This window comes from Camarhynchus parvulus, chromosome 3 (genome assembly GCF_901933205.1).
Source record: "Camarhynchus parvulus chromosome 3, STF_HiC, whole genome shotgun sequence".
Taxonomy (NCBI): Eukaryota; Metazoa; Chordata; class Aves; order Passeriformes; family Thraupidae; genus Camarhynchus; species Camarhynchus parvulus.
In genome coordinates this window covers 35894990-35955815 of record NC_044573.1, presented here as the reverse complement: position 1 = coordinate 35955815, position 60826 = coordinate 35894990, and the positions used below count along the sequence as shown (strand labels likewise).

Here is a 60826-nt window from a genome sequence, read left to right as displayed (position 1 = left end):
ACTATACTTAACACACTACTTAAGAAAATTATTACAGCATAACTTTCTACATAACACATATAATATTCATTTTAATATTTATGAAAAGCCAATCATAAAATACACATTTGTCACACACACTGACAGACACCGGATGCACATTACAGACTTGCAGTGTCACCGTGTCAACCAGCACAGGAATATTTATGGGCCACTGTGTTACCCAAACATCAGCAGGTATAGCCCAGGCGGTGCTTTTGCAGTATAAATGTACTTTTACAGGTACAGCATTCTTTGCTTGTAAGACAGAAGACTACGAGATGAAAATAACATTACTATAAGAGCACCTTGCCAATAACACATCAGTCTACTCACAGCGGCTGAGGTCTCCTAGCATAGTGAGAGGTCCTGATGTTAACCTAACACAACCATCTGAATAACACAGGGTAAACAAATCCTCTCTGATTCACCAGTGTTGTGTTCGTGACTGTCTGGAGCACGAACACACATGCAAGCAGCACCCCCAAATGCGACACTCATTCTTTCCTATAAGAGTATGTTGCATTGGGGTGGGGGGAGTAAATCGCACAACTTTCCAGATGAGAGAAAGCAAACTGGAGAGGACATCAGCTCCATCTGCTCTGGACTATTATACAGTAACAGGAGAGTGCTGTAAATGTCACTACACTACCTAGCAATTTTAGCTGCTACTGGTGATTTTTATAGCAGATGATCTGAATGTTTCAACTGTACCAAAACCTTCCCCAGTACTCTGTTGCCAGGGAAAATAAGCATATAACTACTACAGGTAGAAGACTTTGCTTTCAACATGCAGCTCACCAGAGATACAAAAATATTCTCTGACCTTGAGTGTTATCAGTGCAGCGCTGAGGAAGGAAAATATCAGTGACCTTCCTGAGAAAACAGAGCAATCTGGCTAAGGGAGTGTGGAACAGCAGCTAAGAGCAAGAGCTCAGTGGCCACACTACTCTCTAATCACTGCTTCCTTGAAAGGAGCAGGAGAGTGCATTATCTGCAAGGCTCTCTCTCCCCCTCCTTCCTTGTTTAATAATCTTTTCTCACATGCCTGACAGCAATCTTTGTGTGTCAGAATTGTAAGGTTGCCTTTACATGACCAAGCTACTCATACTGTACACTGTATCTGGCCAGCCTGCTCTTTTCCACAGGTCATCCAAAGGTTTCTAGACTAAACTTTCTTGAGGAGGCCTTGAGAGTAAGTTTTATGTCCTCTCTGCTCAGGGAAGCTTCCCTTTAACAAAAATGCTGTGAAAGCAGCAAACTCTCAAAACAGCAAGTAGGGGTTGTGTGAGGTTGAAGCACTGAACTGCACACAAGTGAAGCTGATTTCAGATTTCATGGTTCTGATGTCTTGTTTATTTCCAAATGAAAACAAACAAACAAACCCAAACAACTTAGAAATGTCCAAAACCAACCAACCAAATATCCTCAAACTATCCACAACACCAACCAAACAAGTACTTTCCATGTCTTAATAAGATACCAGAGAAGTTCTTGGATATCAACAAAGAACATCCTTTCTCCCCTGAACTAATCACTCTCAGAGCTTTTCCATTCAGCCACTCTGTATTTTAGCATTCTCTTTGTTCACGTGCTGCATCCTGCTTGCTCATCTCTCCTAAACTCTTCAGGTTCAAAACCATGAACTTTATCACTTCACCTGAAGGATGGAAAACTTTCAGGTGCCACAGATTCCTTTTTCATCCAGACAGCATTGCCTACACTCATATGGGAAAACAAACTAACTGATCTGAAATCACTTTGCCTGTTCTGCATAAGTGCATTTAAATAGCATCACAGCAAGAATTTAAGTAGACATTCCTCCTTTTCCTGCTTCCTTTTGGCTATTTCTCCTGCTCCTGAATATTCCTGCCTACACCATCTACTGCTACATATTTGACAGATTTAAGATGTGCAGGCACGTGGAGTGGTGGCTATATTGCATACAAAGTACTTTGGGCACTATAAATAACCATACACCTGACAATTATAAAAAAATCTAAGCATTGAAAATTGAAAAAAAACCCCACCAACATTAGGTTTAATTTAATCCACCCCCACAGGCCATGCAGGCCAGATTTTACTCACTATTATCCAGAGTTTGTTAATGCTCTAGATGGATAAATCCCCAGTGAGGAAGCACTATCTGGCAAAGGGAGACTGCCCTCCCTTTTCTGATGAGTTTGTTTTGTAACAGATTACTTAATACCAATCCCAGGACTCAGGGAATCAGTGTAGGCTGCATGCCCATTCCACTTCCCAGCTATAAGTAAATATTGAGCTGAAACAAAAGCCAGCCTAGACAAGCCTTAAATTCAGAAATATCAACCTTGTAATTACAGCTGTAAAATCTCTGAAAGCAATTGTCTGTTTGGATGTGTTTTTTGTGCTCCCAGCCAGCACTCTGCTATCAGCTGAACCATCCTCAAATTCCATGACGACACAGCCGAGGAAGGTTTGATTACTTGGCTCAGTCCAAAATTTTTCATGAACAGGATGCTTTGCCTGGACCTGAAGGCACAAGATAGATATTATGCCCTGTTTTCCAGGGAAAAAAAATTAATGCCAAGTTCAGAAGACAGATGAGTATCTTCTACTGCATCTCCTCATGAGAACACCAATTCTGTCATAGAAACACAGAAACTGTCTTTGTTGTTACTCATAGCCAAGCCATTCCACATTAGATGATTGTCTCATGCCCTTGGATCTAGTCTTGACTCAGACAAGAAGGTAAAAAATTATAATTAAGGTATTACATTTTTCTCTTTTACTGGTCTGCTTCTTAACCTAATGGTCCAACCTGAATTAACTTTAATTTTGATTTCTGTTTACTTGTTTATACAAAGCTACTCCTAACTTTTCTTATTCTGTTCTTTCTGAATGCCATTTGCTGCCCTTTCTTATTTGGGGCCTAATGAGAATTCAGAAATACCTTATTACCCCAACATTGACCTCAGCATCCAATTAGCTAAAACCTCTGCAAGCAGCAGCTAATTGCAAGTTCAGCTATGAGCCTTGGAATTCCAAGGAGTTCAGGAGCTGAACTACTGCCAGAACAGACTGACTGGCACCTCTATCATTCAGTGTGAGTCTAGAGCACCAATTGCAGGGATGTTACAAAAACCTCTGCAAAGCAGGTAAGGACCTTGCCTGACTTTTTCAATCCCTGAGACAATCTGTAGTGCTTCCTCTTCCAAAGATGTGAGAAGTCTCAATGGGCTCTGCACAACTGGGTCCAGATTTCAGCACTGATTTTAGGAATAAATTAACTAGATCCCACTAGGGATGCTTAGTCCCTTTAAAAACTTAGCTTTGTAAGGCAGGGGGTTAAAAGATGATACTACATCAAGTTGGAAATGAGTTTGTAAATTGCAATTATAAACTGTAATTGTAAGGCAATGCTCAGTAACATGACAGGGTGCTAGAAAATGCTAATGAGCACTGGTCAGTCTCCAACAAATGGAATGTTTCTATTAGGAACTCTTTTAACATCACAACACACAGGGTGTTGGCTTTCTTTTCACCACTTCTGGCTTTCTTTTTACCACTTCTCCCATGAGCAGTTTTCTTACTGGTGTGCAGATAAGACACTTTAATGAACTTTATATTCCGTTTTTATCATCTGGATTCTTTCACCTTCCAAATGCCACTAAAATCTATGATCAGAAACCACCAGAATACCTCCTGTAGACATCCTCTGGCTGTAAGGCAAAGGAGTTAGAAAAAAAAATTGGCATTTTGCAAAGTTTTTAGGTATTAGATGCCCAACTATTACAGAAAACCGAATTTTAAAATGTTTTGCAGAGTTTCTTTGGTTTGTGGCTTTTTACTTGTCCATTTTCAAACCAAACTATAGTTAAAAACTGATGTAAAGAAAGCAACAGCATGGAAGAGATGTCCAAAACCAAACAAATATTTTTTCTCACTCTTTTTATCAGCTATTTTAAACACTCAGCTATTTTTATTTACTTCAGTTGGCCAAACTGAGTGCTTGATGCAGACACCTGACACCAAGGCATGAAAACATGTTCCTCCTTTGAATAAAGTAACAGAACATATTTGGGTAACAGTATATTCCTTACAGTGATAAGCTACTTGCATATGATCTACCACAAAAAAATAGAGGGGAAGTTCCAAAATACACGTCAGTTTGTGGTTATCTCAAAGTGTTCTGCTTCTCTGGGTGTCACTGAGTCTGCTGCTTAGGGTAGTTAATTGGAACAGGCTGAGCATCCATTGGTCCCACAGGAAGTAGATTCACAGTCTGCTGCACATCCTCAAAGATGAAATCCTTATTCCAGGAATTCTTACAGTTGAATTAAGGTCGCTGATGAACACTGCAAGCCTTAGGACAGAAAGGTGAGAAGAGGACAATGGCAGCAGAAAGTAAGTCTTTAACTAGCTCATGGTTATTTTGACGACTGAGTGCATTCCCTGAGCCTGGGTAGAGATGCACTCATTCAGAAAATCTTAAAGGGGGTCAGTTTTAATACAATTGTACTAAACCACTCAAAGCAGAAATATCTTATCAGACAGGTCACCATCCTGCTGCTCTTTGTTGTTACTACTTATAAATAGTATGCTTCGAAAAGGTGTGATGTTCAAGCAAATACATTCCCAACCACGCAAGCAAAATTTCAGCCAAAAATCGACTGGCTCTTCAAATACAAGCCCTCACATGTCATTCACCTAAGAACAAATTACAAATCAAGATATAAAAGCTTGTGGATTTTGAAAGTGAAGCTGAAGAGTTTTATTCGAACCTTCATTTCTCTGCTTTCACTTCTTTTGACCGCTACCCCATTTTAGTTCATTGGAAACCAAAACCCCCTTCCTCTCTGGAGACAGCCCCAGAACAGAGTAAGAGCAATGTTTCAGCCGTGGCACGAGAGTCGAAGCTGTCCCGGCCGCTGTCCCGCAGGAAGGGCGGTCGGTGCCCAGGTAGGAGAAGGAGGAGGCGGGAAGAAGCCATTTCCTACCCTGCCATCCCTGCTCCCGGCAGCCCAGAGCACGGGAACTGGCTCAGGAGTTTTCTGAGCTGGAGGCTCAGCCTCGGCACCGCCTGATCGATCAGGCAAAGATAGCTTTCCAACACACTCCTGCTTGAAGACAACACCACCCGTACCGACCAGCTCCGCAGCACCGTGCGTGCGTGTAGGGGAGGGAACAAAAACCAACAAAAGCAAGCAAACAAACAAACAACAACAACAACAACAACAACAACAATTTCCCAAACAACAAAAAACCACCAAAGCCGAGCGTGCCCCAGTCACGGCCGCTGGGGCGCGGAGGGAGGCAAAGAGGAGCCGCACGGCCGAACACAGCACCAGCACCTCCCAAATCCCACCTCACCGGCGGCCGCCATTTTGTACGGGCGTCCCCGCGCACCGCCCCCCCCGCCTGGGCTCCCCCCCCCGCCCGGCTCGGGAGCGCGCAGGGCGGCGGGAGCGTGCACGCCGGGGGGGCCGGGCCGGAGGAGCCGCGGGACCCCCGGGCCGCTGGCGCCATCATGTACCGCTCCAGCAGCGGCCGCTCCGGCCCTTCGTCCTCGTCCTCCTCCCACCGTCTGAAGGAGGGCGGCTCGTCGGCGTCCCGCGCCTCCCGCTTCAGCACATCGGGGCCGGGGCCAGGCCACGGCCGGCCTCCCCCGCCGATGCCCGCCGCCGCTTGCGCCGCCGCCTCGCCGCCGCGCTCCGCTTCGCCCCGTCCGCCGCCGCTTCGCCGCCACCGCTCCCCATCGAGCCACCGCGGGCCCTGCCGCCGGTCCCCGTCGCCGCACCGCAGCCGGAGGTTGCCGTCGCCGCCAGGAGGAGCGGGGCTCGGCGGGCCCCGGGGCCGCCGGGGCAGCGAGCACGGAGACGGCGGCGGCAGTAGCCGGGTAAATACTGCGGTGCACCCGGGGTGCTCGGTGCTGGCCTGCCCCCGCCTGGGCGGCTGTCAGAGCCCCTGACTCGGCGCGGCCAGGTCCTTGCAAAATTACGCCGGCCCCGGGCTCCCCCTGTGCTGAGGGAGAGCGGCAATTTGCCCCTATTCCTTAGAGAGCTAAATGGGAGAAAAAATTGATTTCCGTTTTAAGTGATGTTTTCCCACTAGTTTCCGTTGCATTTTTATTTGTCTTACTGGCTAGAGCCATTTTAGAGAAGGTTCGAAGATGATGCTGTCTTTTCGCTAAGGCAGAGGATGTAATTTTCCTCCATTTAACACATTGGGTTGTGTTAGTGCATAAATTAACTTATGAGAATATAACTTTTTAGACAGCATGTTGAATGAGTACTTTGTCTGAATTCTTCCTGCTGTCACGGCGGGCGTACAAAGAGGGCTGTTACTGATTTATGTCTTTGAGAGGGATTCTTTGCTAGGCACCGCTTTGGGGCTGTGCACAGGGTGTCCCAGTCTTCTCACTTTGTCTTGGCGAAGTCTGATTTGGGCAAGCTCTGTTTTGGTGTCTGTGGTGGATGGCATCTTGGATGCAGACATCTTCGTAATAAATCAAAGTGTGAAGACTTTTTTGCGTGAGTGGGCTTGGCTCACCTAGGTTTTGTCTTGCTCCTTGGTGCTGTGATTGTTTTGTCTGGTGACTCTGAGCTGCGCTGTTAGTAAGTTCATTGTGCATTTGTGCTACCGTGAAGAAGAGATTTTCTTACTGGGGTACTCTAGGCAGTGGTTGCATGGTCTCTAAAAGTGTGTTATCTCCTGGTCCATTGCCTGATGGGACACTCCCAAGGGAGAATGAGGATTGCCCTTTATCATGGTGATACAGGTTTTTACCGGATTTCTTTGGAGTTGCAGCCATAGAAGAGGTCATGGATGATTGTAGTGGCATTAAAATTAAGGTATTGGTGTTATTTCTTATTAAAGGTGAGTTGCCCTGGAGATGCAGGAAGATAATGTCTTGGACAGTTAAGCCAAGCCAGGCTACAAAACTTGCCTCTGGCCATTTGTTTTCACGTGGTATTTCACCCTTATCTCCATCCTCTTTAGTTTCCTGTGTGGTACTCTTGCAAATTGCATTACTAGTAATATCCACGATGAAAATAAGTAGTTTTTTAAAAGGAAATGTTTTTTGTGTCTGATTCATGTCAGTTTGTGTTGTGGCTTGATGGACAGTTGCGTGTTCACAACTGATGGGTGGCAAACCTGGGATACAGGACAGAACTTTCTTAAACTGACTTCACCATCGCTCAGTCTCCCGTTTCACTGTATCCTTGATAGGCTGTGAGCCTGTGGTGGCTGTAACAAAACTTTCAATGCTGACTGTGTTGGTAGTTCAGACTTGGAGAAATTTGATCTAAGAGTTTTGATTAGAAGCCTCCCACTCCCTCTTTGATGGGGAGGAAGGCCACCAAAAACGTCCACTTTACAGGAACATTATTTTTGACAAACGCTGCTCTTCTAGTGTTGCTTTACACCCTCCTGGCTCAAGTTAAATCAGTCATCTCAGCAAATTGTTACAGATTAATGATTTTTTTCTTGCCAGTTCTAACTTCAGAGAAGGATTGAAAAACTATTTATCCTAGAAATTAGGCGTTAGCAGGTTAGCTGATGCTGTACTGATGAGCCAAATGGATTTTTTGTTTATTTACAGGATTACTGCATTTAAGGAAAGCCCTTCTGTAGGAAGCAATTGTCACAATAAGAGATCTTGAGGCTATTAAATAGAGTTCTTCAACCTATATTGTGCTGACTCTTGCGTTTGCTAAAGCCCAGCGTAAGTAATTCTTAGAGTGTAACATCCACATTTTTTCCATGGAAGCTTTTGTCCCCCAACAGGTGTTTGACTGACAACTGACACTACTTCTTCTTCAAATTGATGTTACAAAGCATAAAATACGTATGTAGGTTTGTTTTGTTTTTTAAAAGTACTGTTTACAAAAGTAGTGTTAATTAGAGAAAGATAAAAGCTGGGATTACGCTGTCATTTCCCAAAGAGTGGCGCTAAATGTGATGGAAACAGAGCAGACAGCAGATATGTTGGGTTATCATGACTGGTCAGGGTAAAGTTTTAATCAAATTTTTAGGGTTTTATGACTTAAGACCCTCTCTTCTCTTCAGAGGCTTGAGAATATGAAATGTGTGGGAAGTTACACAAATACATTAGTAAGTAGGATTTTGGAGCTGTCACTGAAAGGACATGAATTCAGTAGCCCAAGGAAGAGGAATTTAGGTTGCAATGAGGAATGAGGACTTGAAAGAGGGGAATATATGCATAAGGGTGGGAGATGTAATATGTAGAATGAAGACACCGATGGGATAAGGGCATGGGGTTGAAATGGAGAAAATAAATTTGAGTACAAGTTCCAGGTTATTTTCCTTGTCCTACATATGAATTGAGGTATGAAAGCAGCAGCCTCAGAGATTTCTTACTAAATTTTCATGTTTCTGGGAGCTGTTTTGGTTTGGTTTTTTTTGTTGTTGTTGTGATTTTTTAAAAAAATATTATTTGTGAGATGGAGTGCATGCACTTCCAGGTTACAGCATTGTTGCACATTTTGTTATGCATAACTGGGATGCTGGCAGTGGAGCCATGTATTGGATGTTGTAAGTAGGGATGGTGTTAGTTTCTTAATAGCTGAGGAAAACTTTGTGGTGATTGGAAGAACGTGAAGTGACAGCAAAAGTTTGGGGTGAGTACTGAGAAATGTAATGGAGGAGAGGAGGGTCAGGGCTTTACAGTGAGAGATTTTAGCAGATGTTCATTTGTTCTTGCAAGGCTGACACATGCTGCTTTTATTTATCCCTGCTGACCTGCGTGCTTGTTCTTTTTAAAGGTTTGTTTTAGCTTCTTTGCTTTCTTGTAAGAAAATTGGCTGAGATTAGAGGACTGGAGCATGTGGGGTCAACAGAGGATGGAGAAATGACAAGCAGGTATGCAACCTGTTCAGTAATATGGCAGTGGTAACTGTGGTTTAGGTGACAGAACAGGAAGGGAGAAAAATGCAGTGTAGTGCATACATAGGTATGACTAGTGGTGGTGTTCGGTGCTCCAGATACAAAAACCTTTTGAAAGTGCAACTTCTCCAGTTTAAAAAATATGTATATTAAAAAATTGTGAAGTTCAAATATTTACTGCCCTAACTGCTGTCTCTGGGCAATTTGTATAGATCAGTCATAAGCAATCCAAACATCCCAAACATTCTGAATGTAAACTATTTCTTTCCTTTGCCCAGAGTTTGTTCTGAGATGTAATCATCACTTCTCTGTCTTCAGTGGAGGTGATTGTCATCTGTATGCCCACAGTCTTGATGCCTAGAAGATGGCCTTGAAGATAGTAATTTCTTGAGGCAGCCCTCAAAATTCAGTGTCACAATGGGCACAAGTCAGAATGTGTTTGTATGAGACACATGCACCTTGAGTATGTTGTATCTCAGCCAGGCTGTTACAGGATCATATTTTGCTGGACATGGCAGTTGGTCTTCAAAAGCAATTAAAGTGTATTCTGATAAATGCTGGGATTCAGCTTAATGAACAAGACAGAAATCGCTAATATGTTACCTTAGAATAAAGCTATGTGCACAATGGATTCTAGTACAGATTTGTACTGCAAGTGAATTTTGTTAGGTAAAGTTGTAAAGGAGTTCTTTTGCTTTTATTGGAGATTATGTACTGTTCCTTTGGTCTCTTGGATGATTGAGCTGAACCTGCTGCATGCTCTCAGGGTGGATGTGGACATTCAGTGCACCTGCTGCTTGCTTCTGCAGTTTTCAGCAGTAAAAGCGGTGTGCAGTGCATGGCTGGTTTGGCAGGACTGAAGCTGGTTCACTGCTTCCTGTTAGGCAGAATCTATGTTGTATTGGTTTAAAGAAGCAAATCAACTATCTCTGTCTCTAGGCAGTCTCACCTGTTTTTTATGGAACTCCCCTTAACTCTGATCAGTTCTGTATTCTGGTGCTATATTTTAGAATAATGCGAGGCATAACTAGTTAAGCATAATTTAAGAGTGATGGTGTTTTGTGTACTGTGTATGTGTACAAAAGAAGGTCTGTGCAGAGGCAATGAGCTCAGGTCTTCTCTGCTGTAGATTTTTCAGAGGCAACTCTATTTAGTTTACTCTGGTTTATCTCTACCAGCTTTAAATAATGGTAATGGGAATTTTAGACACCTATAGAAGGTGTTTCTAGTGGCATTGGTTTTTAGTATTATGTTGTGCTTATCTGCTGAAAGCAGCATGAGGTGAGGAAAACTGTTAAAAACATCACTGCTAGGAAAATCTTTGTTTATACTGGTTCATGTTGTTACTAAAGTTGTAAATGGCCAGAAATCCAGACACTTTATTCAGAAATTCCTGGCACTGTTTTTATGCAATGTTTATTTAGCTGCTTCTTCTCTACAAAGAAAGAAGAACAGTAGCAAATTTGTGACTTTGTGACTTTCTCTTTGGTTTTACATCTTCCAAAGTGGTGATTTATGAAATGTATTTTTGAGTTGAAAATTTCTAGATAATTTAAATATGGAGCATGTTGTTAGCACCTGGGATGAGAAGTTAAATGCAGTCAATACCCTCCCCTTTCTTTAGTAACTAAATAGAATTGAAGTATTTGGAACAGTTGTTCTTCTAGTTTGATTTTTCAATTGATCCATCCCCCCAAGTCGAATTTATTAAGCAGAGCAGAATCACTTTCCTTTCTGTAGCTGAGATTAAAATCCCCTGATTGATGGGCTTGCACTTTCTCTTCAATTTACAGAGGCGCTCTCCGAGTCTCCGCTCTGAGTCTTCCCTGGAGCACAGTTTGCGGATTACTGTTGGTAATGACCGCTATTGCATTGGCACGCTGGAGCGAAGGAGGCTGCCTGAAAGACTGGGCTCACCAATTGATAACCTGAGTGACAGGTATGCTCCTCTGCACGTGGGGATTCACCTGGGTGCAACAGCGTGGGAATGGCTCTACTGGATGAGATCACACATCTCATTAGCCCACTGAATGCCTGGGGAATGAGGGTAAGCATGTAGTGATGCTTCCCAGGAATATTCCCCCAGCCTCTCACAAGTTGTGGTACAGAGAATTCCTGAACAAAAGTCTCTGCCTGTGTAACTCTAAACAGATACTTCTTTGTCAACTGCTTCTACATCCTATATAAACTAAGCATGCGCATCATATATTGCAGGAGAGCGTGTGATGTCAATCCCTCCAGTGAGTCCTTCCCTTTAAGGGTGGGATGTCACATGGAGACATTTCATTTGACATTTCACTGCTTCAGCCACCTTCTGTTTCTTAGGAACCTACCTAGTCCTTACTGAAAGGAAGGTTGTTTAGATTGTATAAAGATAGTGTAAAGCTTCAACTTCCTCATTTATTGGGAGAAATTGTCTACTTCCCTGATTTTTGAGACTAGTCTAGAAGAAAACTCTAAAGCAGCTTGAGGGAGATTATTATTTTGACTTTAAAAACCTTGCAGAAGAGAACGTAGTCAGACAGTTTATACATTATAAAGGAAGTGTTAGAATTCTTAGGATCCCTTGACTGAAATTGGAGAGAAACAGTTAATGGAGAGAATTCTTTTGTGTTAAAATATTTCACTGCTGTGAAGAGTGAAGTGTAAGTATTAGTAGACACAATTAGGAACTCTTTGCCTTCAGTAGGAGAACCGGTATAATCTGGCAAAAGAAAACTGTGCAAATAATTATCTTTGTCTTGAATTGCAAAATAAAAGATGGCATAGCTTGTGCCCTGGAGCATACCGTTGCACTTTCAGGTTAGGGATAAGCATCCAGCACAGCAAAAACCATTACCACTTTCATTTTTTATGTAAATATCATCAACTGTTAAAAAAAATGAGAGAGGGAAGTGAGCAGAAGAAATTAATTTCCTGTATTTCTCAGGTGTAAAGTTAATTTTCAGCAGGTGTAGAAAAGCAAATGAGAGTTTGGGTTTTGGTACTGTCACTTCTATGCCTTTACCTCAGTTCTCCTGGCATCAGTGTTTGATTTGTAAATCCCCTGTGCAGTTTGCAATCTTGTAAATGAAATGAGTGTGTATGCTCAGGGAGAGTACAGTGGTTGGAAGGAAAAGGAAGTGATATGTTGGGAACTGGCACTTCTCTGGCAAATTAGGTACTTTTGAGGGAAGGGGATGATGGTGTTTGTCCCATTGCTTTGTGTTCTCAGGTGAGATTTTAGATTTAACCTCTTCTGTGGTGCTGATGCATGGTTAGAAGTAACGTCAGGTATAGTGCAGTTTTTTAATGTAAGAGTGAGAAATCACAAAAGTTGACTTCTCTATTACAGAACCCATAGAGGCGAAACAGAATGGTAAGAATAGACTCCAGAGAAGGTTTAAAAGTGACAGATGAGTTAGAATGAGAAGAAGATAAAGTGAGACCATGTAGACTTTAATCTTTAAGTGACTTCTTTGTATTTGTAGTGTAAGTATGCAAGAACTTCATGTTGTTACATTGGGGGCTTTTTTTGTCTAATCTGGGCTGGCTGTGCTTTTCTGAATGATACACATTGTCCAGAAGCTTAAAGTATATGACAAAAAAAACCAAGTCACCTCTTAGCTTTTCCTAAATCATCTAGGTACTACTTCTGAATTCAAAGTTTCTTCACTGCTAGCTATTTTATTTGTTTTCAAAAGGCACCTGGTTTTTCATTAAGGACATTGTTTATCAAGTATTTTTCATCATGTATTTTTTCCCTTCCCTGAGAGGTTGCCCTGGTACTGGGACACTGACTTTATGTCTATCACTGGCTGTAAAATGGTCTTTATTGTTACTGCTCCTATCGCATTTTTATTTTGTATGTAGTACGTTCTCATTCTAATTAAAAAAAAAAGGCAAATGAAAAAAGTGTTTCCTAAAGATGTCTTTTCAAATTTTGAAGTAATTGGAGCAAAGAATTCTGAATTTAGTAATTCTCAGCTATTTTTGCTAACTACTCTACTTTGATATTTCAAGCAATCACTTTGACACATTATTCTCTGTAATTTGTAGGGCCTTGGGATAGTAGAGAGGTTCATTAGTCTATAAAGGAAATAAAATACCGAAGGAGGGAAATCAGGGAGGCTTTTAGAGTCTCCTGCAGCAGTGGACTTTTAGGATGCCCGAGGAGACTTTCTAAGGGTGTTTGTTCCCATGCAGGTCTGTCCTAAAACATCTGTAAGATCTTGCCCCATGCTTCTAGGGAAGCTGGTCTCCTGCACATGTCTAAACAGGCACACTGAATGCTGTTGGACTGTGTCTTCAAGGTCACCTAAGCAGCTTCAGTCTCCTTCTTGGACCAATAAGTGTTTTTTTGTCTTCCAGAATCTCAGTCTGTCAAAGTGAAAAATAAATCTTTTTCTCTCTTCCTGTCTTCCCTCTGTCCAACTCTCAGTATTTTTAAGACATTCTACTACTATCTGAGCTGGCACAAGCTCTAGAGAGTATCCCACCAATTCTTTCATCTGAGGTTAATACAAAAGATGGACCAAATCACTGCAGAGACTTGGTCTGCATTAGGCTGTGTTCTGAAATAGCATTTTTTGGCATGATATCAAGAGTAACAGTTGGCTGGAACATGAACAGCTCATCTGACTCCCTGTTCAAAGACTGTGTATTAAAGTGGAGTCCTGTTGATTGCTGACAGCAGAATACCACTATTTATTTCTATTTCTGTGTATGTGAATAAACATGCCAAAAAGTAAATTACCTTACACTAGTTGTAGGTCTCTGAGGCATCATGTGTGTGTAGCCTGTGGTCTGTTTTCCATCTCTGAAACTGCAAATTCCAGTGATTCATGGATTCTTTGTTGGTGAAGGAATTGGGATGGTCACAGTGGTACCACCTTGTATCCTCTCTCGAGGATGCAGTAGCTAGTAGTGGACATCACTGGCTGAAAGCGTGCAAACCAATTAGGAGGGATGTAACTCTATTGGACTCTATGCACAGAAAACATGTTTCAAAGAAACCTGTAAGGCAAGTAATAATTTTTCCCACAGCTATATTTAATTTTCACATTTTAAATTTGCATTTTAGCCGTTCAAAGTATATTTGGAATGTCTTGCTAGTTTTAAATACGATAGATTTGCTGTTTCTTTCTTTCCAAAGTATGATTAAAAATTCCTGTGCTTTGTCACTGCAGTCAATTTGAATTGTAGGTGACAGCTGCCAGACGTGCATCTAAATAATTTTATTTGCACAAAAATCAGCTGAAGGTATATGGTGAAATGCATCTATTACTCCATCAGGTGTGCTCATGCAGCTTGTACAAGTTTAGCAGGCTTGCAGAAAACAAATAGATATACCTTTATGTAGGTTGTGAAAACAACATTTATTTATGAAATTTAATTTAGCATTTGTAGATGTTTTTGTGCTTTTGGAGGAGTTGGATATGTGTAGTTTGCTGAAAACTGGAAAGATACCATCTAATACAATGGGTACAGGTGCATGCCAGATTTGTTTTATAAGGTGTGTTGGACTGATAAAGTATCTAATAAATGCTTTGCAATGATGCAAGGTAAAGTGAAGTTTTATGTTGATTTTTTTCTTAAATATGCATTTGTAAACTATGAAAATACCCTGGAAAAAGACCTTTTCTATGCATCTCTGCTATTCTTTAGTCAGTTGTGAAAAACTGGGGCTGTAATTTATTGGCAGATTTTTTTGCAGATGTCTTCTGGTATGACTTGATTTTGTTTGATTTTTGATCCCTTCTCAAATCTATGGAGGGACCTTTGGAGTAGGAGGAGGTGATTTTTGTGGATTCAGGCCATTATACATAGTTTATCTCAAATTGATTCACTCAGGAAAGAGTCTTCTGTCTCATTGATATCACTAAGGGAGCACATTTTCTTTTTTGGACGATCTTGCTAGATTTTGAAATATCGGTAAGTAAAACCAACAGCTGGTGACTTTAAAGTGGTTTGGTTTGTTTCTGGCTTATCTGAAGAAAAGTCACAGGAAAGTTTTTAAGCATCAAGAAAAAGGCCTTAGTCAAAACAGTACCCCTGATTGTAGGTGTCTGTAAGAATTGGTCCAAAAGTAGATACGCAAGAGAAGAAGCTGGTTATTTTGATGTTGTGACAGTTGCACATCCACTGTAATAATGCAGAGAGGCTGGCACAGAAGAATGGTACTATTACACTTAATCTCCTTGGTTTATAGATACCAGAAGCTGTGCTTCTTTTTAGTTATGGGGTTCATGTGATTAGTGGCAGTGCTGTCTGCGTACCTGTTACAAAAGAAAATGTTGGTGGAATTTGTGGTCCTTGTCCACAGCTGAAGATAAAAAGAGGATCTGGTTGCATTTGCCAGTGTGAAACTGAATTATACCTTGAATGATTCATAGGAAATCTGACCTTGGCATCTGACTTGGAGAGGCGAGGAAAGGGATTGTGGTCTGAAATATGATAGTAAGGGTTTTTTAAAACGTGTAGTCTCTCACATTCACAGAAATGAATCCATCCTATCAATTTTTCAAGGCTCTAATTCCTCAGTATGGATTGAATTGTTCATGTCACTGCGTTTGCAGGTAACTTCCTGGGAGGGATGTACAGTACCATTAAAAATAATTCTCCCTCTCTACCCTGCATTTTAAGTACATAAAATGTTGGTTCTGTTTAGTAAGTGAGATGTTATTTTGAAACTGGCTTGGAAATTTCTTACCCTTGAGTAGGAGTAAGACTTTGTTTAATTTGATTCAAATACTTCTATTCTATGTTTCTCTCACACAGGGATGATGTGGCTGATGGTCCGATATTCACTAGAGGCCTCACGTGTCCTCGTGGCCTTGAGAGATACCCAGCACACGAAGATCAGCCTTCCAGTCCCTTCATCCCGAGGCACGATGAGGACTACCGCAGCCGAGATGTTTTCCTGCACCGCTCAGATTACAGCCCGCACTACGGCCGCCGGGAGGAGCTGCCTCCTCGTGCATCTGACAGAGATGGTGACAAACTGAGGAGATCCCCCTACCCACTGAAAGCAGAGGAGAGGGGCCGAGAAATAAAGCGTCCGCGGTATGAAAAGGATGAGAAGATGCATGGTGTGAGCGGAGAGCATCAGGGTTTCTCATCAGGAACACGGAACTACCGCAGGAGAAGCCGCAGCCGTAGTAGAAGCCTGAGCCCGTCATACCTGAATGAAGAATTCCGAGAGCTTGACCGTGCAAGGAGGAAGAGAGAAGAGGAAGAGCGTAGCAGAAACTTGAATCATGATGTTTCAGGCACTGACTACACGATCCCTGGCTTGACTAACACGCTGCAGACTTCTGAGCCTCGCTATACATACAGGCCTGAAGAAATCCCACCCATGCCCAAAAAATCTATCTTGAAGAAACGAGTAGAGATGGAAGTAGAGTCTACTGTTCAGGTTTGGTCTCTGTGTGTCTGTCCATGTGCTTCTACTCTCCAAAATAGTTACTTCATGATACAGAATGTTAGTTTGATTTCCAAAATACGAAAGCCAAATCTTTGCTTCCCTTTCCTTAAGAGGACAGGTATCTTTCTGCAGGGTGGTAAAAGTTTGAAGTGCATTAGAAACTTTAAGTGGTTATGGCATTTAATCAGGAATCATAAATATATATATATATATAACCCCTATATAAATAAATAAATATATACCTCTATATATATATATACACACACCCATATATATATATTATACACCCCTATATGTATACACAGACACACATATATACATATATATATAGTCTGAGACAGAATAAAATGTCTTTGTGGAAATTCAACCCATGATGCAGAGATCTGGGCCAGCTTTCAAAGAAAAGCTGGCTCTCATAGTACCACAGGCAGTCAGGATATTGATTGAAGGTCTTCCCCTGTAGCAGTGTCTCTTTCTTGTTTCTTTATATACTTAGAGAACTGCCTAATGCTTCTTCAGTACCTCTGTTTGAAAACATTTCCTTATTTTTTTCCCTTTGAACTATAGGCTAGAATCAGCCCTACTTAATTTGTACCAAACCTATACCAATTGAGTCTCAAAATGAGAGCAATGGGCAGATAAGTGGCTGTGGCTACTGTGATAAACTGACTTTTTGTGTTTTACACGTCACTTTGATTTGCCTGTTTTACTGATCAGTATTGGTTTGATAGTGTCATATTTATCTCAGGAGTGCTCAGATACTGAGCATCCCATTCCATACCTATTACTGGAAATGCTATTTATTATGGCATTAATTATGAATGTCTGAAGAAGAATAACCTCAATGCACTAGTTTTTATCTGACTTAAGGTATTGAAATCCTATGTGACTAAGACTAAACTCAGAGCATATCCAAAATGATGTAACAGGGTTTCAATTTTAAAATTTCAGTTCTTATGCTTGCAAAAAGTTTGAAATATAATTGTGATTTTGTGTGTTCTGTGAGATAAGCATTCACTGTTGGACATGGCATTCCAGAATCATCAGGCAACTTGGTTTGTAGTCTTCTGTGTTCTCTTTCAACTGCACATTGTCTCTTCTAACACTTTTATTCAGCTGTGAACTCAAGGAGAAACGAACACGTTCCTTTGTTCTGTGAGGTGCATAGTGCCTTAGAAGTAAATGGTATCTCCTTTCTTTCAGCCCGAGGGCTTTTCAAGCAGTCCAGCCCCCAACAAGGATCTTCCTCTTCTTTCTAGTCAGTCTTCTTTGCCCCAGAGCAACAACGTAGCTCCTTTTGCTTCTGAAGTGGAAAACTTTCTCAAGCGGTTTAACCAAGGCTCTCTTGTGGAGGGTTCAGACAAGGAGTTGCATGAAGGTTTGTGTGAGTGGAACCCACTCTCTGGGCCTCCCAAAGACACTTTGATGTTTGAAGAGAAGTTTGGAGGCTTCTTAAGTCACAAAGAAAAAGTAGAACCCAAGTCAGAGCCCATCGATCGCCATACTGACTTCCTGCTGCCTCATGAGAGGGCCAGTCAGGATGGCAGTGGTTTCTCCCGAATCCTGGGCATGATGGCTGATTCTGTCAGTGCTCAGGAGAAGAGGAGGCGTAGCTTTCCTGACATTGAGGACGAAGAGAAATTTCTTTATGGTGATGAGGATGAAGAGACCAAAATTGAATCCCTCCCCATAGAGAAGCCCCCAGTGAGTTGTGGCAATGAGATAATAATACAGAAAATGAGCCCACCTCCTTCTCCTGCTCCAGCTGTCAAGATGGATCCTTTAGAAGAGCCAAACGCAGAGTATGCAAAGATCCATGACTTACTCAAAACCATTGGACTTGACATTGGTGTTGCTGAGATTGGCAAACTGGCTGTTCGCACTCAGGAGCGCCTTCATGGCAAAAAACTGGCGTCTCGTTCTCCGGATCGCCGCTCCTCGGATGCCCGCAGGCTGGACGCCTGGGAGCTGCGCCGCAGCCGCAGTGACACTCGCTCTCCTGAGTCGGGCCAGCAGCGTTCAGCGTCACCTCCGGGCTCGTTCCCGCAGCCCAAAGATGCATCCTCGCTTCACAAATCAGACTATACTAAGAGCAAGCCAATGGGACAGGAGATACCTCCATGCGCACCAGAACAGCCTCTTCCTTCTGTCTCTCTCATTCCTTCAATTCCACCAACTCCTGCTAGTTTGCCACCTACACCTACTTCTGTTTCCCAATACCAAATTCCCAGCTATTCCCACTACACTGCTGCTCAAATTTCCCAAAACTATCCCCCTCCCACAATGGCTCCTCCAGGATATGATGCGTATGGGCACTATATGGCATATGCAGCCTCTGGCTGGCCCATGTACCCCACTGCCCAGCAGCCTAATCCTACGCTACCAGAAGCTCATGGTCTTCTTACTATGGCCATGTCAGCGAACCCCACACGTCCCAATCTCCGGGTGATTGAGACAGTCTCTCTGGGAAAGGATGTCCCTGATGTAAAAAGAGATGGTTCTGTGCTTGTTCAAGTCCCTACCACTCCATCTCATTCCAAAGCACCCCTTCGTCTGTCGTCACACTCTCTGAAAAATACCACAGAAAGGATGTCAGATGAAAAAAATCGAGCAGCTCAAAAGCAGAAGGTATGTTAGGTATTCTGATACTTCAGATTGTGTTGGATTGCATGATTGGTGGGGTGGAAGCTTCTTCTCTGAAGGTGCACTTTTTCTTCTTTTTTTCTGAGTTGCTCCAGTTTAAAAATAGTTTGACCTAGTTTACTTCCGTTAAAGATTTTTAAGCATATGTCTGTATTATTCTGTGACACCTGTAAAACATGCATTTTAAATCTCCCAAAGTTGTATGCCATTGGCTATGGCAGAACAGATGGAATCAAATACAAAGTTGAATTTCTTTGAACCAGCCAAAATCTTACAGAGAAAACACATGGTGGCCACAGCTTGGCTTTATCCTGCTGAGATTTAAGTATTGAAATACCTGAAGATATCTGGGGATATGTAAAAATCTGAAGGGACAGTATAAAGAAAATGAAATGGCTTTTTTTACTGATGTTCAGTGGCAGAACAAGAGGCCACTGAAACACAGGAGGCTCCATCTGGACATGCTACATTGTACAAAATACCACAGTTATACCTGTATTAGACATTCTTTAACACATGCTAAGGGTATCATCATTCACCATCATCTACAATCTTCCCTCTACATTTATACTAATTCTCTTACAAAAATCACAAAATTAGAAGAATTTAGGGGAAACTACTTGGAGGCTCTGACACCAGTTCAGGTCATACATGTTAGGGTTTTCCTCTTCTTATTATCTTGGTTTGTACAATAATTAGAAAGTAGTGGGGAAGAATGTATTTTAAAATAGGAAACTGTAGTTACACAACTGTCAAAGAACTGGGTGACTCCCAAAACTTGTTTGAGTTTTCAGACTGGTGTCCACTTGGTCTTTCTTGTTAAAATAAGGGCATAGAATTATTTTGGTATGAGGGGACAATTAAAAATCATCTCGTTCCAACCCCGCTGCCTTAGACAGGGACACATTCCACTAGACCAGATTGCTCAGAGCCCCATCCAACATGGCCTTGAAGACTTCAGGGCTGGAGAGTCCACAGGCTCTATGGGCAACCTGTTACCATGCCTCACAATCCACATTGTAAAGAAATGCTTCCTTTATATCTAGTTTAAATCTACCCTATTTTAGTTTGAAACTGTTGCCACTTTTCCTGTGACTACAGACCTTGGTAAAATATCTGTACCCATTTTTCTTTCAAACCCCCTTTAGGTATTGAGGCTGCAATATCATCTTTTATTATAAGAGCCTTTTCTTCACTTGTATGAAGTGCTACATCAGCAAATAAGGGAGCTTCCACTTCTTGCAGGAATAATAATTTCCTTAGCTGACACAGCTGAAATTTTATTCCTAATGAAATTTAGTACTTTTGGAAGAGCTCTCTTGGCTAAAGGTGTGTGCTTTTCTCCTGCCCTGACATACCTTGGTAGCTCATCTGTGCATCTTGGTAGAACTTCTAAGGCTTTGTCTGCACTACAGAAATCTTTGTCTAGGGATTAGTCCACTGGTTTTTTGCTGGGATGGTTTGGAGTATAAAAATTTGCATGTTCCACTTGATGCCCCCATGCTGCAAAAAACTGAGAAGAAGAAAATGGTGCTTTGATGATAAAAAAATAGCATACAAAGCCAAAATAATAATAATAAAAAACCTTCTCATGTTGTTTAAGATGTAGCTTAACTGTGTTGGTAGAACTACTTCTGGAAGGATTCAGGGATCCTGCCAACATTGGCATTGCTGTCGTAGAAGTGATTATTGAGGGAAGTCAAGATGACTTGTTTGTTAAGGGAGGAGTCTATAGTAAGCTTTAAGAGCCTTGTGAAGGTAAAAAAATTGGGATTTGTCTCTTGAAGAATGAAGCTGGAAAAGAAACTGAAAGAACTTTTCCTTCTATGGGAATCAGTGAAAACCAGTGAAAAAAGGATTTGTGAGCTCCTCATGCCACAGTTTTTATCTTTTGAACAAGAAACAAATTTCATCCTGATGTTTTATGTCAGATTGAAGCAAAACCTAACTAACAGCTAAAATGAGCCAGAGTCAAAGCAGGAGGCAAGGTGAAGGGCTGTGTAGGCTGATGGAACATGCTAGCTGTAGAGACACTGCATGAGTTTTGAACAGTCATTTGTCATTGGTCTTGATTAGCCCTGTAGAAGATAGTCAGCTGAGCCTAAGGGCTTTGGGAAGTGTTGCAACAAACAGAGCAGTTCAGAGGAATACACTGCCCAAAAGCAAAAAACATTGCCTACCAACTGGGTTGAAGCATGACCACACAATACACTTACTTTCAGATACAGAGGGAGAAGTTTATTTATTGTGTTAAAATACTCAAGAACATTTTGGGAATAGCGAGCAGTGTTCTGTGTTTGGAATGCTGAGGTCTTCCTGTTATTCTTGCAAGACTGTTTAACTTGGGAAGAGAAGAAAATCCAGACACCTTCCAATTTATTTAGGTGATAGAAGAGAGAGAAAAACTGAAGACTGATCGAGAAGCACGGCAGAAGAAGCTTTACTATCTCAAGACTGAATTGGACAGGCTTCGTAAACAGCAAGGTAAAGTGCATTACCACCCTCCCAGCCCCTGCTTCTTTTTTCTCCCCCATTGGGATGTGTCACAAGTCCTGGTATCTAGCAGGAGAAGGAGAACCAAAATAAGAATTGTCCATAATGCATTTTCATGCTCCTGGCAATGCACAACTCTTGAAAAAGAAGTGACCTAGTTACTATATTAAGATCAATTACATCAAAATTTGAGCAGACAGTTGCTCTTGCATCTTCTTGGCTTAATAAGCTAAAGGAATTGTACTTTATGCATTTTAGTGCTTCTTTAGAAGAAGTGAGAAATAGTGACTGAAGATGTTAGTGTGCCTTTCAATTTTTCATGAATCTTATCTGGAGATGGAAAAGTCCTCTCTCAAGAGAGCTAATTTTTCATGTCTTTAAAACTTATTTGGTCTGATTAAATACTTAATTCCCTCACCTTTGGAAAATGATACTTTCAGGTTAGAACAGGCAATTTAACTTTTGCTTGTTTGGCACACAGGGAAGTAGTGATTATAAATTGATACTTTGGAGGATTATGTTGCCTCTCTTAGGGTGTGTGTTATGGTAATCCTTATGGAGGCACATCATGCAGATTTAGTGATGCTGTACCTGAGAGTCAATTCCATCTTTACAACTTTATAGTGAAGATTTAGCCGTAATACTTTGTATTAGCATTTTACTTGTTGCTGGAATTATTGTATAAATCTAAAGTCAGTTTTCCTGTTGCATTTCTGACTCTTCCGCTTCCTTGATTGGCTCAGGTGAGATGTTGAGGAAAAAACGTCGTGAGAAAGATGGACACAAAGACCCCTTGTTGGTTGAGGTGAACAGACTACAAGAGAATATTATGAAGGAGATTGCAGAGCTGCATAAAGAATCTGATGCAGCTGACAAGAAGCAGTCTGAGCTTGACAAAGTAGCACAAATCCTGGGGATTAACATATTTGAAAAACCCCGTAAACCCTCTGTGGAAACTAAAGATTCCTCAGAAAAGAACAGCAAGTCAGAAAATGCAAAAAGTGTAGAGAAAACATCTTCCTCCAACAAGGTAAAGTCTTCAAGTTTGTGTGCTAATGATTTTCCCACTAAGAGAAGAGGGCACGGGGCAGACAGCTGGTCCCAGACATTTACTAAAGGATCATTGATGTCATTTGTTACCACATTTCATACACTGGCTTTGATGGTGCATGCAGGTGAGAGTTGATGTATCAGTATGTATAATGTCCCTCAGGTTTTGTGCAGTTCAGCACCACTTACTGTTCTTGATATTGCTGAGGTGTTGCATTGCTGGTTGGATTGAACAGTATCATGAGTGTGTATAGCTGTTTGGTCTCAATACCATGCCAGGAGGATTTCCTTTTTCTTAACAAAATTTCTGTCATGGCCTTTCAGACCATGTTTATAGGAGTGTTTATAGCAGCAAAGCTCTCTGAAAGTTGGGAGTATGTTGATCTTCTCACTGGGTAATGATAGTAACAAATCACAAGACTTAAAGATGATGGTCAGCATAGGATGTTTTTTATGTACACATGTTCTCTCTTCAGAAATGTCAGTATGCATCAGTATGGTCTCTCTGGTGTGGTCTGTACTTCTCTGAGCTGGATGTACCAGCATTCCAGAAGATAGTCTTACTTTGAAAGTAGGATGGATACTAGCATCTGAAAGGTTATGCTTGTATTCAGGAAATCAGTTATTCTGCTTTTCAGATGTTTATTCAAATATGTAACAGAAACAGCTAATGGGAAATTGTAGATTAATTTTGTGTAGATCTTAGCATATATATTTTTTGCAGAGAGGAAAATATTAGTAGGGTAAGAGGTATAAGGAAAACTGAAATGGCACCTCATCAATTTATCTGAAGGGAGGATGTCAAGAGCATGGAGCCAGGTTCTTCTCCTCAGTGGTGCTGAGCAACAGGACAAGAGGCAATGGGCAGAAACTGATGCACAGGAAGTTCCAGCTGAATGTGAGGAAGAACTTGTTCACTGTGTGGGTGACTGAGCACTTGAACAGATTGTCCAGATAGGTTGTGAAGTCTTTCTCACTAGAGATATTCCAGTACCATCTGGACACAGTCCTGTGCCATGTGCTCTGGGATGACCGTGCTTGAGCACGGAGGTTGAACCAGATGACCCACTGTGATCCGTTCCAACCTTAGTCATTTTGTGATTCTGTATTTTCTCCAAAGCCACTCAAATCTGTTTATCCTGTAAAATTTTCTTTATGCTTTATTGTGATCTGAGAACTCATTAGGTATCTTTAATTTAAAGACTTGCTTTTGTTTTTCTGTTGTTTCTTGAAACATCTCTGAAGTTTACTGTTCACTTACTTTAACAAATCGTTTGCTTCAGTCACCACTTCATAAAACTAAAGTAGGCAAAAATGTTTAAGTCTATATTGCATTAAGTTATATTGTTTTCTTTTCTCAAGATATGGTATGTGTGAATATACTTCTCATTACTTTAATTTGCATTGTCTGTGTCATCCAAACCCATAATGACTTGATCTCCTTTTCATAGTTCCTTATTTTAACATGGAAAATAGTGAGTTCTGGACAGGAACTTTTAATTTTTTCATACCTATGTAGGCACACAGGACATGGTCTTCAGCCTCTACAATTCATGTTGTAGTTCTGATTAACTTTTTTTCATGAAAAGAAAGATGGTGCTGGCCTTTCAACACTGAGATTGGTTGACTGCCAACCTGAGGGCAAAAGCCTTTGCCTTTCTGCTTATTTGCAAGGCACCTTGTGGTCCCTTGCTGCTGACCCTGTGTCTGTGTGTTGTAGTTACACAGTCAATGCAGAGGTGAAGCCAGTGTTGTTGTGCTGTACAGACACATCACCCTGTCTGGGCTCTAAATAGTAGCAAATGATAAAGGCATCTTTGAGCTGGGGTAATGCACCAACTGGAGTTAAGAGTGGGCTGTCACCTGTCTATCTGAGAAATACTGTATTTTTAAAGTTTTGATTGAGATAGTATTTTTATAGGTGTATGTCTATAAATAACATAAACATTGATGCTTTTGTGACATTGTGAACATCCTTCCATGCACCTCATGCAGATCATAAGCTGATCTCATTGTTCAAGAGAATGTCTGCTATGTTCTTGCTGACAGAATATATGCAAATATTCCTGAGGTCACTTCTTATTCTGCTACCAAGAACCAGATTATACTAGGATATGGATATCTGTGGGGTGCATAGTGACCTGGCTGTCTCTTCATTCTTTGATTTACAGTACATGTTGTGGGGGATGGTATTAAGGAATTTAAAGTAAGGCAGATGTTATTTGACAATGTTGAATCTGCTTAAATAAATTTGTTCAGTGCTGGTAGTGAGTAACTTGGAAATCATGCAACCAACTTGAGTCTGCTAAATTAACATGCTGTTCTTTCCAGACTGCCATGGAAAATGATAACATGATGGACTTTATGCCATTGAAAATGTAACTCAGAACTCAAAATACATCTAGTACTATTGTAATCTAAATTACCAGGGCTCATTCATGGTATATTTCAGATAATATTTGTTTTGCTGCAAGTTTAGTTTAGCATTAATTTTGGATAGAGTCCTGAAATGTCTGTATATCACTATATGGCGTCTTTCTGTACAGATCAATGTAAGTGCAAACATCACATGTTTAAATCACAAGATCCTTCACCCTATATGCTCAGGTAATTAACAAAACACCATCTTTCTTTCATTATTAAACAATACATTTTCTGGAGAGTGTAGGAACACTCAAATAATCTGATAAAACTGATGGAGTTAAATACTTTTAGTCACCTGATTTTTGCTTCCTTTTGCATTCTGCTTTCATCCAAACTACTTTTACAGTAACTTCTGAATGCTTCTAGGGGAGCTATTTGAGGTCTTCTGGGCACTGTTTGGCTAGTATGGTAAATTGGAACTGTTATGTGAAACCAGTAAAGTGGGAAGGGTGCATGCCACAGGGAATTTGTTCATTTGGTTCCTTGATTAACTGCAACCATCCAGCCATTACCTCTGGGACCCTTATTGGAACCTCTTCACTGCAGCCACGCAGCATCTTAGTCGGCAATACCAGCTCTCTGAAACAGTGGAATTAACCTGGGCGCTGAAAAGCAGGTGATATATTTTTTTTGTGTGTATGGCTTCTGCTGGAGGCAGGTTCTGAATTCTAGAGCATTCTGTCTGTCCTGCCTTGTCTTAGAGAAGTGTTTCCTTCTGTTCAATTTAGGAATCAAAAACTACTAATGAAAAATCGAGAGGTAGAAGCCCGAAGCCAGCAGAATCCTCTTCACAGTCCTCCAAACATCCTTTCCAGTTGGCCAATATTTATGAATATTATGATGCAGGGAACCACTGGTGCAAGGACTGCAATACCATCTGCGGGACCATGTTTGACTTTTTCACACACATGCATAATAAGAAACACAGACAGGTATGTTGCAGGCTTCCTTCACTAAGTGCATTTCATATTGCTGTGAATATTAACACTAAAACATACATCACAGAACTACATTTTACAAGAGAACCTGAAGTAATAATGAACCCAAGAAGTAACTTATCAAATTCTTTTCCCCTAATGTTGGACTTGAGCAGTTGTACAGCTACTGGTATATTCCAAATAGTGTAAATGGGGCCTGTGTTCAGTTTGCTCAGGTTTGCCACTTGTGTTTCACATGTTTACCTCTTCTTTGCAGTCATTTACATTTTACACTTTTCACAGGTTATTTTGTCATTGTAAATTGCAAAGTGGGAGGGAAAAGAGAGGAAAATAAGTTGTTGTAAATATTTGCACGTTGATTTTAATGTTCAGTGTTCTAAAAGGATATTAAAAAGGAAAAAGACAAGTGTACTTGCCTTGCTAGTGTAATATATGAGCCTATATACCTCTGTCACTGTGCAAATAGACCCTGGATCCTTACAACAGACCTTGGGCTTCGAAGACCCAGAGCGAGACCAAACAAGAGTCCATAAAACGCATTGATAAGATAACGGTGCCTGCCAAAGGTACGTTGATTTTTATTAACTTGGCTATCATCCCTCTTTGCCCTCCAGCAAGTCCCACTTGCTCAGAGAAAGGAATTTTCAAAACTTTACCTTGGTATAGGACCACATATAGATACTGTATTATTAGGAAAAAAGCAAATGATTTAGTTTCTTGACTGTTCTTGTGTAAAAGGTCTTGAAGTGAGAGTGTAGGAAAAGTGTGGTTTCTTATCTTTTTAGAGATTAGTTTTTTATTTTGAATACCAGTTGTCTTTCAGTGTAGTTCTGAAGTAATTTTTACCAACATATTAGAATTCAGAGCATGACCACAATAGTTGGCAGTATTTGGGTAGATCTTACACAGTATTCCAGTCTTGTAGTAGACTTTTCCATTCAGTACGTTTTTAGTAGAGGTCTCCCTGAAAATTGACCAATGAGTACTTGTTATAGTGCAGATACAGAGAATCTGAGACAGACATATGGAAGGAGTTGTAACTGAGTTGAAAATTAATATAGGATTTAAAATATGAGTGTCTAAAAGGCCTGCCAGTGATCAACTCATTTTATTAATCTGTTACATATTTCTGGTAGTGCCCACTAAAGAAGAATCTGCAGTGTCTTAGGTAACTGTAGCAGGTTCTGTAGGCACAAGGATGCAATCTTGCTGAACTTCAACAAAAATATTTGTGTTCTGTTTATAAACCAGGTATTTAGTATTTGAGCAGACTATACCAGAAAGATTGAAAATAGATGAAGACTGTAGGAAATGTTAAGCTACTTGAATACTCGGTTACCTTAATACGATGAAGAGCACTTAAATCTTGAACCATAGTAATAAACTTCTTCACTTTGCATGTTGGTTCCTGGTAGTGGTGGTTCCTATGTAACTGTAAGGAGATCAGCATTAACTGTTCCAAAAAGAACATTGCGGGAGGTTTTGCTGTTGTTCTTTGACCAACTTTGTTAAGAGCTTGGCATTTATTAGGTTTTGTTTCTCTGATAATTTTCTTTGGCCTTTTCAGGCTCTGAGTTTCTGATTCCCATCACTGGATATTATTGCCAGCTCTGTCATGAATTTTTTGGAGATCAGATCTCAGCAGAGCAGCATGTGAAAAGTCATCCCCACAATGAGAAGTATAAGGTTGGTAACTGATGTACTAGGAAAGAGATATTCCCTACCTTAGCTTCTGCTTGTTCTGTCTTCCTTACCTGAAGAATGACATTTAACTCCTTGGAGTATATGTATTTGGTTATCTTCACTACATTCTACTGAACTAAATAAGCAGAACTTCCCAGTACACCAGTACATAGAGATATTTTATCTGCATGAAGCTGAAACAGTGTCTACTGTAAAGTGACAGCACTGCTGCAAGCAGTTTGTAATACCTCAGTTTCGTGGTAGGAAAAAGTTCTCTGTTCTCTTAGCGTTGAGATGGCACTTACTGAGCAATTCAGAATTGTCAGACAGCTGCATTTATTTATTTATTTTTCATGGCAGTGAAAAATGGTGGCTAAAATGTCGCTGTTTATTTCCACAGAAATACATAGATGAAAACCCACTCTATGAAGAGAGGAGAAATCTAGACCGTCAGGCTGGATTGGCTGTAGTTCTGGAGACAGAGCGCAGGCGGCAAAACGAGCTGAAACGGAAACTGGTTGAGAAACAGAAGGAAGAGAAGGATGAGAAAATGCCAAAAATAATAAAGAAGGAGGAAGTAAAGAGCATCCCAGAGTCAGGAGAAGGGAATAATGAAACTCAAGGCAAAACAGATTCTTCTGGGCGAAAAGTGGGTATTACGGTAAAGCTAAAGAAGGAAGAGAAGACAGAGGAGAAGAAAGAAGAAAAGAAAGAGGAATTGAAAAAGGAATCGCCAAGCCAGACCTCCTTTGGGAAATTCAGCTGGAAAAAGACGGAGAGAGAGGATAAAACCCCAGGAGCTGTTGCAAAGGAAGAGAATACAGAAGGAAACAAAGAGGAGAACAAGTGTCAGTCTGTGAAATCCCATATCAAGCCCATTGAAATCAAGCTGTCTGGGAAAACTGTTATTCCACACACTAGCCCATGGATACCAGTTGTTTCCACATCGACACCAACAAAAATTCTCCCCAATCTACCAGTCCCCACCATGATTTTCAGGAAGTCTAATACTGGATCAGTTAGTAAACCACCACCTTTGAACACTTTTTTATCCATAAAATCCTCTGGAACTACCACCAAACCACTGCCAGTGGTAAAAGAAACAAATGCAGATCTTCTCCTGCCTCCAGATATCATATCTAAAGCTTTTGGAGGAGAAGAAGTAGTTTTAAAAGGCTCAGAGGAGGATTTGAAAGCAGCAGAGAAAAATAAGTCTTCTCAGCCTGCAGATATACTACCTGCAACTCATCCTCCACCAGCAGTCCAGCCAGCAGCTCTCATCCCCGCAGATGAAGTAGCTCCAGGTGTGTCTGAAAGTGAACAGACAATGTTGGCAATGCCTGTGAGACCACCACCACCTTCAACTGCTTTCAGTGAACAAGCAAAAAAGATAGAGAAACGAAATTCTTGCTTGGCCACAGCCAATGCTAAAGATCTCTATGATATTTTCTACAGTAGTGGTGGAAAGGGTTCAGCTGACAGCAAGCTTGCAAGTTGTGCGCTTCCAAATGGAGAAAACCCTAACATAACAAAACCTGCAGATTTATCTGCAAATCACAGAACAAATAGTAGCTCATCCTCGTTGAAAGAGGATTCTGAGACTGTGGATTGCTCACAGTGTAATAATCAAGTGACAGGGAATTTGGTTCTTGTTGAAAATCAGGCTGAAATGAACAAGAAATCACTTCAGCCTCACCTATCAGAAATGTCAGTCACAGAATTACCAGGAAAAAAACCTGTTCCTGGTATCCAGATGCCTGCAGAAATTGGACTTGTTGATACAGGAGGTGGAGAGCAGGCAGGCAGTCTGGAATTCTGTGATCTACAGAAACCTGAGGTCCAAGAAAAGGTTGGACAGGAAGATGGAAATAAAACTCCAGTTACAAACACAAATGTTCCTGGTACCTTGGAGGCAGGGACAAAAGACTGGGAAATAAAAGCAGCAAAGCCTAAGCATAGTCTACATGCAAAGACTTTGTTACCTGAGACACAGAGTGAAATTAAAAGTTTGGGAAATTCCCATTTGGTAAATTTAAATGATAACTGTAGAACTCACTCAGAAACTGATAGTCCAGACTTGCTCTGGCGCACTTCCAGAACTAGTAATGGAAAAGAACAGATAGTCACAACTCATTCTTGTTCTGATAGTAGTTGGAATCTATCAAATACTCCAAATCCAGAAATAAATTCTGGTTCTAATGAGGTTGATGCTTCAGAATTGACAGAGGGACAGACAAAAACTAAAAGTACCCTATTAGGAGCTCAAGAAAAAGTTCAACCTAAACCTTCAGGCCGTACAGTGTTAGATAACCAAACCCAGAAGCAGGGCATTGAACAGTTAGTCAATACCTGCTCAAACATTGCTGAACTCAGGTCCAGTCTAGAATTAGTAGCTGAAAATGAAAAAAAATCATTAGGACACTCTGGATCTGATGCAAGATTAGATAATTTTCTTTTCAAGAGACCATCAGAGGATGTGAAACACATGAAGACTCCCTCACAGAAAGCAGAGCTTGAGTTGAAAAGCCCTGATTTCAATCTGGGAGACAATAAGGTAAAACATGAATGTTTCAGCATCCTTTCAGGAGGACTTTTAAAGGAAAATACGGAAGAAGTCACAAAAATAGAAACTATTGCGTCCATTAGGCTAGAGTCCAGTACACTTAAAAAACTGGGCATTGAAAGAACAGTGAATGAAACAGAGATTACTGATTTTACTGCATTGTCTTCTGATAGTTGTGAAGATAATATTTGCACACGGATTTCTCAGAAACCTATGCTGCAGCCTGGATCACAGACCTCAAGTAGTGACGCTACAGAAGTGGTCATGCCAGTTCTAGAAATGCAGGGCATTTCTCCCTCGTCTGAGATACTTGTGCAAGTGAAGGAGGGCAAAGGTGGCACTGTTGAAATGCTGTCTCTGAGTTGTGACAGAGGCAGCACAGAAACTGGGTGCGTGGAAACTTTAATGCCTGGGCTCAAAGAAGCACATGGGAAGGTGGGTGGCTCAGGAGGCAAGGGAATGTGCACCATCCAGAGCAAGAAGACTGAGCAAACAGAAGCTCCTGACAGTAGTTTGGAAGCTACAATGAAATCAGGAATTTCTGAAAGCATAGCAGAAAGCCCAGTGGGTTGAAGTAAACCCAGCCAGTCCCAATATTTGAGGAGCCAGAGCTGGGATTATGTATATGTTTTTTGTTTGTTTTTCTTTTTGTTCCAGCTGAGAGTTTTGGGTGTATTTTGCATTCTGTGGTAGGACTTGACTAAAGTGAAACGTAAATCATCAGAAGGCAGTCACATACTTTATTCTGTACATAATTAATTGTGTAAAATGTTTTTTCATGTGAATTTTGTTGCCAATTTCTTTTCTAAACTCTGCTATTAAAATGGAATCTCGTTTATAATGCGTGTGTCTTCTTTATTTTGGGGGCTTTTATTCTTTGACCATTCCTGGTCAAACATTTCCAGCTCACCCAGTTTGTGTCAGTAGCATCATGAGCAGCCCAGCTGCTGAGACAAGCTCAAGAACAGCAGTTTAGAACTGAGGAAATGGAGACTTGCAGAAGAACTAAAACCGAAAATTTCTTTGAACTGTAATGCATGGGTTTGTTTACTTTTGTTGTTTTGAAATGCAAGAATGTGTTCAGAGTTGATTTTGTTTGTCTGTTTATCTGTCTCTGTGCTTTGTAATTACTGTTGTATTACATCTGTACTTAAGGTGTTTCACTGTATTGTATAAGCACATGTATGGATGGCACATCACTAAGCAAGGGGAGAAAATCTGTCCCGACTGGCTTTTGGAGAAGAAAACTAATCGGTAAGGCTCTGTGGCCTGACACCTGGACCAGACATATTGAGGTCACTTACGTGATTTGAAATGGGCTTTCTTTCATTTTATTGTGATCCAGTAACTATTTGTGTTAAATCATTTAGCAGCTGACCAGCTCTGAAGAAGTAGAAGAGCAGAACCCTGGTGTCAGGAATTGGACTCGCTTCATGTGATACAGACACATGCATGCCTACCCTGAATGGTCCTTGAGCTATTGAGTATGATGGTTCTCATCTGTATAGCTTGTTAAAGACTAAAGTATTAAATGTGTTTCCTTGGATAAATATAACATTTTTATTTGTAAATTGTTTAAAAAAATAAACATATGGAGGTCAACAACGCTTTCTTCTTGGTTCTTTTTTTTTCTTAACTCAGTAAAAGTGGTTTTTTTTCAATTAGTTTCTGACTCCTGTAGTAGTTGATAAAATTGAGAAACTGTAGAGGATGAAGATACTCAACAGCCTGCTCAGTAAAAACCAGTTTATTCCCAGCTGGAGTCAATGGAAGAGCTACTGTCAACATCATCAGTGGAAGTTTGTTTGAACCCTGTGTAAAACCAGAGGTGGGGCATCAGGGAGGGACTCCAGTAGAGCTTGAATTTCTCTAATCACTGCCTGCACATGGACCTCTGGAGAAGGCAAAATCACCGTTTGTCTTTGTTTTCCATGACTGTGTGTGAGGAAGGTATGAAATGTTTCTCAGAGTCTTACGGTGTTTTCATACAAGAAATGTAAGAACTGTCTGAGCTGAATTTGGAAATTTAGTATAAATGGTCAATTCAACAGTAAAAAGGTAATTAAGAAGAGAAGAGAGTTTTGAGAAAATCTCTTTGAGCTGGTTTTATGATGTTAAGCAGTTACTGCATTGAATATAGGAAATCTTTGTTAGTATTGTTGCCCTACTTTCATCAGATAGCCGATTGACTGTCAAAACCAAAGCATGCAACGTTTGACATGCTTTGCTAGTTTAAAATGGAGTTGGGCAATGAGTAGAGGTTGCTTAAATCCTGATTTATAAAAAAGTCCTTTGTAGTTGCTTCTTGGTTTTCTCCTGTATTTTTTATAATATACTTGAGTTTGTTTGTTTACATTTGACAGATAAATTTTCCCCCATGTTTTCTTTCCAATTTTTTCAGTAAAATGCTTGGTTTCTTGTAAATCCGCAGAGGAAGAGGGGAATTGATTTTCTTACCTGCCTTGTATTGAGAGATATAAGTGCAGGGAAGGGAAATATTAAAGGGAAGGCTGAATTTTTCTAGAGTTCTGCACTTTAGATAGTGCTGTTTTGTAATACACACAATGCTTTCTGGTTAGTTTCCTTCTGGAGATTGGTTTTCATGAAGGTTTCAGTGCATACAGTGGCAAACAGTAATCTGGACAGTCTCTTCTTCAGACAGCCTTATTTAATGCTGTGTTATCTATGTGGAACTTAGTTTTAAAAATTAACTTAATTTTTGGGGAAAGGACAATATAATTGTTATCCTTGTTCTGTGCTCCACAGTTGCTTCTACAAGTAGTGGTTGTGGTCAGTGCTGAACGTGGCTGGCCATGAATGGAGAGGAGCTGGTGCCAAGGGCAAGCAAGAACTTTGCAAAGGAAAAACTGGAAGTTGTTACCCCATATATGTCTACAGCTTTCCAGAATCGGAATTTTCCTGTGGTCCAAATTAAATACTACTTCTCTTCGTGTCCTTTAATCTGTCTCTGAGAGGAGGTAGGGCTCTTTACTCCTGGAAGGAAGATTAACTTGGTCTCTTTTGGGGAAGAAGTAAACAGTAATCCTTGAACTTCTGGAATGGCCAAGAACATAATGGGTGGTGTAGGTGATGACATCTAGGCAGATTGGCAGACAAGAGGCATTAACACTGTAATTTCATGAAATGGCATGTATTTTTATTTATGTTTTTTCTTTTTTTTCATTTTTTCTTTTTTTCTTTCTTTTTTTCCTGTTTTTTTTCCCTGTGGTTTCCAGAGGCTTGCAGTAAATGATTTATCCACTGTGCTCGTTCCGTGTGCTGGCAGAGCTGTAGCATAGTGCACTGACTGGGAAGCCTTATTTCTAGGCTGGCCTTGGACTCTTCCAGATCCTCAGGAGGAGGGGTGAGTTAATGGGGATTTACTTGTCTGTTTGAATGGTGCAGTACATTACCTCTCTTTCCTGACATACTTCTCTAAAAACTACACAAAGCACAAGAAGTTACCTTTTTCCTGGTTTTCAGAAAGCTTCTGATAGGAAGGAAACATATAGTTTGAATGTTTCTATCTTTACACTACTTCAAACCAGGCACAAACACCTAATAAATTTAAAGAACAATGGATTAACTCTTAAGTGATTTGATGTTATAACCTTTAGTTTGTTGTGATGGAGGCTGGTACATCTTTCTTCTGGATGAAGTTTGTTGCAAAACCAAGCTTGATTAAGAAGCAGTGGGAGAACAGACACAGAAAAGCTGCAGTCATCCTATCAACCTGTTTTAAGGCCAGGTGGGTTTTTAATTCATCTTTCAGTCTCTTTGAATGTACATTTGGAAAGGAGAAGAAATCTTCAAATGTTTTAGGCGAAACACAGTAATTTTTCCTGGGGTAGTCAGTTGGGTAGATAGACCTTGCTTCTAGCTTGCTGGAATCTTGTCTTTGACTAAGTTTTAACTAAGCAGTAGAGAGGCTTTTGGGGGGCTTTTTGGTTGGTTTAGAATTTTAAATAGCATGTGAGCAGGGAAGAAGAGATGCAACCATCATTTTGTTACTAATTTTTTTCCCAATGTATTTGTGCTCTAATGGTAAAAAGTATAAGAGATTATACTTTTATATTAGTAGATTAAGATATAACGTCTCTGCTGTTTGGCAGAATCATCATGCTGTTTCTGGAATCATCATACCAGGAAGTATTCAAAAGACGTGGATGTGGCACATGGGTCAGTAGTGAACACAATGGTGCTGGGTTAATGGTTGGACTCAAAGATCTTAGAAGTATTTTCCAATCTTTGTGATTTTATGATTCCTTAATTTTTGCCAAGGGTGGAAATAAATGCCTAATTCTTATCTCAGAGAAGCTTCACAAAGAACTTAAATTTTCTCATGGAAACAGTAGGAAATGTGGGCAAAGGTCAGTTATTTTTTTATCTTGGGAAACCCCAAACAGTTTTTAGAAATACCTTTGAAAGTAAGTGATGATAGCAGAAGATCAGAAAAAAAAAAACCCACAACCATCCACCAAACCAGTGCATCCCAAAGCATGACAGAACTATATTTCTTTAGTGCAGAGGGCAAGAGAAGTCACCTGAGACAGGTTTTCATGTGGTGCCTGATGTAATACTGTGCTGGTTTATTATTCTCTCAAAACATTACAAAAGGCTAAAGGGAGCAAAATTATTCTCTGAGACAGACCTCAGTCCTTTTGTGCTTGCTGGGTTATGTGCAAACAGCCTACGTGCCAGCAGTGTGGGAGTACAAAGCAGCCATAAAATTTATTTTACTTGACTCCTCTGCTTCTGTCTGGCATGAAGAAGAAGAGGGAGATGCAAGTTCTGGTTGCTAGACTATCCTTTCTGTCAGCTGTTTTCAGGCAATATGGATGTATTCATTTTGTAACCAACTTGAGCAGAATAAGGCAGCTGCAGACTTACATTCTGCCTTAGAGCAGAAATCCAAGGCTCCACAGTTAGAATTAGTTTCTGGGTTTTGTTTTCTGATCTCACCTCCACCTCTTCTTGGGCTGTCATCCTGCTTGTGATGAGAAGGCTGATTACTGTATGTTAGCAGTTCTAGGCTCTGGTAAAATGAGTGAAGCTGCTGCTACAATTCCCGTGAAGCTGTCCATCAGTGGTGGATGCAGAGAGCAGAGCCATTAGAATTGGTTGGGCAGGTGGTGGAGAATAGTTGAACACCTGCAGGAAATAAAACCTGCATCAGAGCTGCTTCAAGGCAAACAGTATTCCCTTTTCCAGCAGTCTGACTGAAGAATCTTTATTTCACAGACAATAGAGCACACAAGGTAATGTTTTCAATTCTTAATCAAATACAATTTTTCCTCAAGAAGCTGCTTTTGTGGGGGAGTTTCAGCCAGAACCTAAGAAACACTGAAATAATACAAGCCGTTTGTGTTACCACCCTGTTTAATTTGCTTACAAACTTGAGATTAATGTTGAAACAAAATAATGCTTTAGGAGCCATGGTAGCTGTGGTGGATGAAAAACCCTGTAATAGCTGTCTGGTAAAGAAATTATAGGGATGGTCTTCATATCAGATCTCACATTAAGCTGTATTCATATCCTGTCAGAGATAAAAAAAAAGGAATTAAATGTAAGTGCCAATAATTAGATGAGAGGAGTTTTGTAGCTAGGCACCTGCAAGATGGGTATTTAGACATGCTTGATTAATGGGGGAAAAAAAAAGTCCATTAGCAAGGAATATCTGTCACTGCATTTTCTCCTAAGAACTGAAGGCTTAATGCAATTAAACTCATTTAATGTGTTGTTTTCCAGGCACTGTTTAATTTTCATGTTCTCTGCTAGTTAGTTTCACACGTTATATTGCTTTACCAAGGTAAGGGAATGGTTCAAAATCAGTATATCCCTGTCATGTCCAAGCTAGGGTTACAAAAGTAATTCACACTTCTGTTGTATGTATTCAGTGGAATGAAGTCATGCAATGGATTCAGTTTGTCTAGGTGAAAAAAAATATCCCATATTTGCATTGCTATAGTCCTTCATCATTCACATTTGATCTCTCTGGCATTTGATGCAAGATACAGGCATGGACAACCTGCCTCAAGCTGCTACAATGTCTACAGAAGAGAGATCATCCAAGATAGTAAGTGTAATTATTCTCCAAAAGTTGAGTTTGTGCTTCAGAATACAAGAAAGACTTACAGGTTGAAGGTTTATTTCAGGTTTGTAAGATGAAACCTTATGCTTTATATGTTTAGCATCCTAGACTAAAGCATCAAATAAATGGCTTTTAGTTATCTTACTTCCTACAAATCCCTTCTCCTGGTGAACTGTCTTCCTTCACAGTGTGTTCATTGACAGCTGTTTTCATTTTGTATTACACTTGTGTTATGACCCATCCCTGAAGGTGGGGTTACTGAGGTTCTTGTTAATAATACATCCCTTGGAGTGGGTTAGAGTGAAATGACACTAAATTACCAGTGTTTATATATATATATGTATGTATGTATGTATGTATGTATGTATGTATGTATCTATCTATCTATCTATCTATCTATCTATCTATCTATCTATCTATCTATCTATATGTGCCAGGTTTTATTTCAGAACAATTTGGTTGCAAAGGATAGGAGGTATGTAGGTTTGATTATTATCTGTAGAAATATAACAATGCAGACACATAAAAATAACATGTAAGAAAATGTAAATAGAAAAAAGAGACAAGGATAGGTGAAAGCCTCATAAATTAGTTTGAGGGCACTTTAGGGGTCTCTGTGGTCTATGACACCTTCTAAGACATGACAGCTGCCTCTCATGACAGCCTATTTTATGCCCTGTCTTGAGGGATGAGCACCTTCAGACCTGTGTTGGAATGTCCCAATGCCTCCCCAGCTGCCTTGCTTCCAAAGGGTCTTCTTATCACCCTTGTTCCTTATCTGGCTCCAACCCCAGCTGTAGCCCCCTCTGCACGTGGGCTGTGATGATGCACATCACAGCAAAGCACCCAAGTGCCTGATTGTTTGAGTCATTGTCCATTAACATTCCAGTCAAACAGCTTGACAAATTCCTTCCAGACCAGCTGTTTAGCTGTTCAAGGGTTTTGCTGCAGAGGGGAGGGAAACAATTAAAAGGGCCTAAGATTTGGGATTGTAACAGTCAAACTCACCAGATGGTCCAGCAAGTGGGATTTGAGGATGAATATATTTTGCTGTAACTAGTCTTTGACTCTTTGTCTCTTGATTACTTTCCACAGGAGCTAAGAAAACGTTATCTTGAATTGCCAGACTTCTGGAAACCCGTTCTGAGAAGGTGAGTGCAGATTTGCATGACTGGAATGGTATCTTTTGCTCCTCTCTTTGGAGAGTACATTCTTTTTCTTATTATTAACGTGACTAATCAGTGAAACTTTCTCTATATTCTTTCTGGTTAAACCTGCTGGTCATGCGTATGTCTCTAATTTAAGTTCTTTTGCCAGCATCCAAGAAGACTCTGTATGTGTGGATTCCTTTCTCTCAATTAAATAGTGTTATTTTAAAAACAAACATTAAACTTTTATGAAATTATACTGATTCCTGAGTGTTGTTTGTTTAAAAATTATTCTCTAAAAAGGATTTCAAAAGTGCAGGCTACTACAAGGTATTAATAGTGGCAAGAGAGGGTGCTGGATTCTGAAGCTTCTTGATTCATAGGGCCTTTACAGGCCTTTCTGTATCCCTTGGAAAAGCTGCTTAAAGTAGGGGAAAAGGCTTTTTAAAGCTCCTGTCTCTATACTTAATTTGGAATCTTGCAGCTATTTTTGAACTCAGCTACTCTGTTAAATTATTCATGCAAACTTCTTTGTCATGTGTTCACAGAAGTGCCTTGTTAACTCTTGTCACAAGTATTTCATCTCAAGGGAAGTCGTGTTGTGTTTCACCAGCAAAAATATCCTGACAGCAGCTGCCAGGCATGTAAAAGAATAGAGACAGCCTGTGCTTACTTTTTTTCCCCAAAGATTTATTATAACTGTTGATTATTCTCAAAAATCATGTGTGAGAGATCACTTTTCAGTGTGTAGATAGACTCATCCTGCTTAATATATGACTAAAACCCCACAAACTAGCTTGTTGCTGCTGCTCAGGGAAGAACATTTTAGAAATTCTTATTTTTGCCACACGAACTTCACACACTCAGTCATACCCATCAGTATAATCCTAAGTATTGAACTGTCAGCTCTTAGCTTGTTGTGTTATAGATCCACTTTCTCTTTCTCCTTCCTTTAATTGCTGCTGCAGAGGCTGACTGGTAAACTAATTACCATAGCACTGACATCCTTTAGCCAACAGAGGTGTAATCCAGGGGTGGACTCAAACAGCCTGCCTAGAAGGGAGGGCCTCTACTTTAATCATAATTAAAACATCACAGCAGCAGAGATCCAGCTGCTCCAGAAAATATTCAGGAACATGGTCACTACAGCTAGTGAAAAAATTATTTGGCACACAAAGGCTGCATTTTAACTGTGTTCTTTAGCAGAAATGACCTCCTGCCTGCAGAAGTGTTGGTTGGAGTTGATAAACCTGGTAGCCCAACAGAAGTGAAGCTGCCTGCATCTTTGTGTCACCAGGTCCAGGCAGCATGAAGGCTGTGTGTGTACTCCCAGTAAGCACATAAACACACCTGTGTGTGTGCACATGGCCAGCCACACAGACAAACACATAGAAAACCAGAAACCAGCACTTCTGCAAATGGAAGCAGGACTAATGCCATTTATCAGTGGAAACTGCTTTCTTGTAACTTGATTGGAGGTCAGGTGTTGCCATGCCTCACCCCCTAAGCACCAAGCTTTTCCATTCCCAACTGCCCCATGCAAGGGACACGTGCAGCCTTCTTTTTACCTGCCCTAAACAACCCTGGCTGTCTGATGGCAACAATACAGGGGGGTAAAGGGTACTATGGGGAGAACAGAGGACATCTAAACCACAGTAACATAAATATACATCACTAAAGCTTTTCTTAATATTCACACAATAGTTATCTTTTAATTGTGAGAGCCAATCATCTCATATCCATCTATAAAAGAAGCACCCACAGACTGTGGATCTGCTCAATGACCAGCCCTGGGCAGTGCCCCTGCCAGCTGGCCCTGGCACCCTCTGGTCTCTGATCCTCCTCATGGCACAGCAGTAAGGACTGAAGAAAGTCCAGAGAGATGAAAGTAGTCAGAAGGTGGGTGAGTAGTAGGGGAAGTGTCATTTGTCATTGTCCTGCTCTTGGTCTTTCATGGTACCCTTCAGTACCACCAGCAGGCCTTTTGGCTAACCCAGAGCATGCTCTGAGCCAGAACTGCCATTCCTCAGTGGCTGGCAAATCCAGCTGGCAGTCAGTGGGCTTTTAGCTGCACCACAGTAGCTGGATTCTGTTGCATGCAGACACTGAAGAAACTGCAGCATCCTCAGAAAATTAGTAAAAAAAATTTATTTTGATACAAAAGTGCTTAGCAGCACTTTACCACTCTGCACCTGGTAACACTTATGTGTGTTACATGCTGTTCTGCAAGTAGAGATTTCATATTTCATGTCTCTGTCATGGGATTTTTGACAACCACAGAGCCAACCTGAGGTGGGGCAAGACCTGAGGTGGGGTGAAAATAATTAGTCTGTAATGAAATAAAGCCTGCCTAAGAGTTGTTGGTTTTGGCCAGCTTTCCTATGGAAATGAGGTTTAAACCATCAGGGTGTGTCTTCAGTGACCTGGGCAAGTTCAATAAGCCTCCTCCACACTGGTGACAGGTTCCTTTGGTGCAAAGCTGAAGGAGGGGCTACAGCCTTACTTTATTAGCGGTGAGAGAGTATGTGCAGGAGGAAGTTGTTTATCTTCAGTCAGGGCTCACAGCATCTCAAACAGCAAAACCAATCAATCACAAAAGGCAACTACACAGGAAACCAATTGTCTTTGTTTAATGACAACTGGCATCCAAGGGGAGCACCTCACACCTCTCAGAATAAGTATATCTCAGGCCATGCGTGGGCTGCCAACTTCCTTAACCTGTACTAACAGCCTGAGAGCACCTGACCAATATCCACCACACACATCCCCATCCCTCCAGGGCTAAAGGGGCCAGGAGGGGTTTACAGGGGTCCCATGAAGAGGACCACAGCAGTCTGGGCTGGTTTGCTTCTTCCCATAGGAGAAATCAGTACTACCTGGCTTTTCAGTGGTGGCACAGTGCAGGGAGTCACATATGGCTCCAGCCAGGACATTGCAGTCCAGCTGCCTGAGGGACACTGGACTCCAGTCCTCCAGCTCTGTGAGTGAGGGAAGTAGGTGTAACAAACCTACCCTAGGGAGAGAACAACCCAAGGAGAGCTGAGCTCAGTTCTGCAGCTTGACAAGTCTGCAGAGCCTTGTGTAGCCTAAGGAAATCTACCCCAGTTACAGCCCTTCCCTGACCCAAAAGCCCAAGTGGCTGCTGCTTTCAGAAGTAACCTGTCTGCTGAGCTCTGCATCTCATTGTGCAACAGCAAACTGCTCAAGACAGTATCATTTTGTTCAAGAAGCACTTGTACTCAAAAACTGTTCAGTGTCAAAATTAATTTCTTCTAGGGGGGCCAGGATGCTACACAGTGGCCATTCACACCTCCCATGCCTCCAAAATTTGTGTGGTGGAAAACCCTGTGTTGGGAGGAAAATAAAAAATCATGACTGATAAGAAACGATGACAAAGCAAAGCTCTATCCCTGTCCCCAGGAGAAAATTGTAGCTGCCTGCTCCAGGTTAGCATCACACCTCCAACTGTTCTTCTTCACAGCCACAAAATCCTTGTGTTTTTCAAGAAACTGCCGGTTCTCACAGCACAGAAGGGACATTAAAGCAGTTATGGAACTGAGTGATACAGACTGGAGAAAATGCCTTCCAAACTGTCCCTACCCTGCAATGTTGGCACAACTGAGCCAAGAGAGAAATACATTTATTTGTTTCAGAAGGCAGATGTCATCAGTTGGGTGCCAAGATGAATATGACCCTTCTGTGCTAGTGCTTATCTGAGCAGTAAATAAAAGATGACAGCAAATGTCCTCATGAAATTAGCACAAAATCCTTGCTTCTCAACATGTGCAGATTCAGGAGTGGACACAGGAACAGTGTCAATGTGACAAAATGAATTATTTCATGTACTGCTTTCTCCTGTGAATGCTTTTAAATGTTATATTTAGGACAAGAAGAAAGAAGATTCAGAAATAAGGGCTAAACATTATCATGACCATGAGCAGCTGAGCAGGGTCAGACTGTGGACTTACTGCCCAGCTTTGTACACTTCCACCTGTGCAAGTAAGGTGAACCCAACCATTACATAAAGATAAAAGAACCCCCAAAGCAAAACAACTAAACAAAAACCAAACAGAACCCCCAAGTCAACCAAACAAGCAAAAGGTCACAAGCTTTCAGCAGCAGTGTTGAATTTGTGAGGAAAATCCTAATTGCCCATATCTCCAGTTTATCTCCAGGCAAGTCTCCCAAGCACAACACCTGAGATGCTTTGAATCAAAAATGAATGGACTAAAGGAAAATCAGGTAATTCTCCCAGCCCAGCAGTGATTAAGCAGCTTGCCAGAAGCCTTTATTTATTTTCTTTTTAAAAAATTGAAGCAGGCTGTGGCTACATTGTGGCTAACCACTATGCAGCTAGAAGCAAATACACAAAGCAGAATGCCTGCATTATTCTTTGACATTAAGCTTTTAGTCTTTAAGAGGCAATTTTCCTTCAAATGTGTAGATTGACATGTCTTTAGTAGTAGAACTGGTGACTAAGATCCCTACTCTTTATCCTCCTTTACCTATCTTGACGGCTACAAGATCTTTCATATTTTGAGGGCAGCTTTACTGCTTTGTGCCTGCCAAGGGCAGTTTCACGAAGAACAGGACTCCTCTCCTGCAGCACCAGCTCGCTGCTGGTCACAGACTGGCATCATTTTTGGCACAAGTGGTTTTGGCTTTCCCTAGCATGCTGTAGCCATCCCAACACATCCTTTTATCTGTGCCTCCTTTCCTGATGTGCTTTCTGTGGGTCCAGGGCAGGCAGGCAGGGCTGCAGAGAGCAGGCAGGATCATCCCCTGTGGCCCCACAACTGAGCTCCCTTTCCTGGGCATGGATCTGCACCCACGTGCACGGCTTTCCCTCTGTGAAAAACGCCAAACAATTGTTTTTAAAATTTTAAAAGTTTAATAGTAACAAAATGGTTATAAAAATAGCAATATAATTAAAGTAATAAAAATTTTGGACAATTTGGATTAGGACAATATGAGACAATAGAAACAAAGAGTTATGGACGTCCGGGTACCTTTTTCTGGGCAGCATAAGCCCAAAAAAGGACAAAAAAGGACACACGTTAACAGAGGATTAACCCTTAAAAACAATAGCTTGTTGCATATTCATACATCTCATACATGATGCATAAATTCCATTCAAACACAGGATTCGGTCTGGTCAGTGTCAACTTCTTCCTCTTAATCCTGACGGCGTCTTCAGAGCTGAGCGAGGTGGGAAGAAGTTCATTTCTTCTGATAAATAAATTCTCTTTCTCTGAAAGACTCAGGTGTCCTGTGGCTGCTATCTCGGTGCAAGTACCTCATTCCTTTCTTTAAAAAAAGTATCCTACATAGCATAGTTTCTATTTTAACATTTTGTTATAACCTAAACCGATATTTAACACACTACTTAAGTAAATGAATACAGCATAACTTTCTACACAACACATATAATATTCATTTAATATTTGCGAAAAGCCAATCATACAATACGCATTTTTCACACCTCGGAGCATGCTGGCAACTGAGCAACTGGAAAGAGTGAACGCTGTTACACCCCTGCCGTGCCCCCCGAATTTAAAATAATTTTTAAGGAAGCCTCCAGAGCGCCGCTTCCAGGAGTTTCTGTGGTCGGGCAGGCTCAGCCCGCGCAGCGCTGCCTTCAGCGCCCCTAAACGCCACGGCCCGGCCGGGACACCGCTGCAGCCCGCGCCGCCAGGCCACGGAGCAGAGGGACAAACGAGACCCGCGGATTCCATTTAGTAATTAAACTGAAACGGCTTCGATTTATTAATTTTATTATTTTATTGATTTTATTCGGCACCCAGAGCCCTCGGCGAAAGGCTGTGTCGCGCGCAAGGCATGCCGGCATTTGTGGTCCTGGCCGTGGCGCGGGGTCCTGCAGGGTGGGGACGCACTTTCGCTCCCTGGCACGGTTTGACCCTTCCGCCGCCCCGTCCTCTCCTCCTGCCCCGCCCGTTGCCGCGACGCCGCCGGCCGCAGCACATTCCTGCGCGGGCTGCGCGGCGGAGAGGGAGGAGCCCTGCTTCCGGGTCTGTCCGTGCCGACGCCTGAACACAAAAGTGAGATCCTTGGCTCGTCCCGGCCTCCTTTCCCACAAAACCGGCCTGTTCTCCGGCCTCGCACCCGTGTCCCAGTTTAGCAATGGTGCTCCGCTCGGCGGATAGGCGGAGACCGCCGCGGACGGAGGCCGCGCCCATCAGGCACTATGGAGGGAGGCCCTAGAGAAGCCGAGTGAAGAGGGAGGCCGGGGGCCTGCGGCGCCGCGCTCCCCGCCCTGAGATGCCAACCCGGCAGTCGGCGGCGCAGCTGCGAGAGCGGTGCGTGGGGCCCGGGGAGCCGGGCGGGCATGGGCGGCGCGGGGAGAGCGGCTGCGGCGCCGGGAGCGCTGCCTCGCCGCACGGCAAGGGGTGAGAGCTGAGTCTCCCCCACGAGGCCGGGATGGGCTGGAGGAGGGGGGAATGGCGGGCGGTGGGAGTGCGAGTACCGGTAGCGCTGAGTGCCGTGTCGCGCAGGTCCACCCGTCGTGCCCCGCCGCAGGATGGAGTTCGAGCTCCTGGAGAACGATGTGCTGGAGTCGCTGGAGGACCTGGGGTACGTGTCCGGGGCTGGGGGTGCGGGGCGCTCCCGGTGCGGGGTGGGAGCAGAGGGCGGCCCGGCACGGACACGGCGCCGCTGTCCGCCCTGCACAGGCGGGGCCGCCCCGCTCCGGAGAGCCTCGACTCGGGGCAGCGCCTGGAATGGCCCCTTTCGGTCAGAGCCGCCCTCAGAGCCGGGCTGGTGATGGTGCCCCAAGGCAGACGGGCTGGCTTTCAGCTGCACGGCCCGGGCCAGTGAGTCCCTTCTCCGTGCGAGCTGATCCCGCTGATTCTTGAATGCCAGCTGGTCTCTTGCTGCTCTGTTCTGCACAGCGGCCCTAGCTGAGGGTGGGACAGGGTAAAGAGATACGTCAGACAATAAGAAAACTTTCAGGCTTCATATGGTTTTTTGGGAGGGAAGAATAAAAACAATTGCAAAAGAATTGCAAATAATCAAGTGGTTTTCTTCTTTACATTTTCTAAGGGGAATATAGCACAGGAACCTTTTGCTGTGTAAACCTGTTACTTTGTCAGAGTCAGAAAAGGTTGCATAAGTATGAAAGGGAGAGCGTGGAGAACATGTCCTGCTGTAAGCTCCCATGGCTGTAAACTGTTGAGAGCTCAGAGAACAGGCAGCTACAATTTCACTTCTCCAGCTGGTTGCATGCAAACAGCTGTATTTACTGACATTGGCCCTATTCCCATAAATCACTTTGTGGCTTGAGTCATTATGCTCCAACAAAGATTGTATTTCCAGGCTAAGTTAGTGGTGATGGTTGTAAAGCTTGACAAATAGGCTTCTGTTTTAGCAGGTATTTCTCTGACTGAAATGTGAAAAGGCAGCTCTGCCACAATGAAAATACTGTGATTGGCTTCTTTTTTTCTGTCATATGTTTAAAAGGCTTGAAGGAGTTGTGATTTGTGCAGTTACAGACAGAAAGTGTTGTTGATTTTTGACATAAATAAGTAAAGCAAACAGTGAAAGTAGTTGAACAAGTAACTATATGAAGCCAAATTGACAACAGTGAAAATGAGAAAACTTGGAGGATGAAAGACATGAGACCTCAGCAGCATTGGTAACGACTGGGAAAACTATTGCAAGTATCTAAAGGACTTCTAATCCTTGGTGTCTGGAAAGACTGGGGTGTTTGAGGCTTTCTGCTTTGGCAGTAGCTCTGTGGTCTTCATGGTTCAACTTACTTTTTCTCATCACATACTGAAGATATTCCTATCTATATATGACTTGATTTTTTTTTCCTCATAGCATTACATGTTAGAGAGCTGTTTCTTTTTGCAATTGTGCTCGAGGTGTTCAGATGGTGGCCTCTTGTCTTGTGCATCAGTTTGCTGAACTGTTGAAAAAGCAAACAGATGGGATAGCACAATGTTACTAAAAGAGAGCATAGCTCTGCAACACGTGCCATTGGCAGAAACAGAAGGAAAAAGCTGCTTGCAGTTGGGAATCTGCAAATTGGATTATTGGCCAGATTGATGTGTAGCTGAAGTCATAATTATAAGAAATAACACGCTCAAGATGTTACCTCTGTTAAAGAAAAGGTGCCTCTAGAAGATCTGAGCACGGACTTAAATCCCAGTCCTGCCAAAGCAAAAGGCTTGCCATTGCTTCCTTTCTACTTTGACCTGTAACTGGATGCTTCTGTTCTGAGTCCCAGATGTTCCCAGACCTACACATGTAGACCTGAGACATCTGTGGGGTGGGACTGGAGCTTGCTCTGATTATCCTCTTGAAGCATCCAGCCTACTGTGGTCATGCAGTAGGGCTGTAATACATGAGATTACAGCTTCCCACCAGCTGCCAGTAGATTAACTGTGGCACCAATCAAGCTGCTCTGTGAGGTAGAAGTTATTTTTGAGTGTGGCTTCTTCGTCTTCCTTGGCTGAAGTAACAGGCCACTACAGTGAAGGCCAAATCCTTTGTATGTGGTATTAAGCACAGGAGCAGAATGAGGAGAATTACATTTCAATTTGAGATTTTTTTTATTGCTGAGGTTTGCCAAGAGTTGCCTGGGCTCGTTGGGTTGTTGTGAGGTAGAGGGTGACTTTACCTGGAAGTTCCCAAGAGAGATTTCATTTGGTTATGAGCACTCTTGGATGTCCTTCTCTTTTGGGGGGCAATATATCAAAATAATATTGTACATGTTTTTCCTAAAATACTGAGGTAAACTCTGACTTGTGCTTCTACCTGGTTGATAAGGCAGCCTTCTCTCTACTCTTCATTCTCCCTCTGAGAGATTATCAGTACACAGATGTCCTGAAAGCTGTGTTTTCTAAGATCTCATCTACAAACTCGTGCTTTCTTTCATGAGATCTGACTTTTGGATTATTTTGCTTATGCAAAGAACTGATTCCATTAATTTTTCTTGTGTATATTTAGGGAGGTTGGTTTTTCAAGAGATGATTATGCAGATCACTTTTGTACTATTTCTATCAAAGGCTTTGTTTTGTAAGGCACCCCTTTCATACGTGATAGGAAGTGACAGAAAAGATGCACTTGTTCAGCAGTAATTATCCCACATGGAGAGCTCAGGAAGGATTCCTTGGGACTGCAGTTGCCCTGGATAGGTCTGTTGTCAGTAGCATCTTCAGGAGGTAGAGGCAGAGAAGTTGCCACTGTACATGGTAACATTCTCCAGGAGGAAACCTTTGATGATGATATTTTGTGACATGGTCTCTGTGATGGTAAGTTAAGATGCACACAAATTCTGAGTTTGCTCTGGTGTTTTCAGTGTGGTTCTTGCTACAGTTCAGTCCAGGAATCACCATTCCATGAGATCAGCACTGCAGATGTGTTGTGGTTGTTCCTCTCAATATGCATCCAGCATAAGATAAATCTGTCCAAGGTCACTGGTCACAGCAAAGATTAATAAACTGTGCTTTTGTTTTCCCTCTCAGTTACAAAGGTCCCTTGTTAGACGACGGCGCGCTGGCTCAGGTGGTCTCCCATGGAGCCAGCTCCCCTGAATTCACCAAACTCTGCGCTTGGCTGGTGTCTGAGTTACGGCTCTTCTGTAAACTGGAGGAGAACGTGCAGGCAACCAACAGTAAGTAGTCATAACTCCAGCACCAACATGCACTTAGTGTGTGTTCCTGCATGCCACAGAGATTAGGGCTGGCCATATCTCTTGTACCAGGGAGTATTGTCTGCACACTGCCAGATTTTGGATGTTTTCCACCTCAAGTTTGCCTGATGAACAGCCAGTAGAGGTTGAAATAATAGTGGCAATCAAAGAGTCTTTCTTCTGAAGTTAGCTTTTTCTGTTAATTTTTCAACCATATTGTCTTTTAAAGTTCTTAGATGGATTTAGGGAAACATTAATGCTAGTGAGGTTTTTACTAGATTGTGAGAATACTTTTATTTCAATGCTTTTATTTGTAATTTTGATGTCAGTGTACTACTGTTCAAAGTAACATTCTTGTGACTACAGTAATCATATCTTCTTTTTACTGTTAGTTCTCTTAACTCTGTGCTTGCTATGAATTTTTGAGAAGGAGCCTGAAAATTATTGTTTTTCATTTTGGTAGAGGAAACAAACTATAGCTTTCAGAAAAAAAGTTAATTTTGATCAGCTAGTCATGACAAATTTACAGATCAAATTATTAAATTGGTGTGATAACCCACATTCCTGAATATCTAATATATTAACTCATAATGCCTTTATGAGCTTAGCTTTGTATTTACTCAGTGGCCAAAGGTTGCTGCCTTTTACCTCAACGTCTGTTACTTTCCTTTCTCTTTTTGACATATTCATTCTTTCTTCTTTGAGTGTATTTCATATTCTTTCTCTGTAACAACACAGTATCTCACCCCTTCTAATAGTACAAGGTTCCTATTTTTTTGTTTTATGTAAAAATACAATCCAGAAGTCTTCCAACACCTATCTCAAATTCTTTAAACACAAGTGACAGAAACATGTTAGCTGGGGTACCATGAAGTCCTACCCTCATTTTGTATGTCTTCAGTTTAGGAATAACAGAAATTTGGGGGTGAAGTCTCTTTCCAAAAGATAAAAAAATGTTATTTCTCATCACTGGTGTGTTTTTTTAACCTAACAAATTCTGATTAGTTTCAGTAATTTTTGACAGAAATATCAGTCAAAAGTTTGGTTTATGTGACTTCCTTATTTTTAAAGGATATTGATATGAAATAAAATCAGTTGACAAATGTGAGCTTACAGGGAGAAATAATAGGAAAAAGTGAGAACTCATAAGCCACATTTATTATTCATGATAGTTTTTAATGTCCTCTTTCCTTGTAGAAATTGCCAGTGCCTGTCTGTTGTAGCTTGGAAAAGCTGTCAGTGAAGCATACTTTTATATTAATGGAGCATATCATGGATCCAAATAGGTTGTGCTGTGTCTTGCAGGAGCCCAAGAAATGCACTTGACCTCCATTGAAAATGGGACTTAATGTTAAATAGCAACTTGCACAAAATACGTATTTTTTTAAATAGCTAATTCATTCTAATCATACCCCCTATATATTAGCAGTGAATGAATTATTATTCTCTTCTTTCTAAGGTCCAAATGAAGCAGAAGAATTTCAGCTTGAAATGAGTGGGCTGCTGTCTGAAATGAACTGTCCATATGCATCATTAACATCAGGAGATGTGACAAAACGCCTTCATAATCAAAAGAACTGTCTCTTGCTGCTTAGTAAGTTAAAAGGGTGCTTGCAAGCAAACCTGATTTTCTGCAAGATTTATAGTATTGTTTCTTACACTTAATGAGGTACTGGTTTCTTTACCACAATGTACTACAGTGTAGATACAGTAAAAATAATGCATATTTTTAGGTAATTTACAGCATCAGAGTATTATACTTGTGGGTTTACCAGTCAATATGTACCAAGTATATGAGGGAAAATACTTTGAATGTTAACCTTTTTGACATTCACGAGCAAAAAGCCTGTCCTATCACTTCCCAAAAGACACAACAAAGAAGGAATTATTTGAAGACTTCTGCCAGAATTTAGCTGCTGAACTCTACTTAGCATGGTTGTAAAAATGACCACTAACATCAGATGGATTGTAATTTTAGAGGCTCCCAGTGTGATGACTTGCAATGTGCAACAAAACTTGAATTTTCCTACACAGACAGCAGTCAGAATTGTTAGGAAAGAGAGAATGTTTTATCCCAGCTCCCAGTTCTTTTGATCAACATCCTTAGTAAATAGCTTCACTGTTGCTTTCTGCTGACTGAAAGGAAATTAACATTAGCAATGGTGTCTTTCCTTTTCCACCCATCAGATCTCAATAGCTGAATTGTTTTTTTTTTCTCCTTATGAAATGTTAGAGGAGAAGAAATAGTACTTGAATTTGTAAAAGGTGTGTGATATTAATTCACATTACAATAAAAATATAAGCTTGAGTTAGAAACTGTAGTACTAATTTTAATCTAATTTTAAAATTAAGATGAGGTAATTTTTTATTTGCTTCCTCAGTTGCTGCTGATTCTTTAACTTTTCAAAACAGAAATTTAGTTCTGCCTTCTTCTGAGATACGGGAGCCTACTCTGTAAATAATTTCTTGTATTTCAACAGTAGGAGAAAGATGATTAGACTTAATCTGAATATTTCTTATAGTGTGTTTAAAAATGTCAGATGAAGTGAGATAGTTGTTTCATTTGAAATAGTTTGTAGCTCAAGCGATCTTCAGCTTGTTTTCTGTAAGCCAAGCCATTCAATAAATTTGGTTTGTCTGTGACACACTGTTTATCCCAGAGGTCCTTTGGGATGTACATTTTGGTAATATAAGGCTGTGTTCAGGAGCCGAACCCTGGTATCCCATCTGGCAGGAATGCTGTGTTTACTGTCAAATGTGCCAAATTGCAGTAGTGCCAAATTCCTTTTTTGTGTACCACCATAGCTGCATAGCTTTCTTTAGCTGTGTCAAGTGAACTTATTAGGTATCCTGTTGTATGTGAGCCATAAAACTAGTTTTTTTCAGGAGAAACAGGATAACCCTCTGTGAAATGCTAGGGTATTTTACATTTTAATGACATGCAGCACAGTTTGTCACTTGGAAGATGTAGCAGTATTGCTGGGAGATGAAAGCACCAAATAAACCCAAGTAATTAGGATTGATTGTCCTAATACGCAGCATCACTAGAATACAATGTTAGGCACTAGCATCTGCAAAACAAAAAGTACAGGAGTTTCAGGCTGGTTCAGAAAAGTTGTGCAAAAATAGAATAGCTATCTAAAGAACATTCATCTTAGTGATAGACTTAAAAATTTCTGTGATTGTTAGGGGAGGTTGAAGACAGCTTAAATATGATCTGTAAATTTTTGGAACAAAATTCTCCTGCTAGTTTCTTTTTCAGTAGGCCTGAAAAGAGTGTAAGTAATTGAAAGTTCAATGTAAGAAAAACCTGTATAAAGTGTTGCTGAAAGAGCTTACAAAGGATGCTTCACTGTTTTACATATTCTAAGAATTTTTTTATTTATAAGGTATTCTGTATCTTTAGGAGACGGCATTCTAGAGATCATTAAAATGCTGTGTTCTTTTCTTAATCTTTTTATCTGTCCCAGTTTTATAACTAATGAGCTTCTTTTGTATATCCGTGGGTTTACTTCCCTGCTCACAAGTGTGTCTGCAGTATCAGTTTTTCTTATTTTTAGAAGTGTTTATGTATATTATTACTATGGTCATTGACTATGATTAAGGAGAAAAGCATTGTTAAACTTGTGCTTTTTTTAAAATTCAAACCTTAAAGTTTTGACACCTGCAAACAATGGCTGTTTATATAATTGTAAATTTATATCGCTGTAAATGACACCTGATGCTGAAATTCTGGGCATATATGGTGTTCAGAAGTTGTGATTTTGATTTTTCTCTTTTTGTTTGGGGAAGGAGTTACAATGTAATAGTAGGCTCTTACAGTTCTGATATTGAAGAAATTTCAGCCATTCTAGCTTCTATTTCATCAGTCACAGCCTTTCTTTCTGAAGTTATTGTAAACATGAATTCTCAATAGTACTTCTCGCTGGGATTATTCTTCCACTCTATGTTTTGTGTGGGGAAGTAGAGGAGATTGATCTGACATTTCACTTCTCTCTACTTGTTACCTTGCTTGTTTCCTAGAACCTCAAGAAGCGCTTGCTTGTGTACCCTAAAATACACATCTCAGTCCCTCATCCTGCTTGTTTCCATGGTCCTAATTTCCTGTCTTTGCTGGGCAAAACCTGAAGGAAAAGAGCTATGCACTGTTGAACTCTGGGATTAATACTTGCTGGAATCATAGGGATTTTTTCCAGGCTTTAATTGGTTGTACTAAACCTGTCCTCTATTTGTTGTGTTTCTAGCACTGAACTCAGTGATTGTAAATACCAGTGTTCTTGAAGATACAAGAAAATTAAAGATACAAGATATCTTGAAGATACAAGAAATTTTGTAGATACAAAATTTCTATCCCTCTCTCTATCCAAAACAGTCAGTTTGCACATTTGTTTGTTGAAGCACTTGAGTTTTCACTGGCTCTAAAATAACTCTTTTATATCTGATTGTCAAATCTAATTTTTCTTACCCCAGCATACCTCATCTCAGAACTGGAAGCTGCCAGAATGCTGTGTGTGAATGCCCCTCCTAAAAAAGCCCAGGAAGGGGGTGGCAGTGAAGTCTTTCAGGAGCTGAAAGGCATCTGCATTGCTTTAGGCATGTCCAAGCCTCCCGCCAACATAACGATGTTCCAGTTCTTCAGCGGAATTGAAAAAAAAGTAAGATCCAAAGGAAGAAAAATTTGAATATTTATGATGTTGTTGTTTTGATGGAAACTAGTTCTGCTACCTGGGTGAGATTTGCCTCTTGTGAAACAGCAGTGTTTGAATTGTGAAGGAGAGTTAATGTGTTTTAATGCATATACAAAGAGTCAGAATGTTGAAAATTATTTTGAAGGATTTTTCCATGCCAAGGCATGAGGTCAGAGGCTGTTGCTATCATCGCTTTTCAGGGTAACTGCTCTAGGTTTTGATGCCATCACTTGTTGCAGAAGACATAGAAAGTGCTCATCCTGGGCCTCAGGAAGAATGTTAAAGAGAAATGTTTTTCAAGAAATACACCTAAACAAATTTGTACGAGAACCTAATGTTTTAAAGATATTTTGGTTAAAAGGTGGTGTAACTAAAGTAAAACATAACACCTTCTCCCTAAGACTTCATCATTTCTTGTGATTCCATTTATTTTTATTCCTTGCGTGTGTGTGTTCTCCAGGCTGTTGTGATTTAAAAAAAAAATTATTTCTGAGTAATTTTTATAAATCAGAGGAATTAAGTGGAATGGACTGTCCAGTGCACAGACCAAAGGTTGGAGACAGAAAGCTTTTAAATCACATTTAGTCACTTAATATGCAGGATAGGGGAGAGCAGAACAGCAGATAGGGAATGGCAGAAGACAGTCTTTAACTTTGAAGAACAGATATGGGTCCCTTCCAGTGCAGAGTATTCTGTGATTACAAAGCTCCTCCAAACAGTGCTATTTGAAAACACTTAGGTTTAAAATCCTAAATAAATTTTGCTCAGTATCATTGGAAAACCAGGTCACTGAATGTGTTAGATCACATGCTGGAATGAACAAGTTGGTGGTTTTTTTTTCCAAACTACTTTTGGAAGTTTTTGTCACTGCCACTCCATTTCTTCCCCTTTGAAGTCCTAAGAAATTTTGAGATGGGATAGATAATTTGTGTCCAAACTCCTAAAATGCAAAATAGTTAAAATTTCATACTGAAGATTTTTCTCCTTTTGATTGTATAGAGGAGGCCTTCTTTGGGTCATTACATTTTACATCATCTTAAAATAAGCTTTTTGATACAAATGTGGGTTCTTTTCTGGATTAAAAAGATGATGTGTAGAATAATCCCTATGACTTCAAGAGTAGCAGTACCTCATGGTGTCTTTGTTTTTACTGCTGATCTATTCTATAGTCCCTACTCTTAATTTTTAAATAATTATAGCTGAGACTACCAGAAATCTAAAACCAGTTGCTTTCCAAAAGAAGTGTGCTCTCTGTTCCAGAGAAAATAACTTGATATTGGAGGTTGCTGTGTCATGCCTTTCACTGTCCAACAGTCCTCTCCTTTAATATGAATCTTGAAAAACAATTTTTTTTAGCCAAAGCTTATATTTTTATATGTCTCCTCACAGCTGAAGGAAACTCTAGCAAAGGTTCCACCTAATCATGTTGGAAAACCTTTATTAAAGAAACAACTGGGACCAGCTCACTGGGTGAGTAGTTGCAGGTATTAGAGCCCATTTCCCTTTTCCAAGTGTGCAAAGTATTGATCCTGTGTTTTGCAAAATGATTTTTCTCTTTCTGAAGACAAGAAGATAATTTCTTGCAGTATAATGTATATGTTGGTGCAATAAATGTACAGCAACTGATAAGATCTTAGACTCATGAATCTCTAGGTCCAGGTGCAGGTTAAACTTTTCCAAAATGAGAGACCTACAGTGGTGGTGCTGACCAGCATGCTTGTGCAGTAGCTTAAACCTTCCTCTCCTGCCCTTTACCAGCCCTGTGTGTGTGATCTAGTCCTGCTGAGACGGTGGCATGTCTGCTTCTGGGGCTTCGTCTGTTCATAATGTCCCCCTCTTTTTGTCACTTGGAGTAGTCTGCTTCCTTCATAGCCTCTCCAAGAGGCAGTGAGTATGCAGGTAGGAGCTGGGAGAGACATTGTACACCCAGGCTGCAGAGCTGTGATCTTCTCCAGCTGGGATTTGTCACCTGCTGTGCTGGGAGCATGGCGCCTGGGTTAACCACTGCCGCTGCACCAGGCTCACAGCTGTAGCTGCTGCTGCACCAGGCTCACAGCTGTGGCTGCTGCTGCACCAGGCTCACAGCTGTGGCTGCTGCTGCACCAGGCTCACAGCTGTGGCTGCTGCTGCACCAGGCTCACAGCTATGGCTGCTGCTGCACCAGGCTCACAGCTATGGCTGCTGCTGCAAGACTTCAGGTCTCTCGTCTCTCTCACTTCAGGCTGAATCGCATCTTCCCCCAGCAGTCTGCTTCCTTCAGTGCTTGTATTGTTGAGACTGAGGGTGGGCCCCTCTGTTCTCCCTCCAGCTGGCCTCTTTAAATATACTTATTATTTCTGTGATGGTGCATATCTCACCTGCTGCTCTAACTAAACCACTGTCTGTTACCAGCTGTTTCTCATGATGGCTTTTTGCTGTAGGGCACTTTGTTGTTTTGGCTGTATGCAGACTGTGCTTTAATCAAGATCCTCTTGCAGTACTGTACTTACTTTTAGTCTTTATCTTTGCTCTGTCTTTATCCTTAAGCTTTCTACTTTTTAAGAAGGCACGAACATCCTGTTTTTAGGAGTTATGTATGCCGTTGCTTCAGCTTGTTGCCTGTAGTATCTTCTCACCTTTGTTTCTCTGTCCTGGTGGATGTTGAGAAGTGCCTCAGCAGTGTGTGCAGTTTTTGTGCTGTTAGAAATGGTAAAAGGCTGAATGAACATAAGCCTTGGAAGCTTCAGGAAAGTAACATCAGCAGGCACAGCTTGGCTGTGAGTCCATTTGACAAGGTAGATAATTGCAGTCTTAAGCCATGCATATTTTCTCTGTGTGATACTCTCTTTCGTCCACGTAGTTTATTAAGTAGAAACACTTTAATCTATAGATTGTTTGCAAATTTTTGTTTCAGGAAAAAATAGAAGCAATTAATCAAGCCATAGCCAACGAGTACGAAGTCCGAAGAAAACTGTTAGTCAAACGTTTGGATGTTACTGTGCAATCCTTCGGCTGGTCAGACAGAGCTAAGGTACAGACAGCTTGCTGTGAAGTCCTGGTTGATGGTAACACTTTATAATAAGTATCTCTGGAAAACTGCATCATTGTTTTGTCCTTCATGAGTCCAAAATAATCACAGGAGTTGTCTGGTTTTGTTTTGAGTTTTAAAGAAGTGTATGACAATGGAAGACGAATAAAAATATGTTACTTAAAACTGTTGGATTTTAAATCAGTCTCTAAAATGAGAAGTCAGACTGTATATAACTACACACCAAAGCCACTGGAAAAAGTAAAGATTACTGATCCAGCTGTGTTAAGAGTACCATGTGAAACATTAAGTGCTGTGTCTTATGTGATGGTAGAAAAGCATCTTCCTGTTGACCATCCCTTATCTTACTTTGTGCTGTCCACAGCAATCAGATTTCCCTAACTCAAATTGTGTCTGCAATCACAACTCCACAGATGCACATGAGAAAAGCTGCTAAGGCACTACTTCTTCTTACCTTATAGACAGGGTGATGATTTATGTGCCTCTTTTGTCTTTGAACTGTGCAAGTGGCTGTGACATGAGATCTGTTCTCCCTTGAGTACATGATACGTATTCTGCTTTTAGAAATAATTAACATGATTTCTCTATTTCCTATGTCTCAGAAAGAAATGACAGGGTTTTAAAAAATAGTAGATGTAATTTATTTTCCAGGACTAAACCAGATCTGCTAACATGGTGTTAAGTATACTGCTGATAGTGTTTGAGACAGAGTTATTAGTGCTAAACTGTGACACATAGAATCATTGAGTGTTTTTTTCTTGATAAGTGTTTGTTTTTTCAAAAAGCAGCTATACTTATTAATAAACTGTGACCTGTCCCATTTTGTTTCATCATCTGAGTAGGACTTCTACTGTTGTACTTTCTATTAAACCTTGTATTCTTCAGGCTTTTTAGTAGATGACTGAAGAACTAGCTGACTATCTAAGTATTTTAATAGTGAATAAAAATGAGCAAAAGTGTGAATTATGTTTTAAAACCAGGGATTTCTAATTCTGTTACAGCTTTGGCATCTTTATCCATGTGGTTTTGTGTTTTTTCTTAGGAATTCTCAGATACTTTTGAACTTGACTAGCTGCACAAAATATTTTCACAAAACCCACAAATTGTGTATATGCATTTATATCTATTAAAATGCAAATATTTTTAGAAGCATAACAATACAAATTTGGAGAATGTTGCTGTAGTATTCCAGAGACACAAAAGAGTTTGTTTTAACAGTAACTTTTAGCAAGATGATAATTTTCTTTTTTATTTGAAAAGTATCAGAATATAATCGTAAATTACTAAATAGCCACTTCTCCAGATGGTGGAAACACCAGGGAGAAAAACCCTTGCAGTCTATTATTAGGGATTTTTTTAAACTTAAAATTTCAAGTTTCACCTAAAACAGTATCATAGGACCAAAATACTGTGCTCAGAGCTCAGTCAAACTTACCAGGGAATAATACACTAGTAACTCTTGTGAATATTTTTGCTTCTACCTTTAGCCAGTGCCATATTCCAATTTGCTGCCTTTGGATGGAAAACAAGATTTTTTTTTAGGATTTTAAAATGTGCTTCTAAGTTTTTGCACTGTTAAGATATGTTGGGAAACCTGGTTTGCCTGTCCCCATTGCCATCATCTGCATTCAGATTGCAGTCTGTATATCCTGACTGCATCACACACTACACTCTGTTGATGACTGAAGAGAGATGAAACTTGTGTAGTAACTCATGTGTGATAGCACAGATTTCTCCTGTGTCTCAGCTGGAAAACTTTTGAGGTGTTCAAGAAAGCCAGAGTGGTTAATGCTGAAAGGCAGTAGAGGAAGAGACATTGCATACAAGGCAAAGTTGGGTGTAGGATCTCATTTCTAGCTCTGCCGGGCCTCTTGGTGCCTTGTCTTTGTGAAAAGCTGACTGGAGTGAAAAGTGAAATGAGTTAACAGGACTTTTTTCTGCTAAGGGCTGGAGATGGGGTGATGCTGGCCCAGCTGGAATGGGTACAGGTCAGGGTGAAGGCACAGAAGGGGGTCTGGAGGCTAAACACAGATGTGTTTCACTTTCAGTGTCTTCTGGATTTTAGCAGCAATTCATGTAACTATATGGCACACCTCTATTCTGTGTTTGACTGCCTGGAAATAATAGTTTGATGTGTATGTTGAAATTGTCAGCTCATTGGTGTCTTGGCATTTCAGTCAGAATTGTGTTTCCTATTTACTTAAGAAATTAATATGACAAATGCTAGTTTGATTGAAGTAATCCTAAGTTATAAAGTAGTTCTCACTGATTTTATATAACTTTTTCTTCTGTTTGCAGTAGTGGCTTGTTATTCAGTATTGATTTGATTCTTTTCATGAGATGTCCTATTGCTTTAACTGACTGGGTTTTATTTTTCTTTGCTCCAACAGAGTCAAACAGAAAAACTGGCCAAAGTCTACCAGCCAAAACGTGCCCTCTTGTCTACTAAGTGCACTATATCAATTGCAAATCTCTTGGCAGCTCGGCAGGATCTGTCTAAGATTATGAGAACCAGCAGTGGATCCATCCGAGAGAAGACTGCATGTGCCATTAATAAGGTACCTTTGGTGACAAATGTCTTGTTCTTTTAGGAATATTTAAGTAACTTGAATGTAGTAATAAATCCTATTTTTTTTCAGAATTGTAAGTGGAATTTGGAAATAAAGGATAAGAGATTTGGTGTTTATATATTACAGATAATGTATCAGTGGATTATGGATAGTGCAGTTTCAGCTTTTGAGGTTCACAGTGTCCCTTCTTTGGGGCAGTAAAAATTGCTGAAATACCTTGGATTACTTTCAGTGGGAGTAGGCCTGCTCTGTCTTGCTAGAATTACAAAAGCCATTACTCCACTGCTACCTGATTCTGCCACGGTGTCTAAAATAACATCTACATAGTAACTGTTTCTGGTCTGTGTAAATAGAATGTAATAAATCACAAGGCAAGGATCCCACAAATTAGATTGCCCTGAGTACACAAATAGATTACAATCAAGTGTATAGTTCTAATAATGACATGGGAGAAAAATGGCTTAGACTAAATAATTTAGCTTGTTTCAAAAATTATGACTTTACAAGAGTAATAGGCTCAAAAAAATATATATACTGAACTTGCAGCTCAGTAGCTATGTACAGCAGCATACTTGGTGCTTTAAAATTGTGGGGATAGGTGCATGCTCTTCTACCTTTTGAGTGCCAACTGTACCTCTGGTAAAGTTTTAATTAATTTTGGAGTGTGCTGATTTGGCCACAGCCCATCCTACCCAAAAAATTTCTGCACCATTTTAGTGTTGTTGGTGTGAAAGAAATTAAGTAGTAAGACAGGTTGACCCTTTCACCAGACTATGTATGTTGTAGTAGGAATGCAGTACTGCCCTGCTGCTGATGTATAATCTGTTAACTTATCTCCATTATCACTACTAAATGTTTTCCAAAACAGTAGTGTAAAATAGCAAAGTGGCCTACTTCCATTGAAGCTCCTTTGTTATATTTCTTCAAAACTTCAAGCAGTACAAATGTCCTGTCCCATTTTGCCTTGCTAAATTTTTAAGGTCACACCATCCTTAGACAGGTAAAGACCTCTAGAATCTTGTTCCACTCTGATCAGTGCTCACACCTGTCTGTTAAGTTTCTACATATCCTCACTGAAAAATAGAATTTGTTGCCCTTTATTTACCAAGTCAGTGGCTTCTACAGGAACTCAGAGCACTAGTTAGGAGAGAGAGTGTGTTGCATTGTACTTGTGCTTATTTTAGTTTAGCACTCTGCACTAATAAAGTGTTAAGTGAAAGACTGTGTTGGTGCTGCCCATGGTGGTGTGCCTGCTGTTTGACTTGTCTTGTTAGCAGTGCTTCAAGTACTAGATAATCCCTGTTTAACTTTTATTAACTGGACACAGAGGTCTGTCACGTTCAAACACAAAACTTGCCTGAATGTAAAAACCTTGGAGTGGGTGCTATCTGTGGTGTGTCTCAGTAGATGTGACTCTTGTGTGAGGTGTCACAACTCCTATGGCAGTTTTCCCTTTCCCTTTGCAGGTGCTAATGGGCAGAGTGCCTGACAGAGGAGGAAGGCCCAATGAAATTGAACCTCCACCTCCTGAGATGCCACCATGGCAGAAAAGACCAGAGGGTGGCTCGCAGCAAGGCGGTGGCAGAGGAGGCAGAGGTGGCTACGACTCTTCCTATGGAGGGCGGGGAGGTTACGACCACGGGGGTCATGACCGAGGAGGAAGAGGAGGCTATGACTCTTCATACGGAGGGCGAGGAGGTCATGAACAAGGGAGCCATGATCGAGGGGGACGAGGAGGACGTGGTGGTTATGATCATGGTGGCAGAGGTGGAGGAAGAGGAAACAAGCTTCAAGGAGGCTGGACAGATGGCGGAAGTGGTGGCTACCAGGATGGCGGCTACAGGGAGAGCAACTACAGAGATGCAGGTTTTCAAACAGGTGGCTACCATGGTGGTGGTGGCTACCAAGGAGGAGGCTATGGTGGCTACCAGTCGTCTTCTTATTCTGGAAGTGGCTACCAGGGGGGTGGTGGTGGTGGTGGTTACCAGCAAGACAACAGATACCAAGATGGTGGGTCCCACAGTGACCGAGGGGGTGGCCGTGGAGGAGGGAGGGGTGGCCGTGGCGGTCGCGGTGGCCGAGGAGGTCAAGGAGGCGGCTGGGGGGGCAGAGGTGGACAGAACTTTAATCAAGGAGGGCAGTTTGAGCAGCACTTCCAGCATGGAGGTTATCAGTATAATCAATCTGGCTTTGGACAAGGAAGACACTTCACCAGCTGAGGCTGCTAAAAATTCACACTTCAGCAGAGCTCACATAATAGAAACCTGGTTTCAGAGGCCTGACTTAAATGCTGCTTGAATTAGTACAGGTTTGTACGCAGCAGGTAGAATCTCTTTGGGTGGGATGTTTTGCATAGAGCAAAGCACAATTTCGTGTAGACCTCTCCTCCCCACCCACCTCTACCTGTCTGAATGAAAGACATTGTCACTACCCCCTGCATCCTAAACATCAACTAATAGCCATGCTTTTTGGATGTTGGACTGGTTCCCTCTGCTCAAAACACTTTTGTTCTAAATATGCCTGCTGTGTTTGCCTTCTATTTTGATTTGGAGAAATACCAAGACCTGTCAAATTTGTCTGTTATAGTACACAGTAGAACTTCTGCATTTTCTCCCCCAAATCATTGTAGAGTTACATGTTCTAAACCAGTCTGGAGTGTTGCTTTTCTTCTTGCTGACCTCTTGTTTCAGTCATGATGCTGTTACAGTGCGTGTGCGCACGCACAGGGAACTCTGACAAATGGGGTTTTGTGTTATCTGAGCTCTACTGTGGATGCCATGTTCAGTAGCCTTATCTCCTGCTAAACCACGTTTTCCCACCTGCTCAACAATGAAGACTGACCGCCGCCAAAATCTGCAAAGATCATTTCAAACTAAGCTAAATTGTGAACCGATAGTGTGTGTAGGCCTGTAGTTAGGTGTAGCAACTCAAACTGACCTGCATCCATCCAAAACAAGTTGCTCCTCCTCCAAACCTAATTTTTACTTGAAATCAGCTAGAAGAAATGACAAACTGAAGTTTATTTTATTTACAAGTTCAATACCACTGGCTCAGCAAATCTAGGGCAATTTGTTTTGGGGGTTGTCTTTTTAAAGAAATGCACTACGGCCTGGGAAGATTAGTTCCTGCCTGGAGGAAGCCCTTTTATTATTGCTGCAGAAAACAAAACCTGGCTGAGTTTGGTGTTCTAATGTTTGGGTTTTTTTCTTTACTGAAAGCCACATAATGCTTCTTGCTGGGTTTTTTGTGTACATAAACATTGTCAAAAAGCTGTGAAAGAAAATGGCTGAAGGTGTGCTGTTGTATAAAAGGTGAGCAATAAAAGTATCTGTATGTTCTGTTTGCTTTAGTTTCTTTTCCTTGACAGTAAAAAGCAGTTGCTACAGTAGCTGGGAATTCATGGGGATTTCTGTCTTCTTCATCTCTTTTTTTATTGTAACCTATTTTATATTTTGTAGTTGTCCCAGCTGTACCATGCATTCTGCCCTTTGAGGGGCTGTCAGAACAGCAGCAGGTGGGAGGAACTGATGTTCAGTTGCT

At 41.1% G+C, this 60826-nt stretch overlaps 2 protein-coding genes across 3 annotated transcripts; both read left to right on the top strand.

Annotated features, from left to right (window-relative positions):
- The first annotated feature begins 5467 nt into the window (after window positions 1–5467).
- ZNF318 (zinc finger protein 318) lies at window positions 5468–33213 on the top strand. Its single transcript, XM_030945290.1, has 10 exons — window positions 5468–5896; window positions 10701–10846; window positions 15667–16303; window positions 17516–18940; window positions 21340–21439; window positions 22192–22478; window positions 25651–25854; window positions 26327–26426; window positions 27428–27546; window positions 27944–33213. Exons 1-10 carry the CDS (start codon window positions 5528–5530, stop codon window positions 30677–30679), a joined length of 6123 nt encoding a protein of 2040 aa, XP_030801150.1. The 5' UTR covers window positions 5468–5527; the 3' UTR covers window positions 30680–33213.
- A 10139-nt stretch (window positions 33214–43352) lies between these two features.
- Window positions 43353–60624, top strand: FAM98A (family with sequence similarity 98 member A). 2 transcript variants are annotated; one of them, XM_030945920.1, is made up of 9 exons: window positions 43353–43662; window positions 43858–43936; window positions 46834–46982; window positions 48460–48594; window positions 51471–51655; window positions 53078–53158; window positions 54582–54698; window positions 57107–57274; window positions 58753–60624. In XM_030945920.1, the coding sequence occupies exons 2-9, from the start codon at window positions 43884–43886 to the stop codon at window positions 59503–59505; spliced, it is 1641 nt and encodes a 546-aa protein (XP_030801780.1). In that variant the 5' UTR covers window positions 43353–43662; window positions 43858–43883; the 3' UTR covers window positions 59506–60624. The 2 variants fall into 2 exon arrangements, with proteins under 2 accessions (XP_030801780.1, XP_030801779.1); XM_030945919.1 differs by lacking the exon at window positions 43353–43662 and adding an exon at window positions 43675–43752.
- Window positions 60625–60826: the final 202 nt, after the last annotated feature.

Excerpts from the sequence above, each read along its gene's own strand:
- ZNF318 (XM_030945290.1), top strand. The coding sequence starts at position 5,528 with ATGTACCGCTCCAGCAGCGGCCGCTCCGGCCCTTCGTCCTCGTCCTCC. Across the intron at positions 25,855-26,326 it reads ATAATAAGAAACACAGACAG|ACCCTGGATCCTTACAACAG; the intron begins GTATGTTGCAGG and ends CTGTGCAAATAG. Across the intron at positions 27,547-27,943 it reads CCCACAATGAGAAGTATAAG|AAATACATAGATGAAAACCC; the intron begins GTTGGTAACTGA and ends TTATTTCCACAG.
- FAM98A (XM_030945919.1), top strand. The coding sequence starts at position 43,692 with ATGGGCGGCGCGGGGAGAGCGGCTGCGGCGCCGGGAGCGCTGCCTCGC. Across the intron at positions 46,983-48,459 it reads GAACGTGCAGGCAACCAACA|GTCCAAATGAAGCAGAAGAA; the intron begins GTAAGTAGTCAT and ends CTTCTTTCTAAG. Across the intron at positions 53,159-54,581 it reads AACTGGGACCAGCTCACTGG|GAAAAAATAGAAGCAATTAA; the intron begins GTGAGTAGTTGC and ends TTTTTGTTTCAG.